Source organism: Triticum urartu, chromosome 5, assembly GCF_003073215.2.
Source record: "Triticum urartu cultivar G1812 chromosome 5, Tu2.1, whole genome shotgun sequence".
NCBI classification, from domain to species: Eukaryota; Viridiplantae; Streptophyta; class Magnoliopsida; order Poales; family Poaceae; genus Triticum; species Triticum urartu.
The window spans coordinates 486,213,089-486,285,177 of record NC_053026.1 but is presented as its reverse complement, the minus strand read 5'-3'; the positions used below and the strand labels follow the sequence as shown (position 1 = coordinate 486,285,177).

The following is a 72,089-nucleotide window of genomic DNA, read 5'->3' as shown; positions in this document are numbered from 1 at the left end:
GAGGGGTATAAAAACCGCGCTACTACTAAGTTGATAGTAGTAGCGAGGGGTATAAACCCGCGCTGCTACTAAATGGTCTCCAACAATGCCCCCGGGATAGGCCATAGTAGTAGCGAGGGGTATAAAACCGGCGCTACTACTAAGTAAGTAGTAGTAGCGCAGGTAAGACCCACGCTACTACGAAGCCCGTCTACCCCGGCCCGATCCACACTCCCACCCCACCAACCGTCCCACACCACCCACCCCCGTCTGTCTCAAAAAAAATCACGTAGCCCGATCTAGATCCCCAACCTCCTCTCCTCTCCCAACCCACTCGCCGCCGGCCTCCCTTCCACCTCCTCTCCTCCGTCCGTTCGCCCACATGCCCCCCGCCACGTGCGCCACGCCGGCGGCCGCGCGCCCCGCCCCGTCGCTCCCCCGGCCTCCCCCCGCGCCGATCCGCCGGAATCCGCAGCAAAGGCGGAGCCTTTCTAGCTTTCCGAGGAGATCTAGGCCGTCCTCGACGAGGGCGGATGCGACGCCGCCGTCGCCACCCGCCCCAAGACCAAGGGGAAGGACGGCGGGGGCGCGACGCCGGCGGGGACGACTCCGAGTAGTCCAAGCTGTGGGCCGGCCTCAACTCCGCCATCATCACTGAGAAGCCCAACATCAAGTGGTACAACGTCGCCGGGATCGAGAGCACCAAGTAGGCGCTGTAGGAGGCTGTCATGTTGCCTGTCAAGTTCCTCTAGTTCTTCACAGGTGAGCCTGTGCAAGGGAATCCAGTAATTCTACCTATTTTTTCATAGCCAAGGATGACGCGATTGCAGTTGTTGCAGCTAGATCGTGTAGATAAGCCCTATGCATCTTGATCTCGATTGAATCTGATTGGATGAGCATGAATTATTACGTTCTCGAGTCCAGGTAGAAATATGCCACACAAGCTGGCTTTTATCTGCAGAATAAGCATAATTTTGAGCCGCCATGAGTGCGTCTACTAGATCGATTTGTATTGAACAAACTTAGTTGGTTTAGCACAGGAATCTCTAGCGAATTATGTTCAGGAACCTTGTTGACTTCTCAATCCTTGCAAAGAAACTTGGTAAGCTAAACTCATAATTACCTTGCCCTTGTACGAGATAATAGTATTGAGTAGAGCCATATGCATCTTGATCTGGATTGAATTTGATTGGGTGGTCATAAATATTTGCTTCTGGAGTGCAGGTCGAAAGTATGCTACACATGCTATTTTTTCTGCAGATAAGCATGATTTTGATCCACCGAAGTGCATCCATCGATTTGTGTTGAACCAACTTAGTGGATGTCTGGCCAATTATATTCTGCAACTTCTTTGACCCATCAACCCTCGCAAAAGAACCTTGCTAAACTTATAATTACCTCTCTTGTACCAGATAACAGTATAGAGTAGAGCCAATTGTGGTGGTAGTGTGAATTAAAAGACGACTACTTAACCAAGTGGAATAAAAAAAATCCATTTTAACCATAAAGCCATAGAAACATTGGTGTCTTACTACAGCTAGGTGGTTAAAACTAAAAAAATCATCAGATTGTAGATAGATCAATATCTGAACTACTTGGTATGGGTATCTATTGTTTATATGAAGAGCTAGCTTCATTTCTAAACTGTTTGTTTTCCTTGCGCATTCAGCAACCTAAGTTTATGTGTTTTGATTGAAAATCAGGACATTTTCCAAATACTGTCACAACTGGTATCTATTCTAGGGTTTGTGTCCTTAACTACTTAACTACACCTTGTGTGCTTTTCTTTAGTTTCTCTTGATGTGCAACTAATGAAGTATCTTATACTGGATAGTGCTTTTCTTTAGTTTCTCCTGATTATGTGGTAGCATGATTTGCTTGATTCTGTGTTTCTTTTGATCTTTATGTTTTTCTATGCACTTGTCAAATCTATATGCGTTCTTATGTAACTATTCTCTGCACTTTTCACTACTAGGAAATAGCTTATAGCTTCAATTGTGCATTACGGCTCAAATAAGAATCTCTGGAAAAAAATGTTGCACATTGGCATCTACATGTACCCCATTGTTTTTTCGTGCCATTCTTCTGAAGAATCTGAAGTTTCTGAACCTTTGTTTGTAATGCTGCAGGGTTCTGGTAGGGGCGATGACGGTGGTCGAGAGGTTCGTGGACTGGACGGTGTTGTGGCTGCCGATGTACAAAGAAGCGAAGCTGCTGCTCGTTCTCTACCTCTGTCACCCCAGCACACGGGTAAGCAGTCGACCAGACACCCCGAGCCCGAGAGATGATCAACATTTAGATATACTTGATTCGATATGTGGCCAATTCTGAATCTGAATCTTAATGATGTTTGGGTTTCAGAGTGCGGGGAGTGGGGCACGTGTACGATGGCTTCCTCCGTTCGCTGGTGGCGAGGCACAAGGACGACATTGACCGGTCCTGTTGGAGCTGAGGGCCAGAGCGAGGGACGTGACTGAGTCGCAACTCAAGGCGGAGGCTGCCGTCAGTCAGGTGTGGCTCTTCGAGGCTGTCTAATGTGTTTCGTCACAGCTGCAGGCCGCGAGATCTGGCCAGGCAGGCGCCTCACACTGACGAGTGGTCCAATTTTCGGATTGGGCCATAACAACTTACATAGGTAGTTGCTTATGTAACTGTGCGATAGAATGAAATTATACATGAGTTGCTCCTACAAGGAGGAACGTAGTTGCGTATGTAACTGTTTGATAGAATGAAATTATACATGAGTTGCTGCTACAATGAGGAACTGGAGAAGATACAACAACTGTGTGATAGAATGAATTTGGTTGATTTTATTTTTTTAATTCCTAATAAGTTACTAGTGGCGTGGGGGATAAAATGGCGCGCTACTAGTATTTAGGATACTAGTAGCGTTGGGACTATAGACACACAACTACTATTTCATTAGTAGTAGCGCGGTTCGTAATAGCAGTAGCACGGATTGAACCCTCGCTGCTACTAACGAAGTTAGTAGTAGCGTGGGTTCGACCCACGGTACCACTAACTTTTAGCTGTAGCGCGATACTAGTAGCGCAAGTACCCGCGCTACTAGTAGCCATTTTACCCGCGCTGCTAGTAGCCTTTTCCCTAGTAGTGTAAGCCTTGCAAGCAATGTAGCTAATGAGTTAGTTACGGGATGTAGCATTACGAAACAACTAAAGAGACTTGCCGGCAACGAGATTGAACTAGGTATTGAGATACCGACGATCGAATCTCGAGCAAGTAACATGCCGATGACAAAGGGAACAACATATACCGTTATGCGGTTTGACCGATAAAGATCTTCGTAGAATATGTAGGAACCAATATGAGCATCCAGGTTCCGCTATTGGTTATTGACCGGAAGTGAGTCTCGGTCATGTTTACATAGTTCTCGAACCCGTAGGGTCCGCACACTTAACGTTCGGTGACGATCGGTATTATGAGTTTATGTGTTTTGATGTACTGAAGGTAGTTCGGAGTCCCGTATTTGTTCACGGACATGATGAGGAGTCTCGGAATGGTCGAGAGATAAAGATCGATATATTGGAAGCCTATGTTTGGACATCGGAATGGTTCCATGTGGTTCGGGCATTTTTCCGGAGTACCGGGAGGTTACCGGAACCCCCCGGGGAGTATATGGGCCTTATTGGGCCTTAGTGGAATAGAGAAGAGGGAAGGGAAAAGAGGGAGGCGCGCCCCCCAAGCCCAATCCGAATTGGGAGGGGGCCGGCCCCCCTTTTCTTCCTCCCTCTCTCCTCCTTCCTTCCTCTCCTACTCCTACTTGGAAGGGGGAATCCTACTCCAGGAGGGAGTAGGACTCCCCTAGGGCGCGCCATAGAGAGGGCCAGCCCTCCCCCTCCTCCACTCCTTTATATACGAGGGAGGGGGCACCCCATGGACACACAAGTTGATCATTGATCTTTTAGCCGTGTGCGGTGCCCCCCTCCACCATAATCCACCTCCATTATATCGTAGTGTTGCTTAGGCGAAGCCCTGTTCCGATAGCATCATCATCACCGTCATCACACCGTCGTGCTAACGAAACTCTCCCTTGAAGCTCTACTAGATCGTGAGTTCGTCGGACGTCACCGAGCTGAACGTGTGCAGATCACGGAGGTGCCGTACGTTCGGTACTAGGATTGGTCGATCGTGAAGACGTACGACTACATCAACCGCGTTGTCATAATGCTTCTGCTTACGGTCTACGAGGGTACATGGACAACACTCTTCCCTCTCGTTGCTATGCATCACCATGATCTTGCGTGTGCGTAGGATTTTTTTGAAATTACTACGTTCCCCAACACAACTTACATAATTTGGTTCATAATTACGGAGTGGAGAACACCCCTCGTACACATATACCCTCCAATTGGGACATATCCCGTCCGAGTGAAAGCAATGCATGAAAAGGTTCTTGGTGGCCTGAAAATAAGCATCTTTTGGACGAAATCCATAAGAATGCAAATATACTCCAATGTGTGCTCCAAGAATTGCAAGTCCTGAAAGGTGCCTTAATAAAGCTGACAGATACACCATCAACTCCATCATCACCACCTCCGAAGAAAGAGACATAAACATTTGGTTATGGGCACTCCCCTTGGCCACACAAGCTTGGGGGAGGTGCCCTTGTATCATATCACCATCACACCTTTACCTTTTTCATTTTTCTTACTTCGATCCTTTTGGTTATATCTTGATCTAGTAGAATAAAGTTTTTAATATGATCTACCTTTGAGTTTTGTTTTGGTCTCTATCTATGTAATCGAGTCCGTGAGTTATATATAATAAAGAGTAGTTTTGAGTTGAGGGATTTGCTTTCTTGCTATGATCTTGAGGGAATAATATAAGAGAAAGTATAAAAATAAATAAAAAGATCATATAATGATCTTATGGAGAGTAATGACTTCACATATAAAGAGTATGTTGAATAAAATTTGTTGAGAGTTAACAAACATAGTTTTGGTCATTGTTGCAATTAATAGGAAGTAATAAAGAAAAAGAGGCTTCACATATAAATATAATATCCTGGACATCTTTTGTAATTGTGAGAACTCATTAAAATATGACATGCTAAAAAGTCGATGTTGGACAAGGAAGACAACATAATGGGTTATGTTTTCTTATATCTGAATAGAAGTTATATTGCCATGGATCCTCCAACATGTTGAGCTTGCCTTTCCCTCTTATGCTAGCCAAATTCTTTGCACCAAGTAGAGATACTACTTGTGCTTCCAACATCCCTAAACCCTGTTTTGCCATGAGAGTCCACCATACCTACCAATGGATTGAGTAAGATCCTTCAAGTAAGTTATCATCGGTGCAAGCAATAAAAATTGCTCCCTAAATTTGTATGATCTATTAGTGTGAAGAAAATAAGCTTTATACGAACTTGTGATATGGAAGAAATAAAAGCGACGGACTGCATAATAAAGTTCTTTACCACAAGCGGCAATATAAAGTGATGTTCTTTTGCATTAAGATTTTGTGCATCCAACCATAAAAGTGCATGACAACCTCTGCTTCCCTCTACGAAGGGCCTATCTTTTACTTTTACCTTCTACCCCTATACAAGAGTCATGGTGATCTTCACCTTCCCTTTTTACACTTTTTCTTTTGGCAAGCACTATGTGTTGGAGAGATCCACTCGGATGTAGGTTATCATAAAGTATTATTGTTGACATTACCCTTGAGGTAAAAGGTTGGGAGGCAAAACTATAAGCTCCTATCTTTCTATGTGCCCAATTGAAGCTTTGAACACATAAGTATCACGTGAGTGTTAGCAATTGTGAAAGACTAAATGATAGTTGAGTATGTGGACTTACTGAAAATCTCTTATAATTGACTCTTTCTGATGTTATGATAAATTGTAATTGCTTCAATGACTAAGATCATAGTTTGTTAGTTTTCAATGAAGTTTCTGATTCATACTTTACATTGTGAATGGTTTGTTACTTTAGCATAAGAAATTATATGACATTATATGTTGCTATTCTAAAGATGATCATGATGCCCTCATGTTCGTATTTTATTATATTGACACCTCTATCTCTAAACATGCGGACATATTTTCGACTTCGGCTTTCGCTTGAGTACAAGCGAGGTCTAAGCTTGGGGGAGTTGATACGTCCATTTTTCATCATGCTTTTATATTGATATTTATTACATTGTGGGTTGTTATTACACATTATAGCACAATACTTATGCCTTTTCTCTCTTATTTTACAAGGTTTACATGAAGAGGGAGAATGTCGGCAGCTGGAATTCTGGGCTGAAAAGGGAGAAATATTAGAGACCTATTCTGCACAACTCCAAAAGTCCTGAAACTTCACGGCGAGTAATTTTGAAATTAATGAAAAATATTTGGTGAAGAAAGCACCAGTGGGGGCCACCAGTCATCCACAAGGGTGGAGGGCGCGCCCTACCCCCTAGGCGCGCCCCCTACCTTGTGGCCACCTAGCAGGCCCCTGATGCCCATCTTCTGCTATATGATGTTTTTTGACCTGGAAAAAACAGAAAAAAGCTTTCAGGACAAAGCGCCGCCGTCTCAAGGCAGAACCTGGGCAGAACCAATCTAGGGCTCCCGCGGAGTTGTTCTGCCGGGGAAACTTCCCTCCAGGAGGGGGAAATCAAAGCCATCGTCATCACCAACGATCCTCTCATCGAGAGGGGGTCAATCTCCATCAACATCTTCACCAGCACCATCTCCTCTCAAACCCTAGTTCATCTCTTGTATCCGATATTTGTCTCGAAACATCAGATTGGTACCTGTGGGTTGCTAGTAGTGTTGATCACTCCTTGTAGTTGATGCTAGTTGGTTTATTCGGTGAAGATCATATTTTCAGATCCTTAATGATAATTAATACTCCTATAATTATTAACATGAATACGCTTTGTGAGTAGTTATGTTTGTTCCTGAGAACATGGGAGAAGTATTGTTATAAGTAATCATGTGAATTTGGTATTCGTTCGATATTTTGATGAGATGTATGTTCTCTCTCCTCTAGTGGTGTTATGTGAACATCGACTACATGACACTTCACCATGATTTGGGCCTAGGGGAAGGCATTGGGAAGTAATAAGTAGATGATGGGTTGCTAGAGTGACAGAAGCTTAAACCCTAGTTTATGTGTTGCTTCGTAAGGGGCTGATTTGGATCCATATGTTTCATGCTATGGTTAGATTTATCTGAATTCTTCTTTCATAGTTGTGGATGCTTGCGAGAGGGGTTAATCATAAGTGGGAGGCTTGTCCAAGGAAGGGCAGCACCCAAGCACCGGTCCACCCACATATCAAATTATCAAAGTAACGAATGCGAATCATATGAGCATGATGAAAACTAACTTGAAAAGAATTCCCATGTCTCCTCGAGAGCGCTTTTATTTATATAAGAGTTCGTCCAGGCTTGTCCTTTGCTACAAAAAGGATTGGTCCACCTTGCTTCACCTTATTTACTTTTGTTACTTATTGCCCGTCACGAATTATCTTATCACGAAACTATCTATTACCGATAATTTCAGTGCTTGCAGATAATACCTTGTTGAAACCGCTTGTCATTTCCTTCTGCTCCTCGTTGGGTTCAACACTCTTACTTCGAAAGGACTATGATAGATCCCCTATACTTGTGGGTCATCACAACACTAAGCTCGTTGTGGCCAGGGGTGGAGCCAGGATTTGGGTATAGGGGGGCCAAGCAAAGCTGATAAACAAAAAAGGTTATGCGCGAAAAAAACAAGTAATGTAATATCATATTAACATGTCGTTTTAATGCAGTAAAACATAGTTACATTTGTGTTAGTCTAAATTTCTCCTGCAATTGCCAATAAAATAAAAAATATTAATAATTTCATCAGCTGATAACCTAATTTCTAAATATTTCCCTTTCAATTTAGATTATCGTGCAATTCTGAACAAGTTGTCTCCATTTGGAGGGGGATTGGCAACTTGCACTTTAGCCCCGTTAACTATATCATTAGGTTGGGATCCCAATTCAACAAGATTAAAAATTAAATTAATCATTGTGATGTTTGACGGCGCTTGTATTTTCATAACCCCTTTTTGAGTTTTGCGAATGCTTTTCATAACCACTTAGCAGATCAAACTATCAAAAGAATTTTCAAAGGAACTACCGTCGTAAATCACTATTAAAATAAGTAAAACTGGATATAGATTCCGATGCTCATAGATGAGGGTTGAGAAAGAATAGCACACTGTTTTAGTGATGTTAACCTTGACTAGTTGACTGGTCCACTTGAGAACTGGCCGGGCTAGTATGCAAGATTGCTAATCACGGAGCCAGCGCCGGTTGATTTAATCAGACTCAAATCTGATCATGGCCAGGGAGGGCAGGAGGCAGCGACAGCCACCAGCACTTCGCCTCAAACCACGTTGGGGGCTAATCATTTTTAGGGTAAATAACACCAGGGGCTACTAGTACTTTTTTGTTTAGAGAATCAGGGGCAGACGCCATGGCCAAATTGGACTTTATTATGGGCCTTTACCCTTTTGCAGATTTTACTGTATGTTTGAGTTATTAAGGGGGGCCAAGTATGTCCATTAATCCAGTTTTATCGCTAAATACTCCTGGGTGTTATAGAAATCGTCGATCTTTAGGGGGGGCAGGCCCCTGCTCGCCCTGGCTCCGCCACTGGTTTTGGCGATTCCTGGAAGCAAAACACCAACAACACCAACGTGTTGTAATTCTTCTCCCTCCGGGCCGTCATCCACAGGCCGCCATGAAAACCTCCTCAGCAACTCTCCCAACTTACCTCGCACCTGCCGCGAGAAGTTTACTTCTTTTGGGGGTTTTCTGCAAAATATTTCAATCATGAAGCCATTTCAAGAATAAATTGACAAGGGTACAAGGATTATCCACCTTATTATTATTAATAAGGGTTTTTTTATTTCTGTGCCCCTGGTTCCTTAGTTCTACTCATTCATCCCCACGCTCTTAAATTTTGCTCACTTTTCCCACTCCCTTGCCCGAAACCCTCAGAACTTGTCGTGGTTTTGTCACGGCAGTTGTCCTAGAGAAAGGACTTAGTCGTGGAGCCATCGCTACGGGTTAGCTTGAAGGGGTTAAAGCGGACACAAGGACGCAAGAGAGTTTATACTAGTTCGGCCCCTTCAATGAAGGTAAAAGCCTACGTCTAGTTGTGATGGAATTGATGGGTGTTTCGATGACTAGGGAGCATATAAGCTTCGCCTATGTCTCGAGTTGTTGTCTCCCCTTCAACCGCCACCGGGTTGTCCCCTTATATACATGGGGACGCCCGTCGGTTCACAGAGTCCCGATACCGGCTCATAGATGCGTCCGGTTTGGTCTCCACTATTCCTAACCTATAACACAAGTTACATACCGACACTGGTTTGTAGCTATAGGCCTTAAACCGATTATGGGCCTTTAGCCCTCATCTGCCCTCATGGGCTTTTATCACACTCAGCTACTGATGAAGTTAACCCGGCTTGTCCTGGCCGGTTTACGCCCATTAGTAATATCCCCAACATTAGGCCCCAAATTGATTTGAACATGTTCATGTCAATCCTTAGCAAAAATCTTCATCTTCAACATCTTCTTGTATTTTGTTGAACCGCTGTGATGTCATCTTCTCTACTCGCGGTAGACCGGTGTGATGTCACTGGTTATAAAGAACCTTATCCTATTAACAAGCCTGCGACAATTAAGGCCGCAACTTTGTTTCCAACCTCGCGGCTCCTTGATTCTCGCGCCTGACATATCCCTTTCTTTATAAATAGGACCGAAGGGTCATTTCCTTTCTCTTTCCCTCCGACCCCTTCTGCTTCATCTTCCTCGCGTCGCCCAGCTTCGGAGCTCCGCCGCCACCGTCGACCTCTGCATCAACCTTGGCCGCTGCATCAACCTGAGCACACCAGAGCATCGTGGCGACCTTCCGCTTCTTCCTCAGCTCCGCTAAATCTTCTTTCCTTTACCCCGCAGATCTGTTCTAGGGTTTCCTCGTTCGTCGAAGTTCATCAAGACTCTGGCGCTGTTCTTCCTTTGTTTCTTCTTTAGCCCATGAATAAAACTTCAAACCTGATGTATTCTCCGTAATGGCGTATCTTCTGTTACCAAAGAAAACCTTTATGCGCATAAAACACTGATCTGGTCCCTTGTGAATTGCTTTGAGATCAACCTTTTAGGTCTAAATCCTTTTATTTTCCTGTCTTACAGTAGATCCAAAATTTCACTACGACCTTATGAAATCTGTTTTTACCTTCCTTAGTCATTCTTGCCTTAGATCTGTATCCTCTTTACCACATAGGCGGTTCACCTTTGAAAAAGCAATCTATCATATATCATTAGTGAAGGAAATATGCCCTAGAGGCAATAATAAAGTTATTATTTATTTCCTATAATCATGATAAATGTTTATTATTCATGCTAGAATTGTATTAACCGGAAACATAATACATGTGTGAATACATAGACAAACAAAGTGTCACTAGTATGCCTCTACTTGACTAGCTCGTTAATCAAAGATGGTTATGTTTCCTGACCATGAACAATGAGTTGTTATTTGATTAACGAGATCACATCATTAGTTGAATGATCTGATTGACATGACCCATTCCATTAGCTTAGCACCTGATCGTTTAGTATGTTGCTATTGCTTTCTTCATGACTTATACATGTTCCTATGACTATGAGATTATGCAACTCCCGTTTGCCGGAGGAACACTTTGGTTGCTACCAAACGTCACAACGTAACTGGGTGATTATAAAGGAGCATTACAGGTGTCTCCAAAGGTAGATGTTGGGTTGGCGTATTTCGAGATTAGGATTTGTCACTCCGATTGTCGGAGACGTATCTCTGGGCCCTCTCGGTAATACACATCACATAAGCCTTGCAAGCATTACAACTAATATGTTAGTTGTGAGATGATGTATTACGGAACGAGTAAAGAGACTTGCCGGTAACGAGATTGAACTAGGTATTGGATACCGACGATCGAATCTCGGGCAAGTAACATACCGATGACAAAGGGAACAACGTATGTTGTTATGCGGTCTGACCTGATGTGTTCCGGCTGAAATCGGGATTTTACCGGAGTACTGGGAGGGTTACCGGAACCCCCCGGGAGCTATATGGGCCATAGTGGGCCTTAGTGGAAAAGAGAAGGGGCTGCCCTAGATGGGCTGTGCACCTCCCCCTTCCCCTAGTCCTATTAGGACTAGGAGAGGTGGCCGGCCCCCTCATCCTCTTTTCCCCCTCCGCGAATCCTATTCCAACTAGGATTGGGGGGGGGGAATCCTACTCCCGGAGGGAGTAGGACTCTCCTGGCGCACCCCTTGTGGCCGGCCAGCCTCCCCCCTTGGCTCCTTTATATACTGAGGTGGAGGCACCCTAGAACACACAAGTTGATCCACGTGATCTATTCCTTAGCCGTGTGCGGTGCCCCCTGCCACCATATTCCTCGATAATACTATAGCGGAGTTTAGGCGAAGCCCTGCTGCTGTAGTTCATCAAGATCGTCACCACGCCGTCGTGCTGACGTAACTCTTCCCCGACACTTTGCTGGATCGGAGTCCGGGGATCGTCATCGAGCTGAACGTGTGCTCGAACTCGGAGGTGCCGTAGTTTCGGTGCTTGATCGGTTGAATCGTGAAGACGTACGACTACTTCCTCTACGTCGTGTCAGCGCTTCCGCAGTCGGTCTACGTTGGGTACGTAGACAACACTCTCCCCTCGTTGCTATGCATCACCATGATCTTGCGTGCGCGTAGGAAAATTTTGAAATTACTACGAAACCCAACAATTAGTCCCCTTGTTGAACCGCCGGGATGCTGTTGCTTCATAAACTCTGGTTTAGATAGATCTGCTTCCGGTTTAACATTGCACATATCAATGTACTTTGTAGATTTCATCATGGCCAAGCAAGTGTATGAGTGCAATTGGGTCCCTTCTCGCGTCACAGTGGATCAACTGGACGATTTAGTCCTGATTGGCGCCTTAGGCAGCAAAGACACCGTCCATTGGAGGGCTCCTGGCAAAGAATGCCCCCCCCACACCTCGAGAAGGAGAGGTTGTTGTTTTCATACACCACTTAGCCCGGGGTTTTAAACCGCCCGGTTCTAAATTCTACCGGGATGTTCTAGCTGATTTCCAACTCCATCTGCAAGACACTGGCCCCAACTCTGTTACAAATATGTGCCACTTCCAAGTGCTCTGTGAGGTGTTCTTTCAAGAGGAGCCCACAGTGGAATTATTCAGATATCTTTTCCATCTAAACCGCCGTACTGAGTTTCCTGATGGCTCTAATATGGAGTTGGGTGGCATGGCTATTCAAAAAAGGAAAGAGGTCACCTATCCTCACGCCAAGCTGCACAGTCACCCCAAGGAGTGGAATCAGACATGGTTCTACTGCAAAGACACCTCTCCTGCTGGTGAGAATCCCTTGCCTGGCTTTCGTCTGGAGCGGCTCAGCAATACCCATCCTTTTCCTCAACGATTGACTGCCCAGGAGAGAAGAAAATATGCTCCTCAGCTATCAAAGCTCAGGGCCTTTATGTCCAACGGTTTAACAGGGGTTGACCTTGCTCGCTGTTGGATATCATGGAGCATACTGCCCCTTAGTCAGCGCTCCGGTTTGATGTGCGAATATACTGATAGTGTGGATGACCCACTGCGACATTCAAGACTCCAGCTTTCTGGTGAAGAAATCACAGAGGCTGTGCGTAAGATACTGAATGAACCGGAGCACATCTGCGCTAGAACCGGCCTGCTTCCCTTCTGTGCCACCAACAAACCGCCAGCTGTAAGACTTTGATTTTTCTCTTTGCTGAATCTGTTATTGATATGTCTGGTCATTGTTTTTAATATCAGTGTCTGCATAACCAGGGCGATGATCCGTTTTGGAGCAAAAAGCTGCCGCAGGAGAAACCAGAGAAAACAGATAAACAGGAAAGAGCAACCCGGCAAAAAAGTAAAGCTGTGAAGAAGACTGCCCACCGGAAAAGAACCACTGCATCTTCTAATCCGGCCCTTGACAACGAGGTGGATAATCCGGACTTTGAGGTAGAGCTTGACTCACTTGGTTTATTTTTCATGCATCTTATTGATGATGATATTTGTCAGGATGATGCCGAAGCCAGCCATGCGGATGTTGCAGAGGTAATTATTCTCTCTTCCGATTCAGAAACTTTGCCTTCACAAAAAATCCGCCAGGCAAACCGGAAAGTTAAATTTTCTCATCCTCTTGCTTATTTGGATCCTAAACTTCTTATGAAGACTCAACAACACGAAGCTCGCCGCACCACCCGGCACAACGGCCAGGTAGTTACCTCCGCCGGTTTACCGAACAGTCCGGTTCGGAAACGTCATTCCGAGGTCTCTAATTCGCTTGTCAGTGCTTTCGTCAACCTCTTAATCCGTCTGACTCCGATTATCAGGTTATTTCCCACTCATCTTCTGGCGAGTCGTCAGCTACTCAGCTCCCACCGCTCAAACATATGCTGTATTTAATTTTGTTATTCTTCTCAGGGCCAAACCCAGGCCGAGCAAGAAGGCCCGCCTGGATAAAGCGGCCGAAGAAGATGTCATTCTTGAACCAGGCACCACACCCAATCTTGAAGCGGCTATTCCTGAGGATATTCCCAATGATCCATCGCAGCCAGATGATGATCTTACTGCTGAGGAAATACCTACTGATACCTCAGGTCCTATCCATCAGCCCACAGGTTCCCTCCGGGTTGAAAGCTCCAACGGTCCCGCAAAACCTACTGACAAGCCCACAGCTCCAGTGCAAACTAGCGGTACCGATGATGATGAAATTGTCATTACTGGCACTGGCCATACTGAGCCAAGCAATCCTGTCGCTTTAACCAAACATTCTGCTAAGGAAGAATTAGCTGCTTTTGGCAAAGGCAAGTGGAATGCTGATCTTACGGCTTACGCTGCTCTGAACGCCCAAGATATCCATTCCGGCTATCTGAACCAGCTGTATACCAGCCGTGATTATGAAGCCGGTCTGGTTAACATGATGAAGGATAAATATGAGGTAACTTCCATATGCTCCTTCCTGCTTGCATGCTTTCATTCTTGCTGACTCTCCTAGCCCCTAAGGGCCGATTTGAAATATTCTTTCAAACCGGGACTTAATAATATGAATCTTGATGCTTTGAAATTTGTTGATGTAGTCCCCAAGGGCCGGTTCAACTTAGCGTAGTTAAACCGGTACTTTAAGTAATTGAAACTGCCGCATCAGAATACATATGATCAAATAGCCATTAGCCCCCAAGTGCCAAGTTGAATACTTGTATTGAGCTTGGGACTTTGTAAACAATTAAAAGATGAAGATCGAATATGCATTAGCCCCCAAGTGCCAAGTTGAATACTTGTATTGAGCTTGGGACTTTGTAAACAATTGAAAGATGAAGATCGAATATGCATTAGCCCCCATGTGCTAAGCCAATAACTTGTTATGTGGTTGGTACTTGAATCCTTCTAACAATTTGTTGAAACATATATCTGTATGCCTGCAGGCGGAGCTAAAGGCGAAAGAAAGCCAAGTCATCGATCTGCGAGAAAACCTGAAAACCCAACAGGCTGAAACCTCCAAGGAAAAAGAGGAATTGGCCAGTGCCTTAAGCGCCATGGAACAACTTAAGGAGAACTTCAAGAAGAAACGGGCGGATTGGGCCACTGAAAAGTCCGCTTTGATCAAACGAGCAGAGGATGCCGAGGCTGCACTGAAACCAGTGACGGATGAACTGACCGGCATAAAGCGGCACGTTCATGCCATGACCACTGCTATCTTTGGTAAGCCAGTTTGCCTTCTGAATTGGTTCTGCCTTCTTACAGAGTCGCCGGTTTATTAACCTTTTATGGTATTTCAGGGACACGCATTGGTCACTTGGGGTCAGATGTGCAGAAGAAATTGAAAGACGCCTATACCTTGGTTGAACAATTGTATACTAGTGCCCAGCGGATCATCTGTACCGCGTCTCATAACAAACCGGCGCCCACTTTGATTCAAGATACTTTGATGAAACTGTCAGTGCTTCCTGCCCGGGTTGAAGAGCTGAAGAAATCTGCTGCTCGAACCGGTGCAATCAATGCTTTAATCCGGGCAAAAGCCTGGGTGCCGGACTTTGATCCTATTGAAGCGGCTCAGGGTTATCCCAGTTTGAAGGAAGACGGGTCGGAATTTGGTGAAGCGGATCTGCGAGCCATAAACCGGGAGGTACGTCTGCTAGCTTGTCAACTGGCTGAGGAAGCAGATTTGTCTCATTATCAAGCCCAATATGATAGCCAGAACAAGCGAATAGCTGCACCAATCCATGAATCGGAAAACCTGATCCCTCCAATCCGTAAGCATACTTACGCTCCCGATATTGACCCGTCTTCGCTAATCCATGACGAAGCTGTTTTTCAAGCATTAATGTGAATTGACTGGACAACTGTGGATTTCTAGCCACTGGGTAGAGAAACGGAAGCTGAAGCGGCGCAGGATGACCCACAACCATCAGGCCAGGCTGGTGGCCAAGCTTAAACCGGAAGCCAGTTTTAAAACTGTCTCTCCTTTGTGAAAAACAATTATGTTATTATGGGCACCATGCTGCCTTGTAATAGGCTAGCTGATACCTTTGATGTTGATATGCCTTCGCGCATAAATTGTTCTTCCTGTGGTAATGAACTTTCCAAAATGCTTTCTGAAATAAGAAATTCGTTAAGTGCCACCGCGGTTGTACCGTCAGGCGGAATATGATGTTTGTATATATAAAGTCAAAACATCCAAAACAAAATTTTAAGTATATGATCAAAAAAATTTGAGATACATAATACCTGCCACCATTGAGTGTGAAGTTGGCTTGGCCAACCTTGAAGCGGAGCTTTTGCAAACCCACACTGTTGGAGGAAATAACAACTCCTGTATATGTATATGACACTGGTTACCATGTAAACCGTGTCGGGTTATAATGAACACCGTGTTACTCCATTAGAGGATGTTAACAACAAGGATCAAACCGGACAAATAGTCTCCGGATTGACGTGAACTGTGTTCCGTCAATTGATTGGTTAAAAAACTTTGTCGGTTTAAAGAACACAATAAAAAGCAAAAACCCTCCTTCAAAGAAAAGTATGAAGCACAAGCAACGACAAAAACGTTTGCCAAAAAAGATTTATTTAAGCTGATCAAATGGCGTAACCATGGCCAAACACGACCAAGCTCCCGTTAACTATGGTTCTAGTTAGCCAGGTCCCCAAGTGATTCTTGTGGCATTTATGCCGACCAAATGGCATGGTCATGGTTCGGGTTCGACCAAGCCCCCAAGTGATTCTGTGGCCTTAGGCCGATCAAGAGGCATGACTGGTTCAGACATGACCAAGTCCCCAAGTGATCTGGTGGCTTTCGCCTATCAAGAGGCATGGTATTGGTTCGAACACGACCAATCCTCCAAGTGATATAACACGATGCTTTTAGCAAAGCGAACTCAAAGGGTAAACCGGAGGCCGTTTTAGAACAACTCCGTGTAACCTCACATGATGTAAAAGAACAGATACCCCGCTTTAGCTGAGGTTCCGGTTTATTATACTTAATCATAATATATACATTGTATGTACATAAGTATAGCCAATGGCTCAGGTATAGTAAGGCCGAAGATGAGCTATATTCCATGGCCTGTTAGTCTCTTCCTCTGATGTACGTGAGTCCTTATGCTCTCGAATATCGATCAGATAGTACGACCCGTTGTGCAGATTCTTGCTGACCACGAAAGGCCCCTCCCAAGGTGGGGATAGCTTATGCATATCAGTCTGATCTTGGATGAGCCGAAGCACCAAATCTCCTTCCTGGAAGGCTCTGGTTCTGACTCGGCGACTGTGATAACGACGAAGATCCTGCTGGTAAATCGCCGACCGGGCGGCTGCGATGTCACGCTCTTCATCCAACCGGTCCAAAGCATCTTGCCGTGATGTCTCGTTGTCCGCTTCAACATAAGCCGTGACACGAGGTGAGTCATGACGGATATCGCTGGGGAGAACCGCCTCCGCTCCATAAACCATGAAGAACGGTGTGTATCCTGTTGATCTGTTGGGTGTTGTATTGATGCTCCATAACACAGATGGTAATTCTTCTACCCAACAACCCGGCGTTCTCTGCAAAGGAACCATGAGCCAGGGCTTGATGCCTCTCAAGATCTCTTGATTAGCTATTTCTGCTTGACCATTGGACTGTGGATCTGCCACTGATGAAACGTCGAGCCGGATGTGCTCCCGTTCGCAGAACTCCTTCATAGCACCTTTGGATAAATTGGTTCCATTATCTGTGATAATACTGTGCAGAAAGCCAAACCGGAAAATCACCTTTTTGATGAACTGAACCGCCGTGGCCGCATCACACTTGCTAACAGGTTCTGCCTCCACCCACTTTGTAAACTTGTCCACCGCCACCAGGAGGTGGGTCTTCTTATCTTTGGACCTTTTGAAAGGCCCAACCATATCCAGCCCCCAAGTCGCAAACGGCCAAGTAATTGGAATCATCCTCAATTCTTGAGCCGGTACATGAGCACGTCTTGAAAACCTTTGGCAACCATCACATCGTCTGACCAGATCCTTCGCATCAGCATGAGCAGTTAACCAATAGAAACCATGGAGAAACGCTTTAGACACCAGAGACTTTGAACCGACGTGGTGACCACAACATCCTTTGTGGATCTCCCGCAAAATTTCACGGCCTTCTTCAGGAGACACGCAACGTTGAAAAGCTCCTGATACACTACAATGATGTAACTCACCGTTGATGACAGCCATGGACTTGGATCGCCGGATTATCTGCCGGGCCAGAATCTCATCTTCTGGCAACTCGCCCCGGTTCTTGTACGCCAGATAAGGAAGCGTCCAATCCGGAATAACATGAAGAACTGCCACCAATTGAGCCTCTGGATCAGGAATGGCCAAATCCTCTTCACCAGGGATCTTCACCGACTGGTTATGCAGCACATCCAGAAAAACATTGGGTGGAACCGGTTTGCGCTGAGAGCCCAGCCAGCTTAAAGCGTCCGCTGCTTCATTTTTCCGCTGGTCCACGTGGTGCACCTGATAGCCTCTGAAATAACCTGCAACAATATCCACCTCACAACGATATGCTACCATGAGTGGGTCCTTGGAGTCCCAAGTGCCAGACACCTGCTGAGCCACAAGGTCCGAATCACCGAAGCACTTAACTCGACTTAGATTCATCTCCTTAGCCATCCGAAGACCATGGAGCAAGGCTTCATACTCAGCTGCATTGTTAGTACAAGGGAACATTAAACGGAGAACATAACAAAACTTATCACCTCGTGGGGAAGTTAATACGACTCCAGCCCCCGAGCCTTCCAACTGCCTGGATCCGTCAAAATGGATGGTCCAATACGTATGATCCGGCTTTTCTTCAGGTGCTTGCATTTCCGTCCAATCATTGATGAAATCAACAAGTGCTTGAGACTTAATCGCTGTCCGAGGCACATATTTCAAACCGTACGGCCCCAGCTCTATAGCCCACTTTGCAATCCGGCCAGTTGCTTCCCGGTTCTGGATGATATCTCCCAAAGGAGCAGAACTGACCACCGTAATTGGGTGCCCTTGGAAGTATTGCTTAAGCTTCCGGCTTGCCATAAAAACTCCGTACACCAGCTTCTGCCAATGCGGATACCTTTGCTTGGACTCAATGAGTACCTCGCTGATATAATAGACCGGACATTGAACCGAATGCTCCTTACCTGCCTCCTTTCGTTCCACCACAATAGCCACGCTGACCGCACGAGCATTAGCAGCAACATATAGTAGTAACGGATCCTTGTCAATGGGAGCGGCGAGCACGGGCGGATTGGCCAATTGCCGCTTTAAGTCCTCAAATGCTTCATCAGCAGCAGAACTCCAGACGAACTGATCCATCTTCTTCAACATCTGATACAAAGGGATCGCCTTCTCACCCAGGCGGCTGATAAACCGGCTTAACGCGGCAATCCGGCCTGCGAGGCGTTGAACATCATTGATACACTTCGGTTTAGCCAGGGAGGTGATGGCTGTGATCTTCTCCGGATTAGCCTCAATTCCCCTGTTGGACCTGTTGGACACCAGAAAACCCAATAACTTGCCCGCCGGTACACCAAAGACACACTTGTCCGGATTAAGCATCATCTTGTACGTCCTTAGGTTATCAAAGGTTTCCTTCAAATCATCAACCAGAGTCTACTTCTCCCTGGATTTAACCACGATATCATCCACGTAAGCATGTACATTACGGCCAATCTGCTTGTGAAGACAATTTTGTACACACCATTGATAAGTTGCCTGGGCACTTTTGAGACCAAAGGGCATAGACACATAGCAGAAGGCTCCAAAGGGAGTTATGAATGCCGTCTTCTCCTGGTCCTTAACTGCCATTTTCATCTGAAGATAGCCAGAATATGCATCCCAAAAACTTAAACGCTCACAACCCGCCGTAACATCAATGATTTGATCAATACGGGGGAGGGCAAAAGGATCTGCTGGACAAGCTTTATTAAGATCTGTGTAATCCACACACATACGCCAGGTGCCGTTTTTCTTAAGGACTAGCACCGGATTGGCAAGCCACTCAGGGTGAAAAACTTCAACAATAAAACCAGCTGCTAAGAGCCTAGCTACCTCTTCCCCAATCGCCTTGCGTCTTTCTTCGTTAAACCGGTGGAGGAACTGTTTCACCGGTTTGTATTTAGGATCCACATTAAGTGTGTGCTCAGTGAGTTGCCTCGGTACACCTGGCATGTCAGAGGGCTTCCATGCAAAAATGTCCCGATTCTCACGGATGAACTCGATGAGCGCGCTTTCCTATTTCGTATCCAAGTTGGCACTAATGCTGAACTGCTTGGACGAATTGCCAGGCACGAAGTCAACAAGCTTAGTTTCTGCTGCCGATTTGAACTTCAGGGCTGGATCATGTTCCGTAGTTGGCTTCTTCAACGGAGTCATGTCCGCCGGATCAACATTGTCTTTATAGTACTTCAACTCCTCGGTGGCACAAACCGACTCTGCATAAGCCGCATCTCCTTCCTCGCACTCCAAAGCGATTTTGTGGCTTCCATGAACCGTTATTGTCCCCTTGTGACCCGGCATCTTGAGCTGCAAATACACATAACAGGGCCGAGCCATAAACTTGGCGTATGCCGGACGCCCAAACAGGGCATGATATGGACTTTGGATTTTCACCACTTCAAACGTTAATGTCTCCAATCTGGAAACATGATCATCCCCAAAGGCCACTTCAAGAGCTATCTTACCAACGGGATATGCTGATCTGCTAGGCACTACACCGTGGAATACTGTATTGGACGGTTTGAGATTCTTATCTGTAAGTCCCATACGACGGAAGGTATCATAGTATAGGATGTTAATGCTGCTCCCTCCATCCATGAGCACCTTGGTGAACTTATAACCTCCCACCTGAGGCGCCACCACCAGAGCCAACTGACCCGGATTATCTACCTGGAGTGGGTGATCCTCTCTGCTCCATATGATTGGATGTTCAGACCAACGTATATAACGGGGTGTGGCCGGTTCAACAGAGTTGACTGCCCGCCTCTGAACCTTCCGGTCTCGCTTGTCCAAGCTAGTGGTAAAGACATGGTACTGCCCATTACTCAACTGCTTTGGGTTTCTTTGGTAACCTGACTGTTGCTGCTGTTGGTTGTAACCACCCTGGTTGTTCTGACTATTTTGACCATTATGTCTGCCCAGATTACCATTAAATCCTGAAAAGGAACTTCCTCCACCGTAACCCAGCCCGGGCCCTGAGCCACCGCCAGATCCGTGATCATACCAGAAATTATTAGAATTCTTGAACTCCTGCATAATAAAGCAATCCTTCCAAATGTGGTTTGCTGGCTCCTCCTTCGTCCCATGTCTTGGACAGGGCTGGCTTAGCAGATAGTTCAGGCGGTTTGGGTTGGGGTTGGGCGCTCCACTACGATTTTTCGGCCTACCCTTGCGCCGTTGGCCATTGTCCTGTATGTTGGTATTAGCCACAAAATCCATGTTGCCATCCGCTTTACGCTTGCCTCCTCCGCCATTGCCTATCCAGTGATGTTGCTGACCTTTGGAGCTGCTGTTCTTCTTCCCCTTCCCTGTCTTGTCATCATCAGATTCGGGATCCTTGGTACTATCAGAATCAGCATATTTTACCAAAGCGGCCATGAGGGTCCCCATGTCGGTGCAATGACGCTTCATCTGTCCCAATTTCAACTTCAGGGGCCCAAACCGGCAGTTGCCTTCTAGGGTTAATACTGCGGTGTCAGCGTTGATGCGGTCTGAGGAGTGCAACACTTGTGAAACCCGGCGTGCCCAATGAGTCGTTGACTCTCCTTCCTCCTGGACGCATGCAGCTAAGTCCACTATCGACATAGGCTGTTTACAGGTATCCTTGAAATTGTTGATAAACCGTGCTCGTAATTGGGCCCATGAACTGATAGAATTAGCGGGCAAGCTTTTTAACCAAGTAAGGGTCGTTCCTTCAAGCATCATGGTGAAGTATTTCGCACACGCCGTGTCATCCACATCAAGCATCTCCATGGCCATCTCATAGCTCTCTACCCATGTCTCTGGTGGTTGATCCGCCGTATAATTTGGTACCTTGCGTGGGCCTTTGAAATCCTTGGGCAAACGCACGTTGCGTAAAGCGGGGACGAGGCAAGGCACCCCCAAAGAACTAGAAGTAACACCAGGTTCGATCGAAATGGTTGGAAGAACCGGCGTGAGCTGCCGAGCCTGATGCTGTGCGGCTAACTCGGCCTCCCTACGCGCTCGGGCCCGGTTCACCACTTCCTGAGCGTCATCAGCACCACCCGTCGGGTTGTTACCATGGGGTGCTCCACGTCGTTCATTACTCGACACTGCTGGTTCATCCATATGTCTGCTATAGCTCCGGCTTGGACGGGGGGTCGAGTGGATTCGGTCGCGGTTGTACGAGTACGCCTCCTGTCGGGCCAAAGCTGTCCTCAGAAGTTCCTTGACCCATCGCGTCTCTACTGCTTGCGGCGAGTCACCTTCAACTGGAATGGCCTCCAGTCGTGCAGCAGCGGCAACAAGATTGTCCATTGGGTTGGAGTAGTGACCCGGAGGTGTTAAAGCATCCCGAGGTATAACGGTGTTTTGACGAGGCGGGTCCATCTGACGGGGCTAAACCGGTGCACCGGTCCCAGGGGCTTCTGCCCGGTTCCCCTCCAGCAGAATACTGGCTCTTGGTCCTGGAGTGTTGAAAAGGTCTCTGGCCTCAAAAACCGGAGGTAAGCGGGACCGGTGCTTCCTCCTCATGACTTCATGCGACGCGCTCTGATCCAACATAAGCCTGTAGGCCTGTGCGTCTAAAGCGGCCCGCTCTGCGGCCATCCTGGTGTCCTCAGCCGCCAGATCCGTTTTGGCCTGGGTGATTTGTTCCTTTACCTTTGCAATCTCCGTGTTGTGAGCGTCCTGATCTGGCGGATTAACTTCTGCCATAAGCACAGCCAACGCATCAAATAGTTCTGATAGAACCTGAGCCGGTGGGCGCACAGGGCCTCCCGCCCCGGCAACCGTTGCCGCTGCTGAACCGGAGATCGTTGCCGCGGCTGTCGAAGAGTGAAGCGCTTCTTGTGTTCCGGTCATGAATATTCCAACCCGGTTAGGTAGATCAGAGGGGTTCGAAATACTGTCGCCATCGGAACAGCTCTCAATCCGGCCATCTTGTAGCTGATAAAGAGATTCGGTTTCTCCGGTCGAAGATTCGTCACCGGAACAAATGGCAGTCGCCCCGCAAAGCTCCGATCCATCCTCATAACTCCCTCCATGGATCATTCCCACGAAGGCACGCTTCATGGCCGGTTTAATCCGGGTGGATCACGTACGCTGAGCCGTCTCGACGAGGTCGGTGCAGATGTCCGGCTCAGGGCCCGGTTCACCAATCTTGTCAATGAAAACGTGAATGCTACCAAAGGGGACCCGGTACCCGTACTCAATTGAGCCCGCCTCTGGGCCCAGCCTGCATCGTCGATGTAGAGTTTGCCACGATGACTCTTAGTCATCCGGCCTACAGCGTAGCCCTCGAGTCCTTCAAAGCGGCCCTCCAAGAACCGGAAACCATCATGTGATAGCTCCACGGTGGGCGCCAACTGTCGTGGTTTTGTCACGGCAGTTGTCCTAGAGAAAGGACTTAGTCGTGGAGCCATCGCTACGGGTTAGCTTGAAGGGGTTAAAGCGGACACAAGGACGCAAGAGAGTTTATACTAGTTCGGACCCTTCAATGAATGTAAAAGCCTACGTCTAGTTGTGATGGAATTGATGGGTGTTTCGAAGACTAGAGAGCATATAAGCTTCGCCTATGTCTCGAGTTGTTGTCTCCCCTTCAACCGCCGCCGGGTTGTCCCCTTATATACATGGGGACGCACGTCGGTTCACAGAGTCCCGATACCGGCTCATAGATGCGTCCGGTTTGGTCTCCACTATTCCTAACCTATAACACAAGTTACATACCGACGCCGGTTCATAGCTATAGGCCTTAAACCGATTATGGGCCTTTAGCCCTCATCTGCCCTCATGGTCTTTTATCACACTCAACTACTGATGAAGTTAACCCGGCTTGTCCTGGCCGGTTTACGCCCAGTAGTAATATCCCCAACAGAACTAGTCACAGCGGACGTTGTCGTCGGGTCAATGGCTTGACCGTTAACTCTGACGAGTGGGGCCGCGTAGGGCACAGTCCACATTTTGACCGTTATGTGCTAACCAGTGGGGTAGCGAAACTGACATTCACTATGACCTGAGTCAGATCCAGTCCCTTCCGCGCCGCCCCCTCCGCCGCAGTCGTGCAGCCTCCACCGCATCTACGCCCTCTCCCCATCTAGGATTAGGAAGCAATGTCGGGGGGGCACCCCGTCCGGCCCATCGACTGTGGAGATGATTGGGTCAAATCAGAGGCTGATAATTCATGGATTCCACCTGGGTAAGCATTGTTTTCCTCTCAAATTGATTAGGAGATCCATAAATTAGGCTGTATTTGACCACCGTTGGCGTGAATCAGTGCAATTTATCTGAAAATTTTCTGCCTAACTGCACCCTTTATCTTATTTCAATCTAATAAGGTTGATCATGCACTTTTTTTTCGGCTGGCGGTTAGAATGGAAACTAGCGAGCTGCGTGGAACTAAACCATGTATGATTTCCGGATTTTTTTTCTATCCTAAAGTGGTAGAAACCAGCATTTGATTCACAGATTTCCGCGAGGCACTCTGTTGTGAGTATCCATGGAGCCCTGCCGATGCTATTGAAGTGAGATATTTTGACAGTACCGAGCAGAGATTTGTCCCATTAACTTGTGAGGAGCATCTGGGATTGTTATTTAGTTTGAATGTTGACAACTGTTTCGGTAAAATCCATATCGGTGTGCTTCATGCACACAAACAACGTATCCCGAAGGGTGTTCAAACATCATCTGTCTCTGCTAATGGCGAGCATCCTCGCACTCCTTGTAGGTCGAGACCAAGTAAACCTAGTGGTTCAGAAAGCCACAACATGTCGGCTGCCGCTAATTCTGCCACTTCTCCTCTCCCTTTTGCACCTGATGTAGAAGTAGGTGCAGAGCCTGGTGAGGAAGTGCCTCAACATGATGATGGTGAGATTCTATTCCCTGAACTGGTAGATAGAGTCGATCAACAGGTAGTGGAAGATGAATATCCAGTGGAGCCTAGCAGCCGTGCTAGATTTGATGACACTGACGATGAAGAGAGGGAGGAGAACATCGACTCCTTAGTTTTACAAGAATATGATGGTGAACACATGCCAACAATTGAGTGGGACAGGGAGAATCCTGACCTTACTCCAGGAACCGTATTCGAATCGATGGTGCACTGTCGTAATGCAGTGACTACATATTGCATTCTCACTGAAAACTCTTATGAGGTTGATAGGAGTGAGCCAAGAAGATTCACTGTTCATTGCCCTGATGATAGGTGTAGGTGGAGGATGCATGCATCCACTATGCTAAAGAGCAAATTGATTCAGGTATTACAACTGAATCTTTTTATCAGATTATTTAAACATTCTATATTCAGATCATGTGTACTATTTCTTAATTGTATTTGACATCATTTTTCATTTTGTTTCAGATAAAAAGCAGCCCACATGGGCACACTTGCCCACCTAGAGGGGGAGGGGGAGGGGGAAAGGACAAATCTAAGCTTGCAAACACTAGGTGGGTGGCAGATGCAATCTTGGATTGGGTGAGGGAAACACCAACAATTGGTCCAACAACACTCCATGAGAAGCTATTTGAGAAGTACAAGATTAATATACAGTACATGAGGATTTTCTATGCTAAGAAAAGGGCTCTTGATAGGATTAATGGTCCATGGAATGAGAGTTTTCAGTTGCTTTACACCTTCAAAGCTGAAGTGGAGACGGCTAGTCCAGGGAGTGTTGTAGAGATTTACAAGCATATAATTAAGTACAAATTAAAAGGGAAGGCACTGGAGAAGGAGTGCTTCGGTAGGGCTTTTGTTTGTTTCAAGGCTTGCTCGCAGGGTTTTTTGAATGGTTGTAGGCCCCATTTGGCTGTCGATGCAACTTCTTTGAATGGAAGATGGAGAGGCCAGCTAGCAGTGCTTCTGCAGTGATGGACACAACTGGCTATTCCCAGTTACATTTGGTGTGTTGGAGGTAGAGTGTGAGGAGATTTGGGTCTGGTTTCTGTAGCAGTTGCGCAACATTATAGGTACACCCTCAGATTTAGTTATACACACAGATGCTTGCAAGGGTTTAGAAACTATAGTAGAAATTGTATTTCCTAGAGTAGAACATAGGGAATGTATGCGACACCTAGCGCAGAATTTTAAAAAGAAATTCAAAGGCAAAGTTTATGATGAGAATCTATGGCCAGCATCATACACATGCAGCTTGAGGAAGCATGAGCACCATTTGAGAGTGTTGTATGATCATAATCCTTTGGTGAAGGAGTAAATGGATGAACATCATGGAAAGTTGGTCACGAAGCAAATTCAATGAAATCTGCAAAGTAGACTATGTGACCAATAACCTCGCTGAGTCTTTCAATGCAAAGTTCAAGTCAGTGAAAGGGCTTTTGTTGTGGTAAGTATTTGATAAGGTCAGGCAGATGATCATGGTAGAGATGGCTCTTCGTAAAAGAATTGCAGAAACACAATATGTTGGCCATCTTATGCTCCCATCTCTGATTAAGGCATTGCATGCCAAGGCAAGAGGACTAAGGATGAAATGCATTCGACCGTCGACATACGAGGCTGAGGTGACATACACTGACGGTAAAAATAGGGAATGGAGATATCTAGTGAACCTTGCAACTAGGGAATGCAGTTGTAGGAAATGGCAGATCCACGGAAACCATGCATACATGCCCTACATCTCATGACTATTATTGGAGGTGAAGATGGTGAAGTAGATCAGTATTGCTCTGAATATTTCTCTGTTGCCAAATTTAGGGATGCTTATGCTAAAAATGTGCCTGCACTCTTGGGAAAAGACCAATGGAACATAGTAGACCCATGGTTCAGACAATGTTCTCCTGTACTGACCAGACCACCAGGAAGACCAAGGAAAAATAGGATAAGAGCTGGTGAAGAGGGTCGTGTAAAAAAATAGCGTAAGTGCAAAAGATGTGGTATCCTAGGGCATATTGCTAGGCGTTGTACCAATCCAGTTGATGCATCATTTGGAGAAGAGGAACAATGGGCAGCAGCAAATGCAGAGGAGAATGCAGCAGCAGGGGAGAATGCAACAAGTTTAGAGGAGAATGCAGCAGCAGAGGAGAATGCATCAAGTTTAGAGAATGAAGCAACTGAAGTAGCAGCTTGGTATGTATGCAATCTCTCCAATTTTTGCATTTGTTCTTTTTTTTATCAATGGCTAAGCTTATTTCTGTTGGACCCAGCTCTAGGATAATTAGAGGCACAAGACAGAAAAGACCTAGAGAGAAAGAAACTTCGGTTGAACCATCATCTGATGCGGAATTTGAAACTATGGCTTATGAAGGTTCTGAAGCTATAAGAGAGGAGGAAGTTATTTTGTCTGAAGTTCCTTTAAAGATTACTGAACCCATAGATGACTGTCAACTGGTCATCACTTGCTCGATCAGTCAAAGCTCAACAAAACCGCCACCACCAGAAGTGAAGATTAGAAGCAACAAGACAAAGCTTTCAAAAGCACAAAATATCCCAGCCAGGGAAAGCAGAAGCAAGACGGTTAACCCGTCCCGGGACACAAGGAGCAAGGAAAAGATTTGAATTTGAACTTGAATGCAAGTCATAAACTTTAAACTTTAAGGATTTGTAATAAGGATTATGTCATCAATTTGAACTACTGTGAAAACTTGTAAGGTGTAATGATTCTATTTGTAAACTTTGAATTTGAACTACTGAGGGAAATTTTGAATTTTAGGCAAATTTTGAATTTGAGCCAACACTTGAAGTCCATTCCCTTGTGGTGTGAGTTGCACAGTTTGCTGAACTATTATAAACCTTAGGTGATCAATCCGATCTCTTTTGCATGGTAAAACTTGTAGTCATGAGAAATGTGCTCCAAATGAGGTCCCAAGCTAGGGTAAACAACCCCATTTGTAATCAAGTTTTTTTGGAACTACTCCAAATGAGCCAAATATTTTTTATTAACACCAATTCAATCTATATAGTGTAGATTCAAAGAATCACTATTTATTGAATTAATCTTTCTATTTATATATATTTTTTCAAAAAAATATACTTTAATAGAAAACCATTAAAAACACGTTTACCCTTCTTATTCACTTTGAAATCAAGCTTTGGTGTTTTTTTGATTTTTTTTATTTCAAAAACCGAAGGGAAACCATACCTCCTCTCCTTGGTCACTATGAAACGTTGTACGTGATAGCTCATATATGTGAAGGTTTTTTCATGAAAATGTCCATAGACAAAGTTTATGATTTTTGGTTGGTAACATGTCACACAAGACAATATTGTGCGCAGGTTTTATATTTTTATTATTTTTTTAATTAATGGTTCTCATTTGACCTCGATAGTGCTAGCTAGGTTTTTTCTCTAAATGTACATATACCAAGTTTAGTATTTTTCCTCGTTAGTGTGTCCTATAAAACGACAAACAGCGAAGGTTTCATATTTTTCGATTTTTTAAATTAGTTATGCTCAGTCAAAGCCTTTGAAACCCCGTTTACCAGCTCAAAACCCCTCTAAACCCCGCGGGGTTTCGCCTAACCCTAGCTACGAACGTCAGGTGTCCGATTATAGCCTAGCGCCAAGCGACAACCCTCAGATATGGTCTTCTAAAAGGAATTCCGAGGGCAGGCTGCATGCAGGCTCCGCGCCGTTGGATCACATGGACGGCTCCGCATCTTTGGATCGTGGGGCGATTCGTGAGAGGCGATCTACAAGACTTGTTGGTTGTGACTCCACTTTCTTATGGTGCTTATTCTGCAGCGACGAGAGGAGCCACTCCTCCTCTGCTTATTCTTCTTCGACAACGAGAGGAGCCACTCCTCTACTTCTTCTTCTCTGGCGACTTTGGGCGATATGTCGAGATCCACTTCAGCCTCCCGCCACTCGTGGACCCACTATGGTCCATTTCCCATGGAGCAATGTCCTAACTGGCCACACAGCGTGCCACTGATACGGTTGACTTTGAAGGAGGTCAACAATGGCAACTATGGGGGCGCGAGTTCATGAAATGCGAGAGCAAGCCAGAGGGGCAGGTTAGATCTCATGATTTTTCTCTGATTTCTATTTCTATTTGCTTTTAATTATTTTTCGATCTGGGATTTAGGTTTCATGTTTTCATTTCAGATCGTGAAGAAATGCACACATTTTGAATGGTTGGATGACTACGTTAAGCGGATTCAATTCAATGGGGCCCCAACCCCGGAGCTCAATCTGCCATCAGCACCAACGAATTTGGTCTCTGAAAGTGCTGCTCTGATAGTTGGGGATGCAGGTCCGAAGGGGGAAATAAAGAAGATGAACAAGAACTTGAAGCAGATGATTCAATTGAACAAGAAGGCGAATCTGATAGCTTTAGGATTTTATCTCTTTTATTTTGTGTAGTTGCTCTAGGATTTGCTTACTTGCTAGTCATCACTCATTAGAGATGTTATTAGTGTGGTGTCATGTGCTCTAGGATTTAGTTAAATTTGTGGATCATGTGCTCTATGATTTGCTTAAATTTGTGGATCATGTGCTCGATGCTCTGTGTTGCTTAATTTGTGGATCATGTGATCTATGCTCTGTGTTGCTTAATTTGTGGATCATGTCAGTTTTGTACACTTTCAGTTTCGTCAGACAACACCGACCGTAGAAAAAAAACCGTAGTTCTAGGGCCCAAATTGAAACTAAGCTCTGGTTGGGCTGTCTCATTGTGTTGAGTGTCGAAGGCCCACAAAGATAAAAGCGGCCTAGAAAATAGTGCACGTGATGGCTCTGTTTTTTTCCTTGATTATTGCCATGGTAAATCCTTTTATTGTTGAACTTGCCCATGTCAGATTTATTTGTACATATCGTGGAATTTTCCTTCTGTATATAGCCTATGACACAACACTTTGATTTTTTGACACGCAGGTATTATAAACATGTTTTTGTTACAATAAAAATATTGTATACACTTTTTTTGTTATTGATAGCATGTCAGACTTAATTATGTAGATCATGATATGCATCTGAAACCACGTCTAAAATAAAGTCCGGTGGCACCATTAGCCACCATATCCATCTAGAGAGCATGTCTAGGGCTCGGCTACGGCACCATATCCATCTACCGATATCTCACGTAGCAAGCATACATCCATAACATAGAAAGTAGCAACCATAGCATACTTCTTACATAAAACATAGGGTGCTCTAAACCATAGCATAGGCCACAAACTATTCAAAAATTAGCTTGTTTTTGTTCATACAATATACAGAATAGGGACACTAACAATTCAAAAAAAAATTAGCTTTTCTTCTTCTTCTTTTCAACATCAACACAGCTCATTTTTGTAGCTTTAGTTTCCTTTTTGACACTTCAACTAGTCCATTATTCGCGCGTGCGAAAACTTGACCCTACTCTAAATGGGAGAATGATGTTTGAGTGCTCCTCATATTGCAATTTGTGGGAGTTTGATTTTAGAAAGGATATGCATATGTGGAGTACTTGATCGAGGATGATGTTTGAGTGCTCCTCATATTGCAAATGAAGCCGAAAAGTCGGCCATCAAAGACTTTCGAAAAGGAAGAGTGCCTCTATTCTTCTAGCGTAAGATGGTTGTTCTTCTACCTTCGCGTCGGTTTTTCTATGATAGATATTTTATAACCTTGCCAACATTCTTCAAGCATGCGCCTTGTCATGCATCTTGCAGTAGATTTCTACTACAGTTCCTATAGTCTCTTGTGGCATGTACTTTTGCTGAAGTCTTTGGTGTGGTCTTTGCATTCACTCCATTTTCACGATAATTTCTTCAATGATGAGGTCGACGAAGAAAGATGGAGCTAGAAAGACTTTAGGGACAATGGTGTAAATTTGTGAATGCGATGAATTCACAAAGGAGGATGCAATCGAAGTTTGTGAAGATGTTGTGGGTTGTGAATGCGATGAATTCGCGTCCACACTAAAACACCTTGCCGAGGAGGTAGTACGCATCAAATCTGTTGGTGAAGGTGACGGTGAGCCCTATCGGCGGAGTAATGGAGTTTGGACGCACTTCCTCCAGTCGCACTATAATTGCCAACAGGTTTTAGTTGCCACGTTGAATAGATGCGAGTGGATCAAAAAGTGTGAAACAATGATCTACATCGAGGAGACACGCGTGGGAGATGAGACGAACCAGCGGCAGCAACCGTCCCTACGTTCGTGGCGACTCCCGTGAAAAAGAGGCCGGTCAGCACATCGTGGCGGCGGGCAGCGGCGCATGCAAGTAGGCTAGCTAGGTGCATGCATAGCAGGCTAGCTAGACATGTCGTTAGAGTTAACAGTCAAAGCTGACCTGACGACATCCACCGTTTGTGACTAGTTCTGAGGGTTTCAGGCAAGGGAGTGCGGAAAAGTGAGCAAAAGTTAAAAGCATGGGGATGAATGAGTATGGCTAAGGAACCAGGGGCACAGATGTAAATATCCCTGTTAATAATTATACCATTACATAATTTCCACAGGGTCCAGCAAATTGGAGAGATCCCCACCATCACCAAGTTTCTCTCCATTTTATTAAAAAAATCCAACCAAGACCCAACCAAAGAATCTATGTTATTAGCCACATCAGTCAAGTTAAAAGCACATTAATACATTCCAGAGTAAGCGTGCAACCGAGCAAGTGAAGAAGAGATGATTAACAATTTCATCCCTTCCACAAAAGGGGCAGTTCTTGTCACCTCTCCAACCTCTACGGAGCAAGTTATCTTTAGTGAGAATACTATTTCTGGGAGTTACCCGCATGAAAACCTTCACACTAGGCAACATTTTAACTTTCCACATAAAGAGATGTGGGTACTTAACCCCTATTTCAATCAAATGTCTATAAAAAGACTGGACGGAATAAATGCCATTCTTTATCAGGGTCCATACAACCTCATCATTTCTTTTGTTCAGAACAAGAGAGGCACAAACCTCTTTAATGTGATTCCATAATTCAAGAGAATCTCCTATCAGAGTCCTCCAGAATCTCACATTATTTATTCTCTTGTCAAGGATATTTCTAACAGACTTGTTTTTATCAAAGCATATGTTGTATAATCTAGGGAAACTACATTTCAGGGATTTAGGTCCAATCCACCAATCTTCCCAAAACATCACATTGTCCCCATTCCCTACAATAAACCTACACACACACAGAGAGAGAGAGAGAGATAGGAAATGATCTTTATGTTTAAGAATATCACACCAGAACTGAGAATCCCCTGTCTAGATGTGACTGCATTCAAACATTTGTCCTTTATTTATTTATTACTAATAATCTCCTACCATAAGCCTTCCGAATCAAGAAGTTTCCACCACCACTTATACAACAGAGCTTTGTTCATCAAAGTTAAATTTTGAATCCCTAATCCACTCATGTCTTTAGGTCCGCAAATCTCAGACCACTTAACAAGATGATTATTTTTTTCTTATCAACATTGTCTTGCCATAGTAGCCTAGATCTAAAAAAACTCCATACATTTACAAACACCCACTAGTAACCCTTAAAAAGACATCATAAAGTATGGAATCCCAGTTAACGAAGACTGTATCAGGGTGATTCTCCCAGGACTAGCTAGTAATCTCCCCTGCCAGTTTTCACATTTACCTTCCATCCTCTCCTTAGGAGGTTTCCAATGTTTGTTTCTAATCCTTTTTTCATCTAGAGGGAGTCCCGAATATTTCATGGGTAAAGTACCAACAAGGCAAGTAAAAATCCCAGTATAGGCATCTGCCTTATAAACAACATCTCCAAAAAGAAAGAGTTCATTTTTGTGAAAGTTATTTTTTAAACCAGACATTTGCTCAAAGAGACATAAAACATATTTAAAATTGGGAGCACTGTCATAATCATCCTGTAACAAAAAATTGTGTTATCTACATACTGAAGCATATTAACACCATTTACAGTATTTTCAGTGAGAACCCATTTTATAAGACCAACTTTTTAGCACTGGTAAGCATAAATAGCCAAGGCATCAGCTGCCAAATCAAAATTTAGAGGAGATAATGAATCCCCCTGAGGGATATCCCATTTAACCCATGGGGACCCCACTAAACCCACTTTGCCAATCCCAGCACATTGTTTCCATGCGCGCACGTACGATTACTTCGACCTCACTTAGCTGCCACGTGCACGGGCTTCAGCTCCGGCGTCTAGTATAGCGCCCATGCTTCCGCGTACGGCGTCGGAGCCGGCCGGCCCCTCCACACCTGCGACGGTTGCGGTGGTGCTGGTGTGTTCCCCGTCACCAAAGCTGGCACGACTCGCTCTGCTTCCGCGTCCGACAGACACATACCTTGACCGACCCATCGAGGCTTCCGCTGTACACCACGAACCGTCGATCATCGTCCAAACCTTCTCGTCCATGGCAATGCACTTCATGGGTTCGGTGTGTCCGACTAGCACGCTTAGACAGACATGCTCTGCCCCGTCACAACGCCAAATGCAGAGGGGGCCAGTCGGCTGAGCTTCTTATGACGACGTTGCCGCACATCGCCAGGCACATCATGTAACGCCCTAGATGCGGCTATATGTCCCACGTGTCGAAGCACGACTTAGAGGCATAACCACATTGAAAGCAATGTCGCAAGTGAGGTAATCTTCACACAACCCATGTAATACATAAGGGAAAGAGATACATAGTTGGCTTACAATCGCCACTTCACACAAAACAAAAATAAAGCAGTACATCATCCAGATACACACAAGGTCCGACTATGGAACCCAAAACAAAAGAAGACTACCCCAAATGCTACACAGATCCCCGATCGTCCCAACTGGGCTCCACTATTGATCAACTGGAATCGAAACAAGACAACAAACACGATCTTTAACGAGCTCCTCCTTGAGCTTGGTTGCATCACCTGTACGGTCTCATCGGCACCTGCAAGCTGGTTTTGGAAGTATCTGTGAGTCACGGGGACTCAGCAATCTCACACCCTCGCGATCAAGACTATTTAAGCTTATAGGAAGGGTAAAAGGTATGAGGTGGAGCTGCAGCAAGCAACTAGCATATATGGTGGCTAACATACGCAAATGAGAGCGAGAAGAGAAGGCAAAGCATGTTCGAGAATCTATGATCAAGAAGTGATCCTAGAACAACCTACATCAAGCATAACTCCAACACCGTGTTCACTTCCCGGACCTCGCCGGAAAGAGACCATCACGGTTACACACGCGGTTGATGCATTTTAATTAAGATCAACTTCAGGTTTTCTACAACCGGACATTAACAAATTCCCATCTGCCCATAACCGCGGGCACGGCTTTTGAAAGTTCAAAACCCTACAGGGGTGTCCCAACTTAGCCCATCACAAGCACTCATGGTCAACGAAGGATATTCCTTCTCCCAAGACAATCCGATCAGGATCGGCATCCCGGTTACAAGACATCCTCGACAATGGTAAACAAGTCCAACAAGACCACCCGCTGTGCCGAAAAATCCCGATAGGAGCTGCACATATCTCGTTCTCAGGGCACACCGGATAAGCTAAGCGTACGGGAGCCAACGTAACCCAAGTTGCCAAGGGACGGCCCCGCACGGTGCTCTGGGTTGGACCAACACTCAGAGGAGCACTGGCCCGGGGGGGTTAAAATAAAGATGACCCTTGGGCTGGCCGACCCAAGGGAAAGAAAAGGCTAGGTGGCGAATGGTAAAACCAAGGTTGGGCCTTGCTGGAGGAGTTTTATTCAAGGCGAACTGTCAAGGGGTTCTCATTATAACCCAACCGCGTAAGGAACGCAAAATTCGGGAACATAACACCGATATGGCGGAAACTAGGGCGGCAAGAGTGGAACAAAACACCATGCATAAGGCCGAGCATTCCACCCTTTACCAAGTGTATAGATGCATTAATTAGATAAGAGATATTGTGATATCCCAACAAAATATCCATGTTCCAACATGGAAGAAACTCCAATCTTCACCTGCAACTAACAACGCTATAAGAGGGGCTGAGCAAAGCGGTAACACAGCCAAACAACGGTTTGCTAGGACAAGGTGTGTTAGAGGCTTGGTTCAACAATATGGGAGGCATGATAAGCAAGTGGTAGGTATCGCAGCATAGGCATAGAAAAAGAGCGAGCATCTAAAAAGCAAAGATAGAAGTGATTTCGAGGGTATGGTCATCTTTCCTGAGATCCCGCAAGGAAGAATAACGAGTCCATGAAGAAGACAAACGGACGTAGTCGAACGGATCCTCACAGACGCGGCGTTATCGGAACTAACCCGAAGAAGCAACACCGGAAAGAAGCAAACAACATAGTAAACAACCCCCACATAATCATGGCATGATGCACAACCAAGTATGATGCATGTCCGGTTTAATGATACATGTCATGGCAAAGTGCACAAACAACTCTACAAGTTAAGTGGAGCTCAATATGCAACGGGTTGCATATTGACAGAACACCACATCGATTATTTAGTTCGATCTCGTTTATGTACCCAACAATGTTAAATGTTGTTAAGCATGTCAAGAGGTGAAACATAAAGGAATTATCTATCTAACCAATTTTTAAATGGGGCCGGATATAACAAGCAACGAATCCGGTAAATCCCCATATGCATTTAGAAATTTAATGCAACAACAATTTTAAACATTTTAATTGTTGTTATCATGATGCGGATGACATGAACAAATTTATGCAAGGTTTTATGACAAAGTTAACAAGAGCATATTATGAAGCATTTGTCATCGTGGCGGAAACGGAAGGGGTGCCACGGCAATGATAACAAAAGCGGTGCCGCGGCAACGATAACGGAAGTGGTGCCACGGCAACGTCCCGGTTCCGGTAACTCGATTGAGATACCGATGCAAAGGGAAAGTGTGCGGAACATGACATGCAAGGATGGTGGGGTGAACTCGGATACCAAGTTCCCACATGTCAGTGGAAAGGCAAAAAGAGGGGCGACGTGCACCAACAATTCGAGCACGGAGCAAGCATGAGCATCTCATACAACACACAACATTCTATCACGGGCGTCGTCTCGAGGGTTATACCTTCGAAGGGTGCATTCTCGGAGCGGTCCCGGGTTCGGTGCAAAGTAGAGGAAGTATATGTTCTCGTGACGGTGGTTGTACACAGTCGTCGTGGAAGTAGTTGTTCACGGGTCGTTTTGGGAAGTTGTCCTTCTTGCGAACTTGTCGGATCCACGACGACGGTAGTTATTCCTGGCGCTTGTGACCCGCGGTTCTTCCGGCAACGGTGGTCGTACACGTCCGTAGATGTTCGGGTCATCACCGTTCGTAGCCAAAGAAGTTGAACTTGACGAAACCCTCGGCGACAGTAGTAGTGGATGTCGTCGATATCGTGGTACTTGGTGATATCCGTGCGTAGAGGTACTTTCCTGTCTCGACGACGGTCATACATGTTTTCGTAGATGAACTTGATTGACCCGAGGGATCTGGGTGCCGCGGTACTTGGCGAAAAAAAACACGTCGAAGGTACTTGTACTCGCATCATCGTGGAAGTAGTCGTTCGGGCTCCCATGTGGACTTGTCGGTCTTGGTCTCCGCGGCGTAGTTGTACAAAAACATCGTCGGAACTTGGACGAATCCAGAGGCGTGCACGGCTAGTAGAGGAACTTGACGCATCCAAACGAAGCAACAAAATAGGCCTCGGTTCTTGGTGGTCAACGAAGGGAGGCGGCCGACGGAGTAGCAGCAGGGTGCGCACACTGGCAGCGGCATCCACGAGCAGTGGCACGGCGCTGGTCATGGGCACCGGCGGCGACTGAACGCGGGAGGCAGCGGAACGGAACAGCGAAGGAGCAGCTGCAGCGAGGCAGCGGTGCAGTGGCTTGCTGTACTTGGACGGCGACGGCGCACGGGAGAAGAGGAACTTGGCGTATCCACGCGTAGGGGTACTTGGCAATCGACGGAAGTCGTGGTACTTATCGGTCCGGGTCTTGGCGTAACCGGTGCACACAAACATTCCCACTCAGGCTTCACGGAGGCATCGGTTCAAGCTGCTCCTGCTCGGGAGGAGGCACTGCAAGGGTGCAACATCTAAAGAGCCCCCGGTCTTGGTGTCTAGCGGCAGCAACACGGACGGCCGGACGGATGCAGGGAGCAGAAGGGGAGGCGCAGAGACGAGGTGGAGGAGCTGCAGGTGGGGCGGACGGCGCGGAGCGGCGACCTGCTGCTGGTTGCCAGCGCGGGCAAGACAAGGGGCGGCGGAGCGCCATGGCTGAGGGAGCAGAGAAGGGGACGAAGTAGAGGAGGAGGCTGGCGGGCGGTGGCACTGGCCCGCGGTGGTTGGAAGGCGACGAACGCGCAGGGGACAGCGGAGGATGAAGCGGCAACGGGGCGGCAGCGACGGGACAAGAGGTGCAGAGGCGAGGCCATGGCAGGAGCGGCGCGGGTCGTGGTTGCCGGCGGCGACCGGACGCAGCGGCGGGATGGCGAGGTGGGAGCGAGCACGAGGGCGCGGCGCTGGTCTCTCTCTTCCTCTCTAGCGGCGCATCGAGGGAGGAGGGATCGAGCACGGGGCTGCGCTCGAGGGAGATCGAGAGAGAGGTCGGGATCGAAGGAAACGGGCAGGAAGGAGAGAGATGGGATCGAGGGAGCATCTCCCTGAGCTGACGGCGCGAGGTGGATCGGGGAGGAAGGGAGCGAACGGCAAGGGTTAGAGCAGTGGGCTGCGGGAGATGGCCTTGGAGCCGGCGGCTGGTTGGGCCTAGGCATGGGCCCTAGAGAGAAGTGGGGAAGCAGGCCGGCCTAGCAGACCTCTCCCTCCCCCTCATATTTCTTTAGCAGCAAAAAAACATTAGTGAAAAAAGAAGAAGAGAGGGTTAGGGACAGAATTGGAGCATGAGGATAATTTCCTCGGATTCACAAAAATGTGCTCTTTCCGCGAAAATAGAAATGGCCAAGATTGAAAGATTAAATTCAAATGTATTTGAATTTAATTCAACTCGTTTGAAAGGAGTAGGGATCCGAAGTTCCCAAAAATGTTGAACATTTAGGAAGAGCCTCGATAAAACGATAAAAGAATATGAGGAAAAGTCGTTGATCAAGAATTGAGATAACAAGGTATTGGGATTTATTCGCAAGTGTGTCAATGGTTAATTCCAAAAGAATGGAATATTTAATAATAGCTCCATAATTATTAGGAGGATATGTTATATAGAGAAATCACCAGGTGAACTCCCTCGGTTTAAATGGACTGAAAATCCATACGATTTAATTATTTGATTTGAGATGCAAAGATTAAAGACATGATGACATGATTACATGATGCAAATGCACATGATGCAAAGATGAAAACGATGAACCAAACAAATCACATGACGAAACCCGGAAACATGGAAGGCATCTGAAGCTCCGGTCTTGGGGCGTTACAACACTCCACCACTACGAGAGGATCTCGTCCCGAGATCTAGAATGGCACCAGAGGGAAAAACGGAAGAGAAAGAGAAGAGGTAGAACTAAGTTGCTTCTTTGACCAATGAGTGAAACCACGAACCTTGAGAGGTTGAACAAATTGAAAGAAAGAATGCAACAAAGAAGAACAAAGTTGCAAACACTCCGTTAAGAAAGAGGAATAAGAAAGAACCGATTCGGGTAGCACTCCGGTTGAAAAGAGATGAAAGGCTTGATAAGATGAAAGAACTTGAAAAGGGGCACGACACTCCGGTTGGATGGATAAGCAAGGAAAAAAACATGATCTTGGCAAACGAGATGATAGGACGAAGAGAGCAACGTCACAATGCCTCTGGAATGAAAGAAAAGAAGGTAGATCGTCAGAATAAGAGATCGGAGAAAGAAATGACAACTCTCGCAAATAGAATTGAAAGAGCATGCGTACGAAGAAAAAGTTGAACGGAGTTGTTGGAAAACCAACAATGAAAAGAGTAAGCTTGTTGTGGGCTTATGGAAAACATCTCAAAACTATTAGGTGAAATTCTGCCACTAACGAAAAATAATATATTGGATTGGTATCAACAAGGAGACGAGAAACTTATTTCACCGGGAGGATAAAAGAAGAACTTGGGTCATTTATGAGTACCATGATAGCAACAATCCTTAGGGAAAGTTTTAGGTGAAACATGACACAAGACAACTCCAACGAAAAGATTGATGGGTTTAAATATCTCATTCTTGAAGAATGATATATTACCACCTCAAAAGATAAGGGAGACACAATTCCACTATGGATTGCAAGATAAAGAATGTTTTAGCTCCTCTCAAAAGAATGTTGATGAACACTTCGAGAAGGAAATTAAATCCTTGATGAAACCATCATGTAGAGCTTCCATGAAGAACTCCGGTAATAAAAGGATGATCAAACGAAAGGAAAGAGAAGTTGAAAACACAAGGTGAAGCCTTGCGATGATTTAGATGAATCTTCACGACGATATAATGCGGAAAAGCTTGTAACTCCGGAAAAGAAAGATGAAACAAATGAAAACGAGAATTTGATGAGCCTCCGGAATAGGGAATTGAGTTCACTCGATGAAACAAAAATAAGAATTACGTTATGCGTATCCTTCACCAATTTAAATTGATGACAAGCAATGGATTTGGCATACTACTTATTCTCGTTGAAAAGGATTTAGAGAGATATAGCGCAACTTGAGAAGGTCTTCGAAGATCCACCAGTAGGATGAAAGAACGAATGAATCTGTATGATAATGAAGGAGAAGAACTCTTGAACGAACCACCGTAAGAAATGAAAATGAACGAAGAAAAAAAATAAAGAAACACCAGGAAGAATTAGCAAATGAACGAAAATGCTTGCTAGGATTTAGATACATGAGAATGAAGAGATCATGAACTGATTAGAGATCACTTGAACGAAGCACCGGTAAGATTGGGGAATGATAACTGAAAGCTGAGAATGAATAAACCTGAATTGATGGACTCCGGATAATCAAACTGAGAAGACTCTTGAATTGCTCCGGATGGATGAAAAGAATTATCACAATCGAATACAATTATGAGAGGATGGCAACAAGCTAGAACCATGAATCTTGAAGAGAAAAGGAGCAAGATTTAGAAAAAATCTTCTTCGGTCTTCCAATCTGAAAATGAGGACAAGAAACACCACCATGAATTATTTAGACGCTCCGGAAGAATCAAAGTGAAGAGATTGAGCCAACGATGAAAATAATTCGACAGGTCTTGGAGAAAAACATAAGACTGATGATAATTCATTCCTACGTCAAACTTTGAAAAGAATTTGAGAAGCTTTGGGAAAATAAGAAGAGTCAGGTAAGATCCTGGAAAAAGACCTGTGGGTTAGGTCCCACTGAAAAGATACACCGTTGGAATGATTGCTTGAAAAGAGAGATTCCACCAGTTGAAATAAATGGCTTGAATGAGGGAACATCCTCGAAAGATCTTGAACGAATGCAGAGTGTGAACACGAATCTTCGAGATATCTTGAGCACTCCGAAACAGTTGAATAGCAAGAAATGACTGAATATAATGTGCACCGGCATGAGAAGGCATTTGAAAAACGGAAAAGAATATGATCAACACCGAAAGCTTGAATTGGATTCACTGGAGAAGAAAAAGAATGAAGAATGATTAACTTGAGACTCCGTTAGCATCTTCATGAGAATCACCGGATAAGAATATTAACGGAAAAGGATGGAGAGACTTCACAAGAATAAAAGGATACTTGATAAAGAAATCCGAGTCCTCGAAGAAAAAGGGGTGGGTGGGCGGGAAAAACAAAGGCAACTTTGAGACGGATGAAACAAACACCGTTGAGAAGAACTGATACTTGATCTTGCGGATGTTGAAATGTTCGGATCCACTTGAAGAGAAAACACGCTGGTTGAAAAGGATTGACATGACAATCTCGATTATCATGAAGGATTGATATTCACATAAGAGTATGAGAACAACATTTAGGAAAGGTATGGAATCAACATTTGACTTCGAAGCAACTCGAATACCACAACTCAAAACAAAACAAAGGATTGGCTTGCGGAGTAAGCCGGAACAAACATATGATATAGATTTCGTCCGAAGTTTTCGTGGTGGGGCCTACACAGGCTCGATCATATAGTACCATCATGTACAAGGCAGTGCACATGACATACGAAGCGTCCCCGAGTCGGCATAGCCAAGGACTCTTTAAGACACAATGAGACCACTGTAAAACCAACCGTGGATAGGAGGACCACTAGACGTCGAACCCCAATTTCATATCATACATCTGTCGGAAAGATATCCTAAGAGCTACTTGAATTCCCACTTATAAACTCCCGAAACTTTCCGGTTATGCAATCAGGTGTTGGGATACAGGGGAAGCATAATATCTCACCCAAAACTAGCAAATCCTACATCCAGCTGTATCCATCCTTCAACACATAACCAAGAAACCTTCGGAAATCGTTTACCTCAACCTTCGAAAAGCATCCGTTATACGAGTTATGGTAATACTCCCGAACTCCCACCCCAGTACTGGGTGGCGTCGAGGTTATCTCACCAACAACTGCATAAAAGAGATTTTCGATGTCAGCGAACTCAGGTATTCCAGAACTGCAATGATAAAATTGTGACAACAACACCTCGGAGCTCAACTCCCCGGGACACTGCCACAACCCCTAAATGTCAGGAGGCACTAAGAACAATGTTCTCGTAACAAAACCATCGGAACGATTCCAAGATACCCGCGTGATCCTAAATTTGTTTTAGTGAAATTTGAGAAGAGAAGAGTCAAAACTTTACGTCAGGATGTCTCACCAGAGCGATGAAGGGACTGGGGAGTAAAAATAATTCCTAACTATCCAATATATAATTCCTAAATGACTCAAAACATTTTTCTAGACTCAACAACGCCAACGATTCGATCAAGTAGGGGGCTCCTAAGGTCGGGGAAGGCTCTGATACCAACTTGTAACGCCCTCGATGCGGCTATATCTCCCACGTGTCGAAGCACGACTTAGAGGCATAACCGCATTGAAAGCAATGTCGCAAGTGAGGTAATCTTCACACAACCCATGTAATACATAAGGGAAAGAGATACATAGTTGGCTTACAATCGCCACTTCACACAAAACAAAAATAAAGCAGTACATCATCCAGATACACACAAGGTCCGACTATGGAAACCAAAATAAAAGAAGACTACCCCAAATGCTACACAGATCCCCGATCGTCCCAACCGGGCTCCACTACTGATCAACTGGAATCGGAACAAGACAACGAACACGATCTTTAACGAGCTCCTCCTTGAGCTTGGTTGCATCACCTGTACGGTCTCATCGGCACCTGCAAGCTAGTTTTGGAAGTATCTGTGAGTCACGGGGACTCAGCAATCTCACACCCTCGCGATCAAGACTATTTAAGCTTATAGGAAGGGTAAAAGGTATGAGGTGGAGCTGCAGCAAGCGACTAGCATATATGGTGGCTAACATACGCAAATGAGAGCGAGAAGAGAAGGCAAAGCACGTTCGAGAATCTATGATCAAGAAGTGATCCTAGAACAACCTACGTCAAGCATAACTCCAACACCGTGTTCACTTCCCGGACCCTGCCGGAAAGAGACCATCACGGTTACATACGCGGTTGATGCATTTTAATTAAAATCAACTTTAGGTTTTCTACAACCAGACATTAACAAATTCCCATCTGCCCATAACCGCAGGCATGGCTTTTGAAAGTTCAAAACCCTGCAGGGGTGTCCCAACTTAGCCCATCACAAGCACTCACGGTCAACGAAGGATATTCCTTCTCCCAAGACAATCCGATCAGGCTCGGCATCCCGGTTACAAGACATCCTCGACAATGGTAAAACAAGTCCAGCAAGACCACCTGCTGTGCCAACAAATCCCGATAGGTGCTGCACATATCTCGTTCTTAGGGCACACTGGATAAGCTAAGCGTACGGGAGCCAACGTAACCCAAGTTGCCAAGGGACAGCCCCGCACGGTGCTCTGGGTTGGACCAACACTCAGAGGAGCACTGGCCCGGGGGGGTTAAAATAAAGATGACCCTTGGGCTGGCCGACCCAAGGGAAAGAAAAGGCTAGGTGGCGAATGGTAAAACCAAGGTTGGGCCTTGCTGGAGGAGTTTTATTCAAGGCGAACTGTCAAGGGGTTCCCATTATAACCCAACCGCGTAAGGAACGCAAAATCCGGGAACATAACACCGATATGACGGAAACTAGGGTGGCAAGAGTGGAACAACACACCAGGCATAATGCCGAGCCTTCCACCCTTTACCAAGTGTATAGATGCATTAATTAGATAAGAGATATTGTGATATCCCAACAAAATATCCATGTTCCAACATGGAACAAACTCCAATCTTCACCTGCAACTAACAATGCTATAAGAGGGGCTGAGCAAAGCGGTAACATAGCCAAACAACGGTTTGCTAGGACAAGGTGGGTTAGAGGCTTGGTTCAACAATATGGGAGGCATGATAAGCAAGTGGTAGGTATCGCAGCATAGGCATAGCAAAAGAGCGAGCATCTAGGAAGCAAAGATAGAAGTGATTTCGAGGGTATGGTCATCTTGCTTGAGATCCCGCAAGGAAGAAGAACGAGTCCATGAAGAAGACAAACGGACGAAGTCGAACGGATTCTCACAGACACGACGTTATCGGAACTAACCCGAAGAAGCGACACCGGAAAGAAGCAAACAACATAGTAAACAACCCCCACATAATCATGGCATGATGCACAACCAAGTATGATGCATGTCCGGTTTAATGATACATGTCATGGCAAAGTGCACAAACAACTCTACAAGTTAAGTGGAGGTCAATATGCAACGGGTTGCATATTGACGGAACACAACATCGATTATTTAGTTTGATCTCGTTTATGTTCCCAACAATGTTAAATATTGTTAAGCATGTCAAGAGGTGAAACATAAAGGAATTATCTATCTAACCAATTTTTAAATGGGGCCGGATATAACAAACAACGAATCCGGTAAATCCCCGTATGCATTTAGAAATTTAATGCAACAACAATTTTGAACATTTTAATTGTTGTTATCATGATGCGGATGACATGAACAAATTTATGCAAGGTTTTATGACAAAGTTAACAAGAGCATATTATGAAGCATTTGTCATCGTGGCGGAAACGGAAGGGGTGCCACGGCAATGATAACTAAAGCGGTGCCACGACAACGATAACGGAAGCGGTGCCATGGCAACGTCCCGGTTCCGGTAACTCGATTGAGATACCGATGCAAAGGGAAAGTGTGTGGAACATGACATGCAAGGATGGTGGGGTGAACTCGGATACCAAGTTCCCACATGTCGGTGGCAAGGCAAAAAGAGGGGCGACGTGCACCGACAATTCGAGCACGGAGCAAGCACGAGTATCTCATACAACACATAACATTCGTTCACGGGCGTTGTCTCGAGGGTTATACCTTCGAAGGGTGCATTCTCGGAGCGGTCCCGGGTTCGGTGCAAAGTAGAGGAAGTATATGTTCTCGTGACGGTGGTTGTACACGGTCATCGTGGAAGTAGTTGTTCACGGGTCGTTGTGGGAAGTTGTCCTTCTTGCGAACTTGTAGGATCCACGGCGACGGTAGTTGTTCCCGGCGCTTGTGACCCACGGTTCTTCGGGCAACGGTGGTCGTACATGTCCGTAGATGTTCGGGTCATGACCGTTCGTAGCCAAAGAAGTTGAACTTGACGAAACCCAGTGCGACAGTAGTAGTGGATGTCGTCAGTATCGTGGTACTTGGCGATATCTGTGCGTAGAGGTACTTTGCGGTCTCGACGACGGTCATACATGTTTTCGTAGACGAACTCGACTGATCCAAGGGATCTGGGTGTCGCGGTACTTGGCGAAAAAAAAACACGTCGAAGGTACTTGTACTCGCATCATCGTGGAAGTAGTCGTTCGGGCTCCCATGTGGACTTGTCGGTCTTGGTCTCTGCGGCGTAGTTGTACAAAAACATTGTCGGAACTTGGACGAATCCAGAGGCGTGCACGGCTAGTAGAGGAACTTGACGCATCCAAACAAAGCAACAAAATAGGCCTCGGTTCTTGGTGGTCAACGAAGGGAGGCGGCCGACGGAGTAGCAGCAGGGTGCGGACACTGGCAGCGGCATCCACGAGAAGAGGCACAGCGCTGGTCGTGGGCACCGGCGGCGACCGGACGCGGGAGGCAGCGGAACAGAACAGCGAAGGAGCAGCTGCAGCGAGGCAGCGGTGCGGTGGCTTGCTGGACTTGGACGGCGACGGCGCATGGGAGAAGAGGAACTTAGCGTATCCACGCGTAGGGGTACTTGGCAATTGACGGATGTCGTGGTACTTGTCGGTCCGGGTCTTGGCGTAACCGGTGCACACAAACATTCCCACTCGGGCTTCACGGAGGCATCGGTTCAAGATGCTCCTGCTCGGGAGGAGGCACTGCAAGCGTGCAACAACTAAAGAGCCCCCGGTCTTGGTGTCCAGCGGCAGCAACACAGACGGCCGGATGGATGCAGGGAGCAGAAGGGGAGGCCGCAGAGACGAGGTGGAGGAGCTGCATGTAACACCCTCGATGCGACTATAGCTCCCACGTGTCGAGGCACGACTTAGAGACATAATCGCATTGAAGGCATATGTCGCAAGTTAGGCAATCTTCACAGCATCCCATGTAATATAATAATGAAAGGGGAGATAACATAGTTGGCTTACACTCGCCATGTCAATCAAGTACATAAATAACATTACATCATCCAAACACTCATGGCCCGACTACGGCGCCAAAATAAAAGAGAACCCAACATGCGACACGGTCCCAATCACCCCCAACTGGGCACCACTACTGATCATCGGGAAAGGAAACATAGTAACGTTGAGAGTCTTCGTCGAACTCCCACTTGAGCTCATACGCGTCTCCTGGAGCGGAATCATCAGGCCCTGCATCTGGTGTAATAGTAATCTGTGAGCCACAGGGACTTAGCAATCTCGCACCCTCGCGATCAAGACTATTTAAGCTTATAGGTATGGCAAGGTAAATATAGGTGGAGCTGCAGCAAGCGACTAGCATATATGGTGGCTAACTTATTCGCAAAAGAGAGCGAGAAGAGGAGGCAAAGCGCTAGCGAGAAACTAGAGAACAGCCTGCGCAAACATTACTCCAACACCGTGTCCACTTCCCGGACTCCGCCGAGAAGAGGCAATCACGGTAACACACTCAGTTGATTCATTTTAATTAAGTTAAGGTTCAAGTTATCTACAACCGGATATTAACAAATTCCCATCTGCCTATAATCGTGGGCACGGCTTTCGAAAGTTCAAAACCCTGCAGGGGAGTCCCAACTTAGCCCATGACAAGCTCTCACGGTCAACGAAGGAATAGACCTCCTCCCAAGACGTTCCGATCAGACTCAGTATCTCGGTTACTCAAGACACTTCGACAGGTTAAAACAAGACCAGCAACACCGCCCGAATGTGCCGACAAATCCCGATAGGAGCTGCACATATCTCTTTCTCAGGGCACACTCAGATAAGCAATCCGTACAACTAAAACCAGCCCTCGAGTTTCCCCGAGGTGGCGCTGCAAGGGGCTCTAGTTTGGACCAACACTCAGAGGAGCACTGGCCCGGGGGGGTTAAAATAAGATGACCCTTGAGTCTGCAGAACCCAAGGGAAAGAAAAGGCTAGGTGGCAAATGGTAAAACCAAGGTTGGGCATTGCTGGAAAAGCTCTAATCAAGGCGAACTATCAAGGGGTTCCCATTATAACCCCAACCGCGTAAGGAACGCAAAATCCGGGAACATAACACCGATATGACGGAAACTAGGGCGGCAAGAGTGGAACAAAACACTAGGCGAGAGGCCGAGCCTTCCACCCTTTACCAAGTATATAGATGCATTAAGATAACAAGATAATATAATGATATCCCAACAAGTAAATAAATGTTCCAACAAGGAACAGCCTTCAATCTTCACCTGCAACTAACAATGCTATAAGAGGGGCTGAGCAAAGCGGTAACATAGCCAATCAACGGTTTGCTAGGACATGGTGGGTTAGAGGTTTGACATGGCAATTTGGGAGGCTTGAAAGAAAAAGATAGGCATCGTAGCAATGGCATAGCAAAAGAGCGAGCAAACTAGCATAGCAAAGATAGTAGTGATTTCGAGGGTAGGATCATCTTGCCTGCACAGTTGTCAGAGTTGACTGGATCCTCGAAAGCAAACTCAACGGGCTCCTCGTTAGCGAACTCGTCTCCCGGCTCTACCCAAACAAGACAAACAAGCAACAAGGATACAATCAACCACGTGCAAGACCAAGCAATATGATGAAATGATGATATGCTATGCGGAATGCGATGCGGGATGCAAAAAGCAAGATATGACAGGAAATGCATGAACCTGGCCTCAACTTGGAAATCCAAGTGTGCCACTGGAAAGATGAGATGAAATCGCTTGAAAACGATATAAAGAACGCCGGAATCGGAGTTACGGTTTGGAAATGGCAAGCGATTCAAAAATGACACCGGTCTGCGATTTACAGCAAGTAGCCAACTAAATGCAATGAGATGAACATGCTACAGCACCCAAACATGACAAAAAAATACATGGCAGGGATGCATACAAGATGCTTAACAAAATTCTAGCACTGAGCTACGGCCAATTCATCCATTAACAGGTTCAAACAAGCATGGCAAAAATGCATATGACAAACAGATCTCAGACTTAGTGAAATTAACACTTGTCTGGAATTTCAGATCAGGTAGCCCTCTACGGAGCAACACAACTATATGCTACAGGATCTGAACATGGCAAAGTAAAGCATGGCATGGAGCTACTCAAAGAGCTTAACAAAAGTACCTTAGTGACCTTGAGCCAAAAGGGATCGGAAAATACAATTGCAAGCATGTGAACATGGCAAAAACATAATCAGTTTTCAGACTTAGTGAAAACTGGCACATGCTGAAATATAACTCAAGTAGGCATCTTTACGAGCTCGATGCACTCACTACAGAGCAAGTCATGGCAAGACAAGCATACACCCATCAAGAAGGCACAAAATGCAAGATAGACCTGGCAAGAACAATAGTATAGCATGCACGGATCAACTACAACATCATCGGCAAAATTGCAAACAAGTTGACAATCTGCCCAAATTCACAAAGTAGTAAAAGTAGAGCTCGATTGACTCAAGCTAGGGTGCTCCATAATTGCAAACAAGGACATGGATGGATAGATCACTACAAGATTAACAAAACATCCTTACTGATCATCCTCAAAAGAGGCACGGATCACTAGGAAACAACAAGAACATATGGCATCATGAGATAAACACCTCCAGGACTTAGTGAAATTACTAAGTCCCTGAAAACAGAATTAGCAAGTGCACCACTTTGCAAGCTTGCACTAGTCACCACACACATCACAACAATACATGGGTTGCACCTCTGGAAAGATGACAAAACCCTTAACAAAACATATGTAGAACTCACGGGCATATCATGCACACAATAATCATGGCAAAAATGACAAAAGTGCTAAACGGAGTAGCAGATCTGACAATTAACTCAAGTAGCCCTCTTCTAACAGCATTTCGGACATCAAGATGAGCTCAAATGAAAATGATGCAATAGAATGAAATGATGTACTCTCTGAGGTGAACATTTTGATATGCTATATGCATGAATCGGATCTACGGATGCAAAGTTACGGGGCTGCGAACATGAGCACTTGAACTGAAAATATCAGGGACTTTTAGAGAAGGGTTACTGTTCACGCACGCGAACCGAGAACTCCGGCGAGGCGGCGGCGGCTCCGGCGAGCTCGAAGAAGCGGCGGGGAGGCGCGGGAGAGGTGGATCCGGCCACTCCCGGCCGAATCTGGCGGCGGAGGTGGCAGCGGCAGCCGGCGAGGCCTCGGGCGGCGCGGGCGAGCGGGCGCCGGCGAGGGGCGCGGGCCCGGGGCGGCGATGGCCGACGGCGGCGGCGCGGCGACGGGGCATCGGAGGCGAGGGAGGTGGCGGCGCAGGCGGATCGAAGGCGGCGCGGGCGGATCGGGCCGCGGGGGGCCGGCTCCGGGCTCCTCGGCCCGCGGCGGCGGCGAGGTGGAGGGTGCCACGTGGCGGCTCCGGAGTGGCTGCGGGCGGCGGAGCGGACGTGTCCGGTCCGTCCGGACGTGTCCGGCGGCGGCGGAGGAGAAATCTAGGGTTTCGGGGAGGAAGGAGATCCGAATTTCGGGGGGGGTGTTTAAATAGGCATAGAGGGAGCTAGGAGAGTCCAAATGAGGTGCGGTTTTCGGCCACGCGATTGTGATTGAACGATCTAGATGATGGAGAAGACTTAGGTGGGTTTTGGGCCAAATTGGAGGGGTGTTGGGCTGCAACACACACGAGGCCTTTTCGGTCCCTCGGTTAACCGTTGGAGTATCAAACGAAGTCCAAATGATACGAAACTTGACAGGCGGTCTACCGATAGTAAACCAAGGCCGCTTGGCAAGTCTCGGTCCAATCCGGAATGTTTAATCCCCACACACGAAAGAAAGCTAGAAATGACCACCGGAGGAGAACGAAGCGCCGGAATGCAAAACGGACAACGGGGAAAATGCTCGAATGCATGAGATAAACATGTATGCAAATGCAATGCACCTGATGACATGATATGAGATGCATGACAACGACAACAACACATGGAGACAAAAACCCAAACCCAAGATAATAAATTAACTTAACGCCAGAAACGGCAAGGGTTGGAGTACAAATAGGGAAAGTTACATCCGGGGTGTTACATTGCAGGTGGGGCGGACGGCGCGGAGCGGCGACCTGCTGCTGGTCGCCAACGCGGGCGAGACAAGGGGCGGCGGAGCGCCATGGCTGAGGGAGCAGAGAAGGGGACGAAGTAGAGGAGGAGGCTAGCGGGCGGTGGCACTGGCCCGCGGTGGTTGGAAGGCGACGAACGCGCAGGGGACAGCGGAGGATGAAGCGGCAACGGGGCGGCAGCGACGGGACAAGAGGTGCAGAGGCGAGGCCATGGCAGGAGCGGCGCGGGTCGTGGTTGCCGGCGGCGACCGGACGCAGCGGCGGGATGGCGAGGTGGGAGCGAGCACGAGGGCGCGGCGCTGGTCTCTCTCTTCCTCTCTAGCGGCGCATCGAGGGAGGAGGGATCGAGCACGGGGCTGCGCTAGAGGGAGATCGAGAGAGAGGTCGGGATCGAAGGAAACGGGCAGGAAGGAGAGAGATGGGATCGAGGGAGCATCTCCCTGAGCTGACGGCGCGAGGTGGATCGGGGAGGAAGGGAGCGAACGGCAAGGGTTAGAGCAGTGGGCTGCGAAAGATGGCCTTGGAGCCGGCGGCTGGTTGGGCCTAGGCATGGGCCCTAGAGAGAAGTGGGGAAGCAGGCCGGCCTGGCAGACCTCTCCCTACCCCTCATATTTCTTTAGCAGCAAAAAAACATTAGTGAAAAAAAGAAGAGAGGGTTAGGGACAGAATTGGAGCATGGGGATAATTTCCCCGGATCCACAAAAATGTGCTCTTTCCACGAAAATAGAAATGGCCAAGATTGAAAGATTAAATTCAAATGTATTTGAATTTAATTCAACTCGTTTGAAAGGAGTAGGGATCCGAAGTTCCCAAAAATGTTGAACATTTAGGAAGAGCCTCGATAAAACGATAAAAGAATATGAGGACAAGTCGGAGATCAAGAATTGAGATAACAAAGGTATTGGGATTTATTTGCAAGTGTGTCAATGGTTAATTCCAAAATAACGGAATATTTAATAATAGCTTCATAATTATTAGGAGGATATGTTATATAGAGAAATCACCAGGTGAACTCCTTCGGTTTAAATGGACTGAAAATCCATACGATTTAATTATTTGATTTGAGATGCAAAGATTAAAGACATGATGACATGATGCAAAGATGAAAACGATGAACCAAACAAATCACACGATGAAACCCGGAAACATGAAAGGCATCTGAAACTCCGGTTTTAGGGCGTTACACATCACCAACATCTTGTGGCCCTTGAGGACACCACCATATCTCGACTCGCTAGCAACCCAGAACCATTAGGTGACTAGCCTGTCCGACAAGCCCACGTAGACGACGCGGTCCTTGGGAAACATGGAGATGGTGGTGAGCACGCTCTCTCCCTCTCTGAGTACCTTCTCAAGGATATGCTTTGTCGTGCCGTCCTTCCCGGCCATCTCCCGCCACCACACCTTGATGGTGTTATGGGCCGATCTAGTGAACACGACGCTGTCGGGCCCAACGACGGCCACAGTGATCACTTCGTCGTCATGCGCACTAACGGACTCGAGGCACTAGGAGTCCGACACTCGACACACCTTGTAGGTCCTGACGATACTTTTTTTAGACAAACTCCGAAGCTTTTTATTCAACCGTCACAATGTTTACACGAATGAAAGGAAGTACTTCTGACTGACCCAACCACACATGCCGACCAGTCGGTAAAGATAAAGCATGCTTTGCGAGCTTGTGAACCTCAACATTCGAGCTTCTAAATTCATGACCAATATTACAAGTAAGAAATGTATACTTATGCGTTATGATTGTAGGTCCTGACGATACATGGCACTATGGCAGGGTTGTCCACGTCGGCGCGCCACACGTCGGGCCAGGACACCCTGCACTCAAGACCGACCTCGTGGAAGCCCATCCATGACCCGCTGGGCAGCATCATGTAGAGGATGAAAACTCCGTGACGTCCTCTTGTGTGCGCCATCTAACTATGTTCACTGTTTTCTCGATGATTGATTCATCTGTTAGGATTCTACTTCTACAGCTCGCTCCACTTAACCCACTTAACCTTTTGCATGCATTCGGACAGCCGAAGCCATCCAACACGAGCGCGGTTCGGGCATACTTTCTCTCATAAATTAAAAACAAACATGGGGCTTTGTGGTAGTCTAGACCGCTTTCACACTTACTTCTGACCACGCTGCCCCACCAAAAACCCTCCCTCGCCCCCACGCGCTTCCCACCTGAAATGGACAGCTCGTTCCAGAGCGTTACTGTCCGCATTCATACCCGGCTAGAGCGGACGCGAGAGCTCACTGGCACCGGCGTTGAAGTGGCGCGCCGACTGAGAAAGCACTGTCCACGTCGCTTCTTGGTGCAGGCGATAGCAACGCGTTCAAATGAAACGAAGGCCACCCGTCTGTCCGTCTGCCGTCCACATTGATGTCACGCGGTTGCCGAAGCGTCTTCCCCGGCACCACTCGTCCGTCCTTCTGTCGCCCGCCATTGCTATATAAGCCACTGCCCCGACCATAGCCGCAGTCATCCGCTTCCGATCCCTCCCCGCACCACCCCCATCATGGATTCCTCACCCACCAAAGCTCTCTAGGATGGGCTGACGCCGGAGCAAAAGAAGGAGATGGCCACATTGCTGCTGGTTGGCTGGCCGACGGGCAGTCGGAGGACGACGACGACCCAATGGAGGACGCGGACGACGAGCTGGCGCCATCCTCCTACTCCTCCACACCACCCTCCTCCTCCTCCGCGCCACCCTCGTTGGTGCACTGGACCTTGAACATCGGCAAGGCCCGTGCCTATTACATGGACATGGTGCGGGAGGAGCAGTTTCAGGAGGCGCAGGCCGATGCCATCTACAACTACCACCTCCTCTAGGAGCACCAGCAGGCGGAGGAGCAGCACATCGCCGGTAGGGCGATCGCGTCGGACGCGGATTTGGCGGAGCAGGAGGTGTTGCTCGAGTCCACCGCTCTGCATGCGAGATCCGTCTCGTCCGCTGGCGGTGCCACCAGCGAGAGGCGGAAGTAGTGGCCGCCTACAAGGAGTGCGACGGGGCGGTGTTCAGCAAGACTAACAAGGAGGAGGACACTGCCGAGGCCGCGCCCCGCCGCCACGATCATGAAGACGGCGACTATTTAGATTAGGTATTAGTTATACCTACAGAGCCGGACCAGCACCGCTTAGTTGATGTAAATGTAATGAAATCTGTCATGTTTATATGAAATCCGTTCGGGTTTATATTAAAATTCGCCCGGTTTGCATGAATTTTGTCCAATTGGTTCGAACTATTATCAAATAGATGCGGCTACGGTTGGATGTCGTCCTTTCACATCCGTGTCCGCGGAGTAATCCCCCGCGGACGGATGCGGGAGAAAAATTGTGTGTTGACGTTGGGGATTCCCTTAATCCGTGTAAGATTAGGCGGGCTGCCCACTCAAGTCCAACCTGCAGCCTGAGCGTCGATGATGGTCGTTTCCGAGCCGTCGGCAACTGCCGGACGATGCAGGATGCGGCAAACTTCCGGCGGATTGCAGCCCTCCAAGTCACGCAGACCCGCGCGAGTGCCGATGGTAGCCACGCCGGCATCGGCGGCCGCCACCGGCGGCAAGGGTGAGGAGAGGGCGGGTAGGAGGAGGTACGACCACCGCAGCATGAAGTCGCCCCTCCCGAAAATCCGGATCAGGCTGTTTTTTGGGTTGATCCATCCGGCTCTTCATCGTTATCTTCTCTCATGAGTCCTATTCTCCAGGATCGGCTAACCCACCTCCCATACCTTCTCGGTTGTTTGTTAGGATTTATTAAGCTGAGCACGAGCTGTTGCAAGTTGTATAAATCCTCCGAAAGTGAATGCATCAAGTGTGCCGCACAAATTCTTCTCTCTCGATTTTTTATGATCTTATCATGGGTATTTGTCTCGGAAAGTCCACCTCTGAAGTATCGGAAAGCTCTGTTTTTGTTGACACCTTGAGACATGTCTGCAGCAAGATTTCCATGATATCAACACATACAGAGAATGCCATGGTGTGGTTGGAGGACCTACAACGGCTATGGCGGATCTTGGAGACGGTGAAGACTTTGCTTCGCATGCAGTTGTTTAGATTTGGCTGGCGGGGTATGTTCCCATCTAGATTGGGCACAAATTCTTGTGAGCCTGATGGTACGTGACTTGTAGTAGTAGCCTCCGCAACATTGGAGGACTTCTTTGTTGGTGGTGCTCTTTGGAGTACCGAGTCATGATTTTCAGGGTGAAACCCAAGGTCTGGCCTTTATTGGTTGTGTCTGATAGCGGCCTTGTGAAAGGCATTGTTTTTGGAGACGCAGTCTTTCTCCAAGGTGAAAACCTGTGATTTTTTATCGGGCAACGACAACGCTTATGCATTGTTTCCTTTTCGAAGGCGTTGCTTTTGAAAAACCTTCTTTATAGTTTTTAGTGGTGGTTAGAGTGCTACTACTGCGGGTGATTGACCACCGTGACAGGGTAGTATTTTTTCTCTCTCTCTTTTTTTTTGTTTTTTGGTTGTGTGCAATATGGATATTTTTATGCATATTGTTAGTGCAGAGACTAGAGACTGGATATAATTGATATCTAACACTTGATATTAATTAAACTCTTTAAAAAAAATGAAACATGCTTCGTTGATCCTAAAAAATAAGCTTTATATACCGCTGTCGCGGCCATGCATAGCAGCTGTTTTACGCGCCACGGTAACTGTTTAGTCAGCGCACCTACTAGCCCTATTCTCATGGACCGGCTAACCCACCGACCGCACAATCTATGCTGTTTGTTAGGATATTAACGAGCTATTGGAACTTGTATTATAAAATCAAAAGTGAATGCACAAGTGTGCCGCACAAAGTCTTCTCTCTCTATTTCTTGCGATCTCATCATGGGTCTTTGCCTGGGAAAGTCCACCTCCGGCGGCACCTCTTCCAGTTCTCTGCCATGCTGGCCGGATTTGCCGTTGGAGATCCTCGGCCTCGTCCTCGCGCATCTCGCGTCCCACGACGACCGCCTCAGCTTCGCCGCCGTCTGCCGTGGCTGGCGCCTCTGCGCTGAACACCAGCGCCTGCTGTTGCCTGCGGCCGTGCCCTGCATCAACCTTGGTGGCGGCGCCTACCAGAGCCTTGTCGACGGCAAGGTGCGCCTATTTGCCACGCCCAACAATGGCCTCGTCCACACTTCCTACGGCAGCTTGCTTCTGTAGCCATCCCGTAGATGCTTCCTCCGTGACCCATTCTCCGAAGCCGGAGCCACGCCGGCCATCGAGGTCCCATGCCGCTACAAGCGACGCGCCAACCGTCCTCACCACGTCATCGCCATCTGCAATCTCATACCTCGGAACCCGTGCTCTGTGTTGAAGATCATCGTCCAGTCGCATCAACTCGTCGTCGCCATGTTCCTAGGGGCAAAATCCACAAATTTGACCTATGGATGAAAAGAATTCATAAAATAAACTGTCTTTGAAAAAATTTCAACCCTTTCGTGTAACACCCGACATCTAGGCGCCACACTATACTATGCACACACATCTGATCAGCGTCGCACTTCAAACTATTTAAAATTTACTAAATCAGTGTGCAACGTCTAAGAATTAAGCACCATACTATACTTGCATTATGCAGTAGGTGGCACTCCCTCTAATACGATGTAGGCGTGTCTAGCAGTGCTATCTCCCATCGCTCTCCAGCTGCCTGTCCTATTAGACTTGGGCTCCATCCATCCATCACCCCTTCACCTCTTCTTGATCCTTTCCCCTTTATTAATACACTCCCCTAGCACTACTACCCAGCCACGCCCGATGCATATAAAATACAATGGTACTTGATCAAAAGCGGCAGGGCAGCACACAGTACATGCATGCACGGACGGAATTACGCTCCGTGCATGTCGTCTACATACAACCGTGTTGTACACGATGATGCTGTTGTAATCCAAATAGTGCAACGCCTAGTGCTTAGACGCTACGCTGTATAGTGTAGCGTCTAGCTTTTAGGCGTTGCACATTGACTTAGCAATTTTTTGATAGTTTGGAGTGCGACGCTGGTCAGGCGTGTAGCGCCTATGAGTCAGGCGCTACATAATGTAGTGTGACGTCTAGATATCGGACGCTACACGAAAGGATCAGCGGAGTGAAAAATTTTCAAAAACAGTTCACTTTATAAATTCTTTTCGTCCATAGGTTAAATTTGTGTTTTTTGCCGTTCCTAGGCGGTCCGTTCAACGTCGCACCAGCTCCCAACTTTGCATGTTTCCTGCCGGGCACGCCGCAGCCGCTTTCATGGTCACATGCGGCCGGCACGTCCGCTGGTCACTACCATGGTCTGGACTTTTTCTACATGGATGTAACCATCCACCAAGGAAAGATCTTTGCTATCGGCTGGAACAGGGATCTATTCGTCCATGAGTTTCTCGTCGGAGAGGCAGCGGCACTATCTCAGAGTCGAGTTGAGCATGTCATCAAGGGAGAACATAGGGCACCCCACGCAAAATATTACCTGGTGACATCGTCGGACAACCAAAAGCTGATGATGGTCCGCTGGAGAATCATGGACTTGGTGACTGATCACCACACGATGAGCTTGCATGTATTCGAAGCAGACTTGGATAAGGGCCAATGGTCGGCGGTGAAGGACATGAGCAACCAGGTCCTATTTGTTGGCACGACGGGCTCTAGAGCGCTTGCAGTGGGAGGCTCGTCGGAGCAGTATCGCCGGAGTTTTCAAGGAGGGAACCGTGTGTTTGTTCTAGGCAGCGACTGGGCATGGGTACGGGCAATACGGCGGCCCGCCCCCTGCAGGTGCTCCGACTGCCGAAAGCTTGTCGATGGCATCCCCAGTTACTGTGTATATGACATGAAGACTGGAAAAACTAGTCTGGTTTCACTAAGAGGTCACACTCCAACGAAATCTTCTAGGTTGGAATGGTTCTTTCCCTCTACGTAGAAATCCAAAGGTTATAACAGATGGATTGTTCGATCAGACACACCATTCAGCATCCCTTGAAGAGCAAACTAAAATAAATTCTTTCCCTAAAAAAACTAAAATAAATTCTTTATGTTTAGTTATTGTTGAAATATCAGTACTTTGTTTGTTCATGCGCTACTGTCTAATGTAGTATTGTTATGCAAAAGAAATAGAAATGTTTTTATAGGCATCTGATTACAAATATAGATTCTTTCATCTCTACTATTAAAGTTTAAAGGGGAGCTGCTACGTCGTTTAGACTTAGATTATGTTGGCCCTCGTCCCACTTCCACCTCATCACCCCACCATTTTTTTCTATCCTCCACAACCCGATGAAGAAAACCTCGGGACAAAACTGTGCATGAAACCTACTCGCTCCCCTCACACCCACCTCATTTCCCTATTGGAAATATGAGCAAGTTATTACGAGATTTAATCCGAATAATTAGAAGATAAATCATGACTACAGTAGCAGAGATTAAACTAATCATGCGAGCTAGCATAGCAAATGAACAGATCACATCTAAGACACATACTAAAAACATAAATTCTACCACGATCTCGAACAGAAAAGATAGAATCACATACGGTGCAGCGGGAGCAGCACCGCCGGCGTTGACGTTGTCGCCCATGTCGTCGAGGATGAGGTTGCCGAGGTCGGGGAAGAAGTCGTCGTTGCCACCAGTCGCGCGAGTGCGCTCCCCAAAAACCTGATCGGCCCTCTCCCGTACAGGATCACGAGAGGCGGGGTTCCGGAGGCGTGCTGCCCTTCTCCCGGTGCACGCCGAAAGGAGAGATGGAGAAGACTTATTTGGCCGCGCAATGATCTGAAACGGTGGTGAGAAACCATACAAATAATTAACGCGTCCGTTTTAATTAATGACTCATTAATTTTTCCCGAGAGTAAAAATATAGACAACATGCATGTAGGTCTCCTCTTCTCATGCTCATACAAGTGGTAGAAGAGCTCACCTTATAAAGAGGTGTAACTCTCTCTCAACTTCCGGGGTGGGACTAAACTTTAGCCTCACTCACTCCGCTCACATGTGTGCATGAATGGGCCAAGAGAATTTCAGAATTTTAGTTGGGCTTTGGGCCAAAGGCCTACTAGCAAAATTCCAAGAATCCCCCACAAAGTCTCATTGGCACATCTCATCATCCAGTTCCAAAACATTGTTTATATACCGGTGTTTAGTGGAGACTGTGAAGTTGAACTTCCACTTAGAGATTTATACTACACTAGATCACAACTTGAATAGTGGACTATGCCTTGAACTACAGGTTTTCTGCGAGACTAGTTTCACACAAATTCTTGACCGATACTGGGCTGCCGCAAGGCTTCCCCGCGGGTGGAGCGTATACGTCATACTCCAGGGCCTTTTCATGAATTTATTAGAGAACACTCAATTCTCACAGACTGCGACGTTTCTCAGAAGATGTTCTACAGGACAACATCTCTACTTACCCGAATAAGCCACTTGGAACATATTAAGGTAAATATCAACCTGCCATGCAGATCAGGAGAGTATTGCATCTTCATGGAGTGGGCTAGGTAATATAAGGATACTCTCCTCCCAGCTGACCAACAGCTTGTCTCCCACTTCTACTTCACGGGATCTCCGATCACATAGAGTGGGTTACTACTATGGACAACTCATGCGGTGGGTCTCAGACCCATCTCCATCGATGCATTATCTATCACATTACGTGATAGACCCTTTGTGAAGGGATCTGCCAAATTTTTCGACGTTTGGATATAATCCAACATAATAACTCCGGAGTTCCTCAATTTTCTGATAGATTTTAGTCTCCTCTTCACATGCCTCGAGGACTTCATATTGTCCTTTGAACTGTTTATTTTGATGATCACAGTTTGATTATCACAGTTCATCAGGATAGGGGGTATTGGTTTTTCAACCATAGGTAAGTCCATCAAGAGTTCACGAAGCCACTCTGCTTCAACAGTGGCAGTGTCTAATGCTGTGAGTTCTGCTTCCATAGTTGACCTCGTTAAGATGGTCTGCTTGCAAGACTTCCAGGAAACAACGCCACCACCAAGTGTGAAAACATAACCACTTGTGGCCTTAATCTCATCAGTGTCAGATATCCAGTTTGAATCACTATAACCCTCCAGTATCCTTGGATACCCGGTGTAGTGAATCCCATAGCTCACGGTGCCTTTCAAATAGCGCATAACTCTCTCAAGCGCATGACAATGATCATCTCCCGGTTTTGACACAAACCGACTTAGCTTGATCATAGCAAAAGAGATGTCAGGCCTCGTGGCACTCGCCAAATACATAAGCGGGCCAATAATCTGAGAATACCTCAGTTGATCTCTAGCAATCCGTCGGTTCTTTCGAAGCAACACACTAACATCATATGGAGTTGGAGAAGGCGTGCAGTCGCTATACCCAAAACGACTCAAGAACTTTTCCACATAGTGAGACTGAAGCAGTGTGATCCCACCATTCTCATCTCTCAACAGCTTGATGTTTAAGATAACATCAGCTACTCCTAAATCCTTCATCTCAAAACAGCGAGATGAGAAATCCTTAACCTCCTTGATTAAATCAAGTTTGGTTCCAAAGATCAGTATGTCGTCGACATACAGACAAAGAATAACTCCTTCGCCCCCACCATAGCGATAGTACACGCACTTGTCACCATCATTTACTACAAAGCCGGCAGCAGTTAATGTTCTCTTGAACTTCTCATGCCACTCCTTAGGAGCTTGTTTAAAGCCATATAAAGACTTTAATAACTTGCACACATTTCCTTCCTGACCAGGTACTACAAAATCATCTGGTTGATCCATGTAAATTTCCTCCTTCAACTCTCCATTGAGGAAAGTTGTCTTAACGTCCATTTGATGAACGAGAAGACCATGTGAGGCAGCCAGTGATAGTAGCACCCGAATTGTGGTCCGTCTAGCCACGGGTGAGTAAGTGTCAAAGAAGTCTTCACCTTTTTCCTGGGTATAACCCTTGGCCACAAGCCGTGCCTTGTACTTTTCAATCGTACCATCAGGTCTAAACTTCTTCTTGAACACCCACTTACATCCTACAGGTTTGCACCCATAAGGACGATCAGTGATCTCCCAGGTACAGCTAAGATGGAATCCATCTCGCTACGTACAGCTTCCTTCCAGTAGTCAGTATTAGGAGATGCATAGGCTTCTGAAATAGTCCTGGGTGTGCCATCCACGAGGTACACAATGAAATCATCACCAAAGGACTTTGCAGTCCTTTGTCTCTTACTCCTCACAGGAGTTCCATTGTCACCCTCAACAGGATTCTCAACGTGTTTCATCGCAATGGTGGGTTCAGGAATTACAGTGGATTCCTCACTAGATGGCGTAGGTATCTCCTAATTTGATGAACTCGACATATCCTTCATAGGAAATATGTCCTCAAAGAAAGTTGCATCATTCGACTCCATAATCGTACCAACATGCATGTCGGATACCTCAGATTTTATTATCAAAAATCTATAGCCGATGCTATGAAAAGCATAGCCCAGAAGAACACAATCCACGATTTTTGGTCCAAGCTTGCGCTTCTTGGGAATTGGTATATTGACTTTCGCCAAACAACCCCAAGTACGTAGGTAAGAGAGTTTCGATCTTTGCCTTTCCCATTCCTCAAACGGAGTCATGGTCTTATGCTTTATGGGAACTCGGTTTAGGACATGACACGCAGTCATTAGCGCCTCCCCCACCATTCCTTGGAAAGACCCGATGTGTCTAACATGGTGTTAACCATATCAGTTAGAGTTCGGTTCTTTCTTTCGGCTACCCCATTTGACTGAGGTGAGTAGGGAGTTCATTGGAGAAATACTCTCCACCATGATCAGACCTTAGTCGTTTAATTTATAAACAACGTGCATAGCTTTGTCCTCGGCTCGGTTCAATCCCGCAACCCGCGGCGCGGCGCGGCGCATCGTGACGAGGCGAGGCGAGCGAGGAGGAGGAGCGCGCGTGTAGGTCTCCTCTTCTCATGCTCATACAAGTGGTAGAAGAGCTCACCTTATAAAGAGGTGCAACTCTCTCTCAACTTCCGGGGTGGGACTAAACTTTAGCCTCACTCACTCCACTCACATGTGTGCATGAATGGGCCAAGAGAATTTCAGAATTTTAGTTGGGCTTTGGGCCAAAGGCCTACTAGCAAAATTCCAACATTCCCTCCCACGAGCGGCCTTCCTCCATCGATCAGTGTGGGCAGTGGATATTGCGAGCCTGAGGAGCCGGAGCCGCTGGAGATACACCATGGAGGACCTCCTGGCATCGTGCCGCGGCCCGTGCCACCCACCACCATTTGAGCGGAGAAGAATTATCAATGTTGTTCCTTTTATTGATGGCAGTTTGGGCATGAGAGAGGGATATAACAGAAGACCTTTTACGATACATCAGATTAATTTAGACCCTTTATTTCTATGATTTAATGGCTCAGATGCCACAATACTACTGCAGAATTTGGGCCGTATATTAAGGTATAAAGGTATTTTGGGATAGTTCAATCAATGATCCACCGGGGTACGCGCTTTCACCGGCGCGCGCCCCATGCATGTTCTCAGGCCGCCGGGAGGTGCTTGTTGGCCTTGGTTTCGAATGTACGATGCTCGCCAGACGAGCTCTTCCAGGCGAAGACGCATACGTACGCGTATCGCGTACACAACGTCGCTTGTCTGATGCGTCTCTTGGCTGGTGCTCTTGGACTGCGCACGGAGTAAGTATCGAGGGCTCAAGGCTAGCTACCCAAAGCTAGTTGCTGGATATATTCTGCAGGAAGGCACACGCGCGTACACCAGCTACCCAAAGCTAGTTGAGGAGCAGAGGGCAGCAAGACGCGAAGACGGGATGGAGAACCTGCGGAGCTCTGATGTACACGTCAATGAAGATAGAGGGCGCTGCCGGTTGTGGCAGGGAAGTTGGTCCAGGGTGCCCGTCCTTGGGCACGACGGGAGGCGAGGGCATTCGGCCGAGGAGTAGGCGACTGCCAGTTGAGGCGGGTAGGCGGCGTCTGGATGCCGGAGGACCGGGGGGCAGCGCGGGCGTGGAAAAGATGGAGCTTTGCATATCAAAACGCATATAGACGACTAATCCCCGTAACAAAGAATTACCAATCTGCCCTTGAGTCAAATCCGGAGTCGGCTCATATTGACCCTTTGATAAACTAAATACTACCCATCATATTTGGTAGTATGATGTATCGTAAAAAGCCTCTATAACAGATGTTCTGCTTCCTGAACAACTTATCCCATACTAACTAAAGCCTCCAACCGGAGTTCTGGGTGTTAGACAAAGCACTGGTGCCATCAAGTTGATAGAAAAGGAGAACCATGTATTGATAAGAATGAAAAAAAATCCTCTTGGGCTGCAGTACAAGGCACACAACCCAATGTTTATTAGTGTCTAAGTTATAAAGAATTACAAGCTCAACACATGATAGACCACACCATATCAACTTAGCATGAGAAAGATTATTACACAATCATCATTCAGATTGGGACATAAACTCCCTCGTAACACCACATCAGCTTCCTTTTGCTCCTTGTACTGCAGCCCAACACTCCAAACACTTGGACCCAGCTTCCATCTGCTCACATTGCAACCGGTTGATACACAAGAACAACACCTGCATAGTATTCCACAGTTATGCCAACATGAATTAGTGAGCGGAGAGGATTACGTACTCAACAAAACCATGTACTGGAAATATGTGACATGCTTCTTGGTGGAGTTCTGTCAAAGCCCTAGTGTGTAAAATTTCAGGTGCTGCATTTGCTTAAGTAATATGTTTTAGTTTCACACAACAAAAAGAAAAACAAAGCGGCACAAAAGTATGGAGATTTTCTGCCTACCATTTTGACTTGGGCGCTTCCTCCCATCTCCTTTGCTTGATTGCACTATCAAAAAGTTACAATGGTTACACTGGGATTCCCCGGGTGCTTGTTGATCGCCTTGCTGATCGCGGCCCGAAGACTCTGCACCTGCATGTATGGAGCCTCCTCCTGAAATACGTGTTCCCCTCCTTGTGCCACAGCAGCAAACCTATCAAAACTCTCCCTAAAGAGATTGGCCCACTTGTAAATATGCACCTTGCATGCCCTGAGGCTCCCTAGGCGCTCGATGCCATTGAGTACACCATCGGCTTGACGCACTGCTTGCGCACAACACTCTATAGTCAGGTTCTGAAGCCTTGGCGTAGCGCTTGCCTCGAATGTAAGGCAGGGCACTTCATGCGCAAAGACAAGATACTTGAGGTTTGGGAACGTCACACCACGGACAACAACGACGTCTTCTTCGGGAGCATGATCCCTTACACTACCCTTGACACGCAGTATAAGGTGCACCAGCGAGGTCAGACTGGCAAGAACCTCGACACCAACCCTTGCCAGTGATACAAGTTGCATCTCGGCCCGTCAAAAAAAAGATACAAGTTGCATCTCCAAGCTTTTCAGATTTTCGAGTTGCAAAATCCAATCGGGGACCACGGAGAAGGGGCAGTTCAGTACATGCAGTCTATGAAGATGGCACAGAGGTGGGTTCCAATAAGTCAAACAATCATATCCTAAGGTGTACCCAACAGTGGTTAGGGATCGAAGGCTGTCAAGCCTACAGAGTGAAGGGAGTAGGGCATCTTCAAAATCACTAAATCCAAAGAGATATAGCTTTAACTCCCTTAAGTTCTTCAGATTACCGAGTCCCTTCAAGATCTCCACATGTATAATGAAGGGCTCATGCAGAGTACGAAGGGCTTCCATCCTACCAATCTCACCAAACAAAGCCAAGTTTTTAGGAACAATGAGATGCCACAACATCGAGGGTAAGTAGAGAACATCCAGCTCTCCACGATTTCCTCCACCGACTATCTCCAATGACTTCAAATGTTTCAGTGTTTACAATTGTTTTAGTAGTTCATCACACTTCAAACCTCTGATCCTCAAATATGTCAGCAGGAACAAACTGCGTATCGAAGGCAGATCATATTGCTCTTCCTTGGAATCATACACATCAAGATGTAGAACTCGCACAAGTTGAAACCTCGAGAGAGAAGGCATACATTGACCAGGGCCCCAAAAGTTAACTGACCTAACTTGGGCCAGAGCAATGTTCCCTAGCACATGATTGCATTCTGTATTTCTGAGTTGGAGGGACAATCGGCAAACTTCCATGGAGCCTTTCATGGTATGTGGATCATGAATTACAGGGGATTCCTTAGTTACAGTGAAAAAGTTTTCTTCTGTGGACTTCTGTATGATAAAGTCAAGCAATACTCACTCACTGACATATGGAGAGCTAGGAACCCCCATCCACATGAGAGCGAGCTCCCGCGACGCTGCCACCGCCGTGTATATTCGATCCCCGAGCTCCTCCTCATCCTTGTCTCATGGCCTCCTCAGCTTCCACCTCCCTCTCCCCAGCAGCCCTCCCAGCCACCACTCCACCTCCACCCCCCGCTCCCTGCCCCCCTCCCGATCCAGATCCAGATCCCTCGCTTGCTGCCGCCGTTGGAGGGCTGGAGGCTCCCGTCCCTTGCTCCCTGGGGTGCTCTGAGCTCCTGCTGCCACCTCCTCCACCTCGCCTTCCCGCGAACTCTACGCCGAAGCTGGTCGCCGAGGCACTTGTGGCATCTTCCGAGCAGCCTTGGGTGGAGGTTGGGGGACATCGTCGTTCGTGGATGGAGAAGGCGCCTGCTCCATCTCCCAGGAAAGGGGTCGGTCTCTCCCTCGCCTTCAAGAGGAGAACGTACGGCCGCTGCTTTCGTTGCCTCGCGTCGGAGCACTTCGTGGCTGACTGCCGCGACCCTATAAGGTGCCTGGGTTGTGGCATCTCTGGCCACCGCGAGCGGGAGTGCCCGACACGCCTTCCGGCCAGACAAGCTTCAACCCGCCACTCCCCCTCGCCTGCGGCCTCTCCACGTCGGTCACCGGATGCGCCACCCTGCCACGCGCCTCCGCCAGATCCGCGACTTCGCTCGTGGGCCTCCCTTGCTGCCTCTCCGGCTGTGCTCGTTCAGGAGGCGCCTTGTAGCAACTCCGGATCCCCCTGCTCAGGTCTTGCCGACCTCGTCAAGTCTTCCATTGCTACTGAATTGGGGCTGCTCCAACCCCACTTTGCAGCTCAGATCGAGGCGCTGCGCACCGAGGTGCAAGCCCTGGCTGCTGCTCGTACTGAGGAGGTCATTCAGCCTCTCCGCGACATGGCGTTCGCTCTGCAGGGTTGGGCGGTTCAGGTTTCGAGTCTCTTAGAGCGGCTGGAGGCTATCAGTGGCAGTGTTGTTTCTTGGCCGGCCATCAATGGGTCTCCTGAGGTGCGAGAGGGTGGGACTACGAGGATCAGTGGGGGACCTTTCTCTTCCTCGGCGCCGATGGATCCGCCTCCCCCTGGTGTGAGCATGAGGAACAGGCGCCTCTCGTTGTTGCTTGTGCTAAGGGTGTCACTGAGATTAGTGTGGCTGGTTGCTCGTCCGAGGTACTGGCTACTATGGCACTCCCTGCAGATGTTTTTCCTACTTTGGATGTAGATTTGCACAAGATGGTGATTCAACACGAGGAGGAGCAAGGAACGGTTGAGGAGATATTCAAAGTGAGCAAGGACATGGAGCAGATTGAGGTGGTTTTGCCTGCTGGCTTGGCTGCAGAGGTGCCTCCCTTGGTCTCCTCTCCAGTGATGCTTTCTTCAGGGGGCACTACCAATATGATGTCTTCGGGTCCGAGGAGCTGCTTGGTGACATTGGCATGCCTCAAGGTCCGGCTTCAACCACCTTGCTGGATGAGTTCCTAAGTAGCTTCAGTTGCACAGCGCCGCGGTCCTTGCTCGAAACACCGATTCATGTGCAGATTGAAGGGGCATCTACTTGTTCCGAGAGGTGTAGTGGACGTTTGGATAAGAAGAACAAAAGTTGCAACATCTCGACTGCCAAGCGTGCTGAATATAGGTTGGCGGAGGCTTTTGGGGAGCTACCAAAGGGAACGACATCTAAGAAAGTCACCGAGGAGGATGTGCAAAAAAAGATGAAGTCTTATTTGTGGATGTACAAGAAACCGCTCACGTCGACGGCGATCCAGGCAATTCGTGCCTTGGTGGAGGTTAATGTGTAATAGCATTTTTCTGAAGGTTAGGCACGAGTGCACATCTGGGTGCAGGCGTGTTCTTGAGGTTGCAGAGGTTGATTTGGTTGGGTGTGTTGTGTTGTCGATGGTCTTGGGCCTAGGCACTCTTGTATCCGGCTCGGACGATGTTCCTTGAGTGCTAGTCGGGTGTGTGTGGTCTTCGCCGGTTTCCCTTGATTAACAGTGCCATGTACGGTTTTTGGGTCCGGTTTCCATTATTAACTGAACCAATTCTCTTTTTCTTAATGCAATGCGGGAGCTCCCCGCCCTCGTCAGGTTCCGTCAATAAAGTCAAGCATTAGATCATGCACTCGACAAGACAACACATTCCCACAGTCATCAAACTCGGCTATCAAGGTGCGCCTATTTGCCACGCCCAGCAATGGCCTCGTCCACGCTTCCTACGGCAGCTTGCTTCTGTACCAGCACAGGCCATCCCATAGATGCTTCCTTCATGACCCATTCTCCGGAGCCGGAGCCACGCCGGCCATCGAGGTCCCATGCCGCTACAAGCGACGCGCCAACCGTCCTCACGATGTCACCGCCATCTGCAATCTCATACCTCGGAACTCGTGCTCTGTGTTGAAGATCATCATCCAGTCGCATCAACTCGTCGTCGCCATGTTCCTAGGCGGTCCGTTCAACGTCGCACCAGCTCCCAACTTTGCATGTTTCCTGCCGGGCACGCCGCAGCCGCTTTCATGGTCACATGCGGCCGGCACGTCCGCTGGTCACTACCATGGTCTGGACTTTTTCTACATGGATGTAACCATCCACCAAGGAAAGATCTTTACTATCGGCTGGAACAGGGATCTATTCGTCCATGAGTTTCTCGTCAGAGAGGCAGCGGCACTATCTCAGAGTCGAGTTGAGCATGTCATCAAGGGAGAACATAGGGCACCCCACGCAAAATATTACCTGGTGACATCGTCGGACAACCAAAAGCTGATGATGGTCCGCTGGAGAATCCTGGACATGGTGACTGATCACCATACGATGAGCTTGCATGTATTCGAAGTAGACTTGGATAAGGGCCAATGGTCGGTGGTGAAGGACATGAGCGACCAGGTCCTATTTGTTGGCACGACGGGCTCTAGAGCGCTTGCAGTGGGAGGCTCGTCGGAGCAGTATCACCGGAGTTTTCAAGGAGGGAACCGTGTGTTTGTTCTAGGCAGCGACTGGGCATGGGTACGGGCAATGCGGCGGCCCGCCCCCTGCAGGTGCTCCGACTGCCGAAAGCTTGTCGATGGCATTACCAGTTACTGTGTATATGACATGAAGACTGGAAAAACGAGTCTGGTTTCACTCAGAGGTCACACTCCAACGAAATCTTCCAGGCTGGAATGGTTCTTTCCCTCTACGTAGAAATCCAATGGTTCTAAGAGATACATAGTTCGATCAGACACACCATTCAGAATCCCATGAAGAACAAATTAAAATAATTTCTTTATGTTTAGTTATCGAAATATCAGTAGTTTGTTTGTTCATGCACTATTGTCTATTGTAGTATTATTATTCAAAAGAAATAGAAAGATTGTTTAGCGGGATTCGATTACAAATATAATTTCTTTTATTTTTACTATTAAAGGGGAGTAGGTTCATCATTTCGTACTTAGATTATGTTGGCCCTGGTCCCACCTCCTCACTCCACCAATTTTTTTCTATCCTCCACAAACCGATGTGTTGAATATATGTGTACGTGTATATTGTGTCTGGGGTCCACTTCCTAGTTCATCTGTATAGGTGAGGTTGTGATCCCCTCTGTACATCATATATACGTGCCTGATGCATCGATCAATGCATTGTGTTTGCACAGTCTACTTCATCTTCTACATGGTATCTATCTCAAGTCAGCCGACCTAACCCTAGCCACCGCCGCCGCCGCCTTTCCACTTGCCGCCGCCACCGCCGCCGGTCGTCGCTGCCCTGCCCACCACCCGCCGTCGCCGGCCTTCCTCTAGCCTCCGCTGCCACCGGTTGCCACTGCTTTCCCGCTTCCGCACTCCCTCCTCCACCCAACCCTCACCCCAACCCGCACCGCCCCAAACCCTAACCCCAACCCGCGCCACCTCCACCTCCCATGCCACGCCATGAGCTCCTCTTCCTCCACCGTTTCCAACCCCTTCGTCGGTCCCGAGGTCACCCTGGTCCGCTATCTCAACATCCACGAGCGTGTTTCGGTGGTGCTTGATCAATCCACTGCACCCTACTCCACTTGGAAGCGGTACTTCTCCTTGGTGTTTCGCGAGTACCTACTCCATGGCCACGTCGACGGCACCGTGGACTCGATCCTCATGATTTACGACGAGGAGTGGATGATCCTTGACTCCACCATCATCTGCTGGTTCTACCTCACCATCTCCAGCGACCTTTTCCACATGATGGTGGATGATGATGACGACGCCTACGCCGTCTGGACTAAACTCAACGGCCTCTTCACCGACAACAAACTACAGCGCAAGGTCCTTCTCGACGGCGAGTTTTACGAGTGCCAGCAGCTTGGCTCGTCCATCGATGATTTTTGCATGCGCCTCAAAAAGCTTGCCGATGAGCTCCGTGATCTCGGTGAGACAGTCGGCGACGAGCTCCTCATCAGCACCCTCACCGCCGGCCTCAACGAGGACTTTGGGAACGCCACCTGTAACATCCCAAATTTTCAATTTGGAATGTTATACATAGATCATCATTGCATATCATATTTTATTTGCATTTTGGCTTGATCCTAGAAATCCTACGCAACTCAAGGACCCATGGAGAGAGTTGGGGATTTCGTTATTTTCATATTTGGGGTTTTATCAAATTTTGAAAATAGGATCATTTGATTTAATTATTTTATCTTCAATAATTCCAATTATAAAAATAAGTAAGAGGGAATAAAATGACTTTCCCAAATTAAAGGAATATTGAGGATTCGATAAAAAAATCAAATAAGATTTTTTATTTTGGAGTTTTCCGCTTTTTTATTTGAATTTAGAAAAAATGCGCGTTTTTCAAAATTGCATTTAGGCCCCCAAATAAATGTTAACCTTGTCCGGCTTGATTTTAGAAGTCGGGCAAAATTTATTTCGGGATTTTTGGAGTCTGTTTAGTATTTCTTTTATTTGTTTTTCTGCGAGAAACTATTTAAAAAAAACGAACCGACCTAGCCGGGCCGTACCCGACCCGGACTCTAGCCCGGCCGGCCTTTATAAACCGGGGAAGCCCAGCCCGAGCCACCCAGCCCCGCCCTAACCCTAGCCGCCGCCGCCGACCGCCGCCGCCCCGCCGGAGTTCGCCGCCGCCGGAGGTAGCCGCCGCCGCCAGTCTTCATCGGTTAACCGTCCGGTTTCTTTTTATAAAAATCGTGGTCGTTTTCTTTTTTTTAGATCGGTTTATTTTTTTTCCCGGTTTAGTTTATTTAGCGGACGTTTGTCCGTACGTTCGTTTTAACAAATGGTTTTCGTCATTTAGCTGCAGACAGCGAACGTTCGTTCGTTAGCCTGTTCGTCGTTTTTCGTTTTCCCGGATTTTCCACGATTATTTCTGATCGCGATTTCTGATCCGATTTTCATTTTAGTTTAATTTTTCGCTCGTTCATCGGAATCAGGCGATTCAAGTGCCTAGAGTTTTGTCTCGAAACCCTCTTTCCGTTTAACCAACTCAAACAAGTTTTTGCTTCTGTAAAATTTGACTTAGATCCAGATTAGTAAACGAAGCTTATTTCTTTCGATGTTTGACTTTCGTTGCTTCGTTTGATTTGATTCTTTTTGCAAATCGGAGTTCTTAAGTTGAAATTTCTGGTTAGATCTCTTATTCGAGTTTTACCTGTGCTTTAGATGAGTGCTTATTGTGTGCTTGTTTGTTTGCGATAGAGTACCGGAGTGCGCCGCTTGCTACTTCGAATCTCTAGGTTTCACGGATCATCAGCAAGGCAAATAACATTTTGATCATACCTCTTACAACCCAGTTTTATTGCATTAGATCAATCCTCAAACATTGCATGATTATGATCTAATTAAATTGTGGGTTTTGGGAAAATAGATGAGGTAGTACCTATTACTTGTTTTATTATCAAACCCTTGCGAGTTACTTCTACGTTTGCTTATATTGCCATGCTATGCTAGTAGACGTGGATTGGGTGAGTGTATCCATGACAGATTTGAGATTGTTAATTAATGGTTTATTTAAGGTGGCAACTTTAATACACATCTGGGTGGATTGAGGCACCTAGGTATTCCAGCGATTGCCTGTTTTTCTTTATGGACCGCCACCCAGACTCTAAGGGATCATGAGATTATTTCATACTAGAAACTTCCGTGTGCAGCCATGAGCTACTATGGGCTCTAGCATAGTTGATTAAGTCATGCGAACTCTTATAGTGGTAGACTAGCAGATGTAGGGGAAAGTAGGTGTAACGGTCTACCCGATCGTAAGGTGCTAGCGCTTCTGAAAGACCATGTCTCGGTCATACGTTTCTCAAACACCATGTAGTGCAAGAATCCCAACGGAGGAGATCGAGTCTTATGGGGAAAAGTGCGCAAACCTCTGCAGAGTGTATAAACTAATCATGCTTAGCCGTGTCCCTGGTTATGGACGTCTTGAGTATCTAGTACTTGGATTATCATGTGAATCTCATCATGTGACTTTAATTAATTTTGTTGGGTTTTAATGATGATGTTTAATTGGGATTGAGAGGGTGTCTATGCTCTCAATGTTTAACAACCACCATGTTAGTTAAATAAAATTTATTCCTTTGCAGTAGGGAAAAACTGGCTTTACGCAAAACTGTAACCATAGAGCTTTCCACCAGCCATATATGCATGTAGTATAGCCTATTTCTGTTCATTACTCTCTATGTGCTACATTGCCACCATATTCCATGTGCTGACCCGTTTTCGGGCTGCAACGTTCATGTTGCAGACTTTTCTGACGACGAGTAAGGTGCCTTTAGGCCGTGGTTCTATACTCAATGATGCCGTTGGAGTTGATGGACTCACTTATCTTCCAAACCTTCCGTTGTTATCGTAATTAGATGGCCTTAAGCCATATTATTTGTAATAATTTCTCTTTTGAGACACTCGTTGAAATAAGTGTGTGATTGCTACTCTGTTATAAATCCTTCAAGTACTGTGCGTGTCAGCATTACTAATCCAGGGATGACACTGAAGCACAGAGATCAGACTGTTTGAGGTTTGGTCGCTACAAGATGATATCAGAGCACACGCTGACTGTACGACACGATCACCAAGCTAAAGCCCTAGATCACTACTCACTCTTCTCATTTCTGACTCCTCATCTTTTCTACTCTTTTAGGATGGCGGATGCAAGGAACAAGTTCACGCAACCGGATGAAGATACACCCTTTGGGCGCCACCTGAAGGAAGTCACTAAGTACCTGAACATCGGAGTACCAAGCTTCACCGAGACCTACAACGCCACTTTACCCGAGGAGGAGCGTTTGATGATTCAAGTTCAAGTTCCAGGAAGGACGTTCGCACCAGTCACCGAGCCCATAGAGTTTTCCTTTGATGCACCAACCTGGAGTCTAGGAAAAAGCATGGCAGCCCACATCGCCATGGGACGTATTGGAGAAGTTTACCGCAATGATCTCAAGGATACTGTCGTGGAATTGTCACGGTAGATGTCCTTAGTATGAGGACTTAGTCGCGAGGCCAACGCATCTATGTGGTAGCTTGAGAGGGGTTGAGCGGAATCGAGAGACGCAACACAAGACAAGGATTTAGACAACTTCGGGCCCCGGGAAACATCATCCGGTAATAACCCTACATGCTGTTTGTGGCTAGATCTCATTATGCTCATGAGAGAGCTATCGGTAAGCCGGCTCTTTGTGTCTAGCCCTAGAGATTATTTTCTTCTTGCTTGTCCCTCTTTGGGGAGCCCTGCCCCTCCTTATATAAGTTAGAGGGGCGGGTTACATGTGGAGTCCTAGTAGGACTAGGATTAGTCTATCTTCTCTTACAAGTTGATTACAAGTCCGGGTCTTGCTTCCTCGTAAAGGAGATATTCCTCACGCCTTTCCTCTTAAGCCGGCCTACCATAACGTAGCCGGCCTTCTGGGCCTTGAGCCTCTTGGGCCCCCGGGTCTTGTCGCTCCTTTGATCCACTTGCCAGGTCACCCATAAGTCGCCAGGCTCGGGCGGGTCACTTAGTGAGTCGTCCAGTCAGGGCGGGTCATTAGTGAGTCGCCAAGTCCGGCCGGGTTATACATCTGGCCGGGTCATACCGCGGGGTATATCCCCGACAGATACTATCTACCAGATTTGTGGGCGCCGAGATGAGCACTGGGAAATGATCAGCACCAAGAAGGATAGATCAATCGCAGCTTTTATCCAGGAGTTAAATCAGCACATTCGATGTCAGGAGAACCAGATGTGCTCAGGCATGTTAGATCTGAAGAAGGCTATGACAAGAATCACGAAACTGGAGGAAGAACTCAAGGCTACACGTGAAGATTATGAGGAGGAAATCACCGTACTAGTGGAGAAGAATGACAACCTGATTAAGAAGATCGGAATATTCATGGGAGACCCCACACCAGTAGAAGAAGACGAAGAACCCAAGGAGATTCGCCCGGAAGACTACATCATCATCGACGACACCGACTCTGACCTGAATTGCCGGGTCTTCAAATATTCAACTTATATTCAACCGACTTGAGATATAAAACTTGCCGGTTTATGATTACCAAA

At 47.0% G+C, this 72,089-nt stretch overlaps 1 pseudogene; it reads right to left on the bottom strand.

The window, feature by feature from the left end:
* Positions 1-32,764: 32,764 nt before the first annotated feature.
* On the bottom strand, positions 32,765-51,286 carry LOC125507211 (annotated as a pseudogene).
* Between the last annotated feature and the right edge of the window lie 20,803 nt (positions 51,287-72,089).